The sequence below is a fragment of the Buteo buteo genome, chromosome 1 (genome assembly GCF_964188355.1).
Source record: "Buteo buteo chromosome 1, bButBut1.hap1.1, whole genome shotgun sequence".
Taxonomy (NCBI): domain Eukaryota; kingdom Metazoa; phylum Chordata; class Aves; order Accipitriformes; family Accipitridae; genus Buteo; species Buteo buteo.
The window spans coordinates 30,749,866-30,821,535 of record NC_134171.1 but is presented as its reverse complement, the minus strand read 5'-3'; the positions used below and the strand labels follow the sequence as shown (position 1 = coordinate 30,821,535).

At 45.6% G+C, this 71,670-nt stretch overlaps 1 protein-coding gene across 2 annotated transcripts; it reads right to left on the bottom strand.

Moving 5' to 3' along the window:
• Nucleotides 1-27,978: 27,978 nt before the first annotated feature.
• Nucleotides 27,979-63,638, bottom strand: PDGFRA (platelet derived growth factor receptor alpha). Of its 2 annotated transcripts, XM_075025977.1 has the most exons (23): nt 63,056-63,638; nt 55,748-55,808; nt 54,014-54,328; nt 50,750-51,013; nt 49,894-50,024; nt 48,338-48,509; nt 48,045-48,234; nt 47,405-47,520; nt 46,789-46,915; nt 45,593-45,786; nt 45,038-45,132; nt 44,795-44,927; nt 40,595-40,699; nt 39,763-39,873; nt 39,330-39,483; nt 38,073-38,239; nt 36,823-36,938; nt 36,118-36,240; nt 35,397-35,508; nt 33,578-33,677; nt 33,351-33,456; nt 32,409-32,644; nt 27,979-31,355 (listed from the first exon to the last, which is right to left on the bottom strand). In XM_075025977.1, exons 2-23 carry the CDS (start codon nt 55,794-55,796, stop codon nt 31,208-31,210), a joined length of 3,264 nt encoding a protein of 1,087 aa, XP_074882078.1. In that variant the 5' UTR covers nt 55,797-55,808; nt 63,056-63,638; the 3' UTR covers nt 27,979-31,207. The 2 variants fall into 2 exon arrangements, with proteins under 2 accessions (XP_074882078.1, XP_074882088.1); XM_075025987.1 differs by lacking the exon at nt 63,056-63,638 and having other exon boundaries at nt 55,748-55,810.
• Nucleotides 63,639-71,670: the final 8,032 nt, after the last annotated feature.

The following is a 71,670-nucleotide window of genomic DNA, read 5'->3' as shown; positions in this document are numbered from 1 at the left end:
TTGGAAATAGTCTTTTAACGTCCTGGCTTGATGCCCCTGCTTTCTTGGTGCCCAAGGCAGTTTCACACATTTCCTAGCAATCCATCTGTGAAAGATAGAAATGTAGCAACAATGCTCAATGCACAAGCATCAGTGAAGACAGAGGAAGAGCCTTTACTCTCAATGGCTGAGCCCAGTAAGACACTAAGAAATTCATTCAGTTTGGTTGACAAATGCTGCAGAGCAAAAGGATGTTTAGGAAAAAAATCTTTACAACATGCTATAAAACATATATCTGCAAGTGACTGTAATCGCTAGGGTACCTCTGCACCAACACACATGTGTAGAAAATTAAGGTTTTGAAAGGAAGGTTGAAGAAAAAGTGGTGGCTGACTGCTGGACAGCTTTTTGTTTATAGGTATCAGTTGGGATTAGAAAATTACAAAATTGTGTTTTGACACCATGAAGAGCCACTGCTACTCTCTTGGAAGGTGAATCTTCAATAAATATGTCCTCAGTGACTTTCAATTAGAATATTTCAATTTTACCTAAAGTCTGTGTGGTAAAATATTTATTATCGCCCTCAGGAACATAGGATCTTGCTATTTTAAATAAATAAAAAATGTGGCCTGTTTGCTTAGCATCCAATACTTACTTTTATAGATGAGATATATCCTTTTCATCTATAATTAATTCCTCCAGTGCCTTTCAGTTTTGAGAAGCATCATCTGCAGAAGAACTGGATGTTTAGTTCAGCTGGGGCATTTTCGTGGAAGCAGGGATTAGACTAACCAGTACAAGAATGATTTGAAACTACATGTGTAGGCTATATGTATTTGAAGGCCAGCCTTTTGCTTTTTTTCCTATAAGTTTGGTCTTTTCAAGCTCTACCTCAAAAGCCACTCAAGGCACACCTATCTTTTCAATGGTATTGACTACTCATCGAGTATTTGGTGTATTCTAGTAGATGCCTGCTGAGGCTAAGATCCTGTGTAACAGGGTCAGTGGTTCCATTGAGCCTTCTTGCCATGTGCAACACGACACAACATCAGAAATCCATTGGCTTCTGCTCCCAAAGGGAAAGCTTTGCCAGGAGGGACTTTCTGCATGAAATCACATGGGCTGTTACTGTAAACAGCTTTATGGTAGATCATGCCTTGCGGTGTAACCCTGCAAAGAGGTGCCTTCTGGTGCAGCTCAGAAAGGAGATGATACACAGCTACTGAATCATTTCTCCTGGTGCTTCCCCAGCCCTGCTAACCAGTGCGAGGCCCTGGTCTCCCACCCTTGCTGCCCTCCTTTGCAGGGTCTGGCTCCCCAGGCTCCGCAAGGACCTGCACTTTTTCCTACCCAGTGATGCAGGAGGTTTGCGATCAAGCAAAGGGACACCCCGCCGCAGAGCTGCGGGCACCAACAGCCCTCCTCGGCTTGCCCTGCTACCTACATCAAGTTAAGCAGTACTCAGTGGAAAGAGCTCACACAGTCAGACGAAAGGCGGAGAAGCAGTCCAGACAACCCAAAAGTAGGAGCATTTGCCATAAATCGTGTGGCTGGTTTCCGGAACTGAGAAAAAAATCAGACAAATCTTTTTGGCTGAAATAAGCCTGCTGCAATGCACTTCTAACTTCAGAGCTAAGTAGAAGTGAACGCAAAGTGCCTCTCCCCAAAGGGAACCAGGTACTGCCTCAAGCTCAAAGTCTGAGCTTGGTGGTGTCTGAGGGATGCTACTTGAGGTGAGCTAGATGAACTTCCAGGCAGGATTCAAGAAGTATCTGAACTTCATGCAGAAAATACAGAGTTACATACATGAAGCAGATTTCTGAACAGGTTTTTCAAGACTTTGCTATTTCCATAAGCCCAAGGAAGCCTATTTTGTAGACAGAGCACCAGATTCTCATCTGGGCTGCCGGTGGCCAAGATGGACCTTGGTTATTTTAGTGCAGTTTGGTGAAAAGTCTTACTGGGAATGGGGCTAAGCTATACAACTCATATATATAATTTGGAAAAGCCTACCCTTGTTGATACAAGGATCATGCTCCGTAAAGACCATGTTTCCATAACCCAAAAAAGTTTAAGGCTGGAAGCGCATGGAGATGGAGATGTACCCAAGGGTATACTCTCACCCTTGCTACTTTTTCAAATCTGAGCAATGTTGATGCAGAGGCATATCAGAAGACTGACATTGTGAGGACAAACACTCAACATTCACAAATGCTTCATCTGTTTTAATTAAACCAAAAGCTGATCTGTAAGGCGCACCTTCTGATACAGCTAGAAGCTTTGTGCTGAAAGAGTGCAGCAGTTCGGCCAAGGCGGACAAAGGGTCTTACACAGTGTCCGGCATGAAAACGTGACTGAGACTTTGGAGCCCTAAGTGAGAGGTGGTATTAATATTGGTGCACAGAATGCATTTTAATGTTGCTTCACATCAGAGGGCCTTCGTTAGATATTTGCTACTTGACCATGAAGATCCAGGAATGAGCAGAACATTCAAGATTATTAACTCCAGTGAACCCTGAAATGAGAAGATATTACCTAGTTTACAATCTCTTTCTGAGATGTTAGCGTGGCTTTCCCTTGTAACTCTTTCCCTCTCCTTTTGAATTTCCTGTTTTCCCCTTCAGGTTTTCTCCATTTAAGCAATTCCATTGTGCCTGTTCTTGACAAAGGTATTTCCTTATCGATGTGGTATGATTGATTGTAAATTGGTCTGCATTCATATTTTTATACTTGCTACGATAGGACACTTTCGAGCAGAAGCGATAAAGTCATTAAGATTACCACTGGGAGTTCCTGAAATATCCTTTTGTTTCCCAGTTCAAAAACTCTTTGCCCTCTGGGGAGGGAGGAGAAGGGAGGAACTCCTTTTTTCTCATTTGTATTTTTAATGGGCTAGAAAACCCAATGGATTTATTATAATTACAAAGCATTTAGGGTTTCACAGAATTATGGCTAATGCTACAAAGGACAAAGTTGATTTAAATTAGAGCTGTATGACTAGGTTTCATATGCATTTCAGACCAGGAGCGCATGCAGGTACAGAGGCCCCATCAGAAATGCTAATATTAAAACACTAAATTCAAAGTTAATTTGACTGTGAGGAGGAATATCGGACTATAGTGTATCACATGGATTCTCTGAGCCTGTCTATGTGTTCTGAGTATGTGTGTTGCTGGCTATCATTACAGACAGATCTGCCAATGAAGTCAGAGCAGGATGCCAAACTAACAGCTAACACTGTCATTAACTTGAGCATTTGCTGTGATTTCTTCGTTGACAAACATGTTTGTTAGAACACATACCAGGCAGCAACATCCTAGGGGGGAAGCAAGAACAAGGAAATTAAGACAGTTTGCTTGACATGCAAATTATCATCTCAGCTCTAACCAGCTTATGAAAAAGATACAGTCTATAAAAATGACACCCACAAGAGAATACACAGCGACCTCGTTTTATTTTCAGGCAACTGCTGTTCCATTTTTTTCACAGCATTTAAGGTAAAACCCCTCCTGTCCTAAGTATAATATTCTGGATTCTCTTTAAGCACAGAAGCTTTTTTCTCCACGGCTGCAAGTTTCTGCCTTACTCACCTTTCTTCTCTTGGGCTGTAATTGAATCTGTAAGGTGTACTTATTATGGGACCATAATCCGGTGTCATGGAAACTTTGGAGTCAGCCGAAAGGAAAGCGATTCAGAGGCTGGCAGTCATTAAATAGCACGAAGGATATTTTCTGAAAATAAAGGCTTTGAAATTTGGGACTTACATGAAGATATATAAACAAGTCTCTTTTAAGCAATGCCCAGCACATACACAAGCCTCTATACTGACATCTTCCCTCAGAGTTTTGCAATGATGAACACCTGGACCAAATGCTACCAGCACTGGTAGAAGTGCTCCCATGGACTGAAAATTCATATTATCTAACACTTAAGCAACCAGGACTATTCAGGGTTAACAAAACTTAGTCTGCAAAATATTTATTTGTTTGGGGCTAAACTCTTCATTACTAATAAAAAAAAAAGTGTGGAAGTTGAATTTCTGAAGTAAATCTATACCTTTTATGAAATGGAGCTGTAATAAAAATGCCATACATGCGTATAAAAGCTATTGTTTCACAAAGAAAGTGATTTGATTTGCATTAAAACAATGGATGAGACTACAGCAAAAGAAAAGAGTCACAGATCAATGGCTATGCTTTTCAACAAATTGAATCTTCCATAGCAGCACTTTTCATACATACATATTAGGTGTAGACACTTCCATATCAAGAAGCAAAACTGAACACAGAGAAGGAAAAATCCTATACCTTTGCCGTATAATCTTGGTATTACGTTGTTGCAATTGAATTGCACAAATAAAGCAACAAATATGTCCCTTTAAGAGTGAGAATAAGAAACACCGATTGCAAGTGTGAAATTCATTTGAAAGAAATGTATTTTGTGATGAAAAAAGTCACTGAAAGTTAGTGTGTCAAAGCTAGTTTTTTCCGCAAGACTGATTTACACTGAATAAAATTTCAATTAAAGGCCTTTTCTAGCTAAAAAAAGCATTCTCAGTTCTCTGTGTTCTGGAGACAGCTGGACCCGACAGCACAACTCAGAAATACATCTTAATGCAGGGTTTCAGCTGCTGAACCCAAGGCAACCTAGCAAAAAGCCTTTTACCAGTCTCACACTGAGGTAGCAGGGGGTGCAGGGGACTCAGACTTACTCTGGAAATGGCCTCATTGCCACCAATTTCCACTGGACCTCTGAAGTGGTACCTTAGCTTGACAGCCAAGGACCATCAAGTCAAAGTGGGATTAGGGTGATTTTCCTGGTTTTTACTGTAGTCTTCAAGCAGCAACAGCACCAGAGTCGTCCCTGATTGCTGCCTGACCAGCCCGTGAGATAGGGCATGATGGACCTCAACCCACTGCTGCGCCGGTGACGTGGAGAGGACCTGGGAAAGGCAGAGGGACAGCAGCTGCGGCTCCGAGCTTGCCTAATCCTCCGGCGTCTCCCAAGCTCTCTACAAGCATCCCTCAGCTGAAGAAGAGAGGCCAAGATAAAACACTGTTGACATTTCTGTATTCATTTTTTTACAGAAGAGAAAAAAAGAAAAGAAAAAACAAGCAGAGAAAAAAACCACCCACCTGTGGGATCCTTCATCATTTCTATTCAACAGGATTAGTCAAGGGCAAACCCAAATTTTTGTTTTCTCACTTTGCCTTAAACAAAGGCTTTGCATTTAATAACTACAACAACATAACGAATGGATGGAAAGCAAGTCTGAACAGTTTGGTAGTGCTAAATACAGGCTACTGGAAAGCCTATATCTACCCTTGCGGTTTCAGTTTTTAAAAAGCCTCATTTTGTTTGCGAGTAAAATGAAAAGGCCAGTTATCCAAACTGGTGCACAGGCACACTTATGAAAATGTGGCTAGTCCAGCAGATGAGCAGAAGCTTACCTGATAATCATTTAGTAAGGTCAGAGCCAGCTGTGTCTGAACAAGGGTAGCACTCCCAGCTGGGAGTGAGGAGCACTTTGGGGATCTGGAAAGCATCCCTGGATGTAAGAGCTCAGTCTTACAACGTTCAAATTGCTATCATTACCTGTGGTCATGATTTTTGGATCCCATCCTTCCTTTAGTGATCTAGTGAGCTTTAACCATATCTCAGTGGAAGCAGCAGGCTTTATGGGATGCTTCTGGCAGTAGATATCACTTTGAAACTCCAGCTCACATTTGGGTGCTTCCATTTACAGTGTCCTTTTCTTGGTGATGATTTGACCCAAGTCCACTGCAAGCAAGAAACTGGCCCTGATGGGGTATTTTTCACTAGTAACTCTTTGAAATAACCATGGCATGCTATTGGGGCCACCCTGATGTCAGCATCTCTTTTGCTTTTGGCATTTTAAACACGGAGGTGTAATTTTTACAGCCAGTGCTTATGGCCAGGTGTGATTGGTATAAAGTAACCATCATCCACCTGGTGGTATCCACATATCAAGGACTGAAGTGGCTAAATGGAATTAATACTCCAATGCTTAATTGTGGACATAACATTTATGCCTGCAATTTGTTTACCTGCAAATTCTGTGCAGGTAAATTCTGGGACTTAAAGATCTGGCATTCAGGTTTTCCTCTTTCCTAGTTTTTTTATTCTCTCAACTTGCATTTTTGCCTTTTCCTGTTGAGGCTTGGGAATGTTTTCATAAGGGCAAAATGGGCTTTGCAATCTTTACTGAAGTTAGTAATTTCTGTGCAGTGTCCCATTTATTTGAATAAGTATTACTCGCAGGTGCAAGGCTTTGCTGGTTTGGGCTCCTTTTCAACAGAAGAGAAGGTACCAGCCAGCAGTAATCTTTTTCTAGCGCATTACAAGAACCAAGCGCTGTCAGGAAGAAAGCATTTACTAAAACAACAAAATGAAATGAATAGGCATGAGGCATCCATGAGACAATGCAGGCGAATGTGGGGGGTTTTCCCTCTTTCAAAACATGAAGATGATGTCCAGGAGAAACAAAATCATGACGTCAAATGGTCTCTCAGGAAGCTGTACTTATCTGATGCTGTGGTCAGCACGAAGGGTGATCTGCTGTAGCGATGGCCTATGTTTTTCTCACTGATGTTTTATTATAAGCAGTCATATAAAAGAAGAAAAACATCTGTGGAGAAACTGTTGATAAAATAAGGGGTTATCTCTCTTACGTACACTATTAAAATTATTCTCTTTTTCTAAAAAAGACACAGTAGTGTGCTTTATATTTTTGACATGGATTTCATGTAAATATTTTCTCCAAATTGACACAGCTGCGTCACAGAGATATGCTCTGTATGGTTACCTTGCTTGTCAGTGGATTCACAGCTTCTCTTTTCATTCCTTTTCTGCTGTGGCACCACACACATCCTCTCTCATTTCCCTGGCAAGCAAACTGGGGCCTTAGGGCTCTTAGGGATGGTCTCAGTCCTATGGAACCTGGGCTGACTTTCTTGTCCCTGTGTGCTGGCTTAAAGTCACTCTGATAATATTACTGTGGAGAGTTTCTGCCAGAACAATGTCACCCTATCACTGCATTTGAAAGTAATTGTATCTGCCAAGGGAAGACTCTGCAACATGCAACCTAACGCGTACTTCAGTTAATACACTTTCTTTAATTACTCCGCATGGCCAAAACTCTGTTACAGATGCTGAAAAGTCTTGATTCATTCCTGCAGTCTGCACACAAACAAAACTAACCATTTGCTGGTGAGGATGGAATTATTCAGTGCAAATATATTTGCTGTGAGTAACTAATTCCAGCTTAAATGAACGAATAGCTTGCAAACTGATTCCCTGCTTTTCTTGCAGACATCTTGACAGGTAAGGATTTACCAGGCACAGCTGCTGGGCTGGTGGGCAGCTCAGCCACAGACCCCTTCCACCACCCACCAGCTCTGCCAAGTCACCAGCACTGCTTCTCCTGGGGGGCCTGGTGGGATGACGGAGGCAAGTTGATGTGGGAGCTGCAAACAGCAAACCTTTCTCATCATCATGAACCTTCAGCGCTTGCAAGCGCAAAGCATTCAGGGGCGATAACTGTGCCACGCACCCAAGCCCAAACCGAAGGGGCTGCCCTCTGTACATCGGACTGCGGCAATTTTCACATGTGCCCATGGAAAACATTCACAAATTGGCTGATCTTCTATTTGATTAGCTGAGCTGCTTCTCCTATGCTTGCATGGGGAGGCACAGAGGGAAGGGACGGCAGGCAGATTGCTAAGGAGGTGAAATTAATGAGAGCAAATTAGTCTCTGCAATGCTCTGTGCTGCCATGGGTACACCACAGCCATGTACTGCAGGCCAGTGCCTACCCCAGTACTAACCTGCCTTTTAGGTAGTTAGAAGCACCGTATATCACCTTTTCTATTAAGTTCTCAGCCCTCAGTATAATACTAAACGAAGTAGCTTCCTACCATTTTAAGAAGAAAGATTTCTCACCAGTGAATAAGGAAAGTCTGATACATTCAGATTTACTTTTCGACCACCTGTAACCTGTCCCAAAGGGTAAGTAGCTGCCTACTTTCCCTGGACTTCATGCTGTTTGTGGCAATCCTATATTATATAGGATTATGACTTCTGGTTGACTGTATTGGAGGCAGAAGGGTTCTTGGGGACACTGGTGCAGGATGAATTTGTATTTTGTGTATACTTGGAGCAATGACTGAGAAATAAGTGATGAGTAACAAACCACCTACTCAAGTCAGCCTCTCTGGATGTATCCACCTAACTCTAAATAATGCAGTGTGGAAAAAAAAAGGTATTCACCAAATACTGTTTCCATGTTAGTCTCTCTGGTGTATCTGCTTTTTTACATACACTAAATCATTTGGGAGTTGTTAGGCAGTATTATTTTTACTAAAATTATATTTTGCATTCCACAGCTTCCCATTTCCTGTAAAGGAAAACAGTCTTTAAATATATAGCTAAGCCACAGACAGACAGGAACAAGCTAATGCAGACTGGCTCTACCAGTGTAAGCCAGAATTTAAAAAAACAACAGCAAACAAATAAAAAGTCACAAAGGTGAAGTTAAAGCAGGCAGCTTACCTTCTTAAACTTTGAAATTATATTCACTTCCAAGCGTCAGGAAGCACAAGACCATACTCTGTGTAGGCTTTCGAACTCACTCCTTGCTAGAGGTAACCTTTTATTCCTTCCACAGGCTTCCTGACTCTGAAATAATTTCTCCTGGAAAAGTGGTGTCTGGCACAAGGGTGCAGGGCTGAGGGAAGCTTCAAATCACAGGCTACCAGACAGCTGCTCCAGGGAAGCAACGCACAGGGATATGGGACTGACCTGGTCTGGCCAGCTTTGAATAAACACTACGAGTGCCCTTCCTTCACCTCAGCTTTCACAGCGAGGTGGCTTTGCCTTTTCCACTGCTGCCACACGTTTGTTACCTCCTGCGTGCATCACCGGCTTTGTGTGGGCACGGGAAGATAAGGAAGACTTTTGACCAGGGCCTGTAGTGACAGGACAAGGGGCAACAACTTTAAACTAAGAGAGGGTAAGTTTAGACGGGATATAAAGAAGAAAATTTTTACAATGGGGGTGGCGAGGCACTGGAACAGGTTGCCTAGAGAAGCTGTGGATGCCCCATCATTGGAAATGTTCGAAGTCTGGTTGGATGGGGCTTCGAGCAGCCTGACCTAGCGAAAGATGTCCCTGCCCATGGCAGGACATTGGACTTCGATGATCTTTGAAGGTCCCTTCCAACCCAATCCATTCTACGTTTCTATGATTCTATGCAGGACAAAGGACAAAGGCCACGCTGACAGTGAAACCAGTGGAGATGGCTCTCAGCCATGCTGGCTGTGCTGGGAGTCTCCTACCAGCTGTGTAGATATTCAGTGCAAAAAAAGTTAACAATCCTGACTAAAATAAAAATTAAAGAAAATACCGCCACTGCAAGGCAATCTCTAATTCCCTCAAGAAGCTATGGACAAAACCACGTCAACCCATGGAGGAACTAGGCTGGTAAAGTGGCAAAGCCCTTGAAGATCCCTCCTTGCTGGGAGCCAGGCTGAGACTCCCAACACACCCAGCAGAAGCCAGAGGACACGCATCAGGTGGTGGTGGCATCTCCGAGCCCTTCCCTGCCACACTGGGAGTGGCGTCGCAGTCGGCGAGCCACACTTGTCACCGGCTCCTGCAGACTTCCAGTTACTGCTGGCGCATGAGCTGCGTCTGAAAAATTGCTTCTGACTTCTGCCGGTGCTTGGGTTTATTAGTCTTGAATTGAAGGTCCTTAAAAGGCTGGGACTGGAGTACCTCAAACATCTCCTCCCCGCCTGTGATAACGGAGCTCATCAGTGCCATGGTAGGTGCTGCTGGTAACCAGGTGGGTGGTATTTCAGTGCTAGAGTGCAGGCAAGGAGAAGTCCTATTAGAGAACCTGAGAGGCTAGAAAAAGAAATAAAAACCCAAGAACAGGCATATCCCAGAGCACGGGAGTCTGTTTTTATCTCGTGCCTCCAAGTTTGCTGCGTCTTCTGCCTTCGCTGATTACGGAATCAGCCTCTTGATTTTTCTGACATTTAGATGTTGTTTTCTTTGTTTGCAGCTTCTTACACATGGTTTCCAGTTCTGAATTTGTCAAGCCAAGCATCTCAGAAATCTTTGTTAATGTCAGTTGCAAGTCCTACTTTGCTGGCAATTCTCTTCTGGGTTTCCTCACTCACTGTTTTTGCCCATGCCCCAGGATGACAAGAATCTGCAGTGTCCCCATTTCCCTTCTCTCAGATACTCATTTATGAGGGAGGTCTCTAGTTGGAAACAACATTTTTCTTGTAACAAGAAGATAAAAATGTAGCATTATGTTTTCAGAAAGCAGTGAATGCAACAAAAAAGCTTCCATATGAATTGAACATACAGTCTGGTAGACCCCCTGAGGTCTCCAAGCCTTTCAGTGCGATGGCACTTACCTCTGTAACTGCTACGTTGTGACTGCAGATTGCATGAGGGTGAGGAGAATGACTGAATTCCCTAGAAACACGTGAAACCCAGAAAGTGAGTGGTCTTACAACTCTGTTTATCCAGTGCCCTCCAAAGTCAATGGGGGCTCTGCAAAATCAGCTGGCTTTGGATCAGGCCCCTGCTACCTTCCTGCTGGTTTGTAAGAAACAAGAAGGGCCAAGTGGCTACACAAAACCCATCATTCATGGCAGAGGTCTACATACGAGAAGCAGAGCTGCACACGGATGTGTGTGTGTGTGAAAGAACTCTTCTGCTATGGGAAGTTAGCTTAAACTGGCTTTTTTTAACAGAATTAAAACCAGAAGGTTTTTCCAACTTCAAATATTTATATGAACAGGAGTACTGTACTATATCAATCAAATACTTGTGGACAGAAGACACATTGAAATCTATGTACCTGATCTCTCAGAGAGCTCTGTGAGCTGCTTGGAGCTAGTTTATGTTAAAAAAAAAAAACAAGCCCAAATGACAATACCAGAGCTTGTTAGTTCTCTGTTTACACTGTGAACTTAAGTTACCAGCACAACAGGAGAGGATGTATATTTTAGATAACACAATCTGGTTTCTATCTTTTGTATTTTTAGATTTTAATCCTATCAGTCTCTTAGCCAAGCAACTGAGTATCAGGTTTAACTATTGTTGTACAGAGGGAAAAATCCCAGCTTATTTTAAAAAAACAATAGGTTTGAGTATTAAAAAAGTTAAACCTAATAATTCCACTCGGAAACTGAGTCAAATTGCTCAGACTCCTCTTTCAGTTCATGAACCTTGCAGTGATAAAATAAAAGGAAATGAATTTGCAGAATTTTTGGTTCTGTTGCATGCGTTTTTGTCCCTTGTGAACAGAAATAGACTCTGAGAACTGCCTTCTACAGGCATTATTTCTCTGCAATTTCCATAACATTTCAAGTAAAACATCCACTTTTCCCCTGCCTGCCCTGTAAACACCAATCTGAGAGTCAAGCCAGACCCTCTGCTCTTTCCGTGCGGTCGCAGAGCCCGGCCCCATGCCCAGAGAAGCTCCGGGGGCTGCGGGACCTTCTGGGAGCATCTGTGCTGCACGAGTAGGCCACCTTCATTTTCTACCTCACTTACTGCTGCCTCACCTCAATGTCCTGCTCTCTGAAATAACATTTCAAGCTAATAAGTCTACTTCTGGTCTAGTGAGAAAAACTGGGGGCCTTGCAAGATTTATTAGCTGTGGATGAGGTAGCTGGGCAACGGTGCTGGAGTTGCAAACTCCAGTTTGGGGTGGGATTTTTTGCAAAGATCTGACTGCTCTTGGCAAGCAGCAAACAGAGATCATGGAGCTAATTACCTGTGGAAACCCACTGGTACCATATGGCAGTAATTATGCCCTGAAACCCCTTGGCACCAAACATGAAGATAATAAGGAATCAGTGAAGCGCTGTCTTCAGCTGGGACAATCTTATGTATTCCCAGGGAAAGGTGTATCACTACATGAAGCAAAGGCCACCTCTGCACCCATGGAAGCCATCCTGCTGTCCCAGGAGAATGGGCAGGTCCACAAGATGACCTAGCCCGGTTGTGCCCGAGGTTCAGGAGCTGGCTGTGGCCAGGTGGTTTGCCCAAGCCCTCCCACACTGCTGCGTCCATATCTGTTGTGATAACCACTGCCTGCGCTGGGAGAGCAAGGAGAACTTGGTTAAAGAGGGTGAGTGTCGCCCTGTCTGTGCAGGTCAGGACATTATGCAAGTTGATTTCCACCAAAGCAAGCAAAACCAGGATGCAACAGGAGCCAGGTGCCTGGTTAAAATAAATGGGAATTTTGCCTGAGTAAGGTTTGTAGCTCAGGCCTTTAATACAAACCAAGTCAAGAAAAAAATGTTTGACTCAGCACTAGGCTAGCTATTTCAAACACTTTGAACACCACCTCTGATGTGACTGACCTTGAAGAAATTTGTTATTTACAATGCCATCAGCCAAAAATGTTTGAATTCCTACCGAGGCTTTGCAGGGTAGTTTCCTAGGAAATTTATAGCAGTGGTAGCAAAAGCAGGAAAAGCAATTCAGATAAGCAAATAAGTAGACTCAGACCTGCATTTTTCAGTGGATGTAAAACACAGAGCCAGAGAAAGAGCAGAAAAGTTCTGTTTTACCTAAAGGATAGTACTTATTAATTGATAAAATATCATTAACACATACTTAATTTCTGAGGGACAGTAGATAGCTCATAACTACAGTGTATAACAACCATAGCAGCTTTTACCAATGGGCTTCCACTTGCCATTAGGGCAGAGTAAATATCTGGGTGCTGTGTCACCTCTCCCTTTGCCAGCACATTGCTCGAGTAAGCTTTCTGCGCTTTCTGCATGCTGCTGGCCTCCCTCCTGGTCACACAGCCACCCACGCTCCTCCCCGGCCGCATCACCCATCCCATCGCAGGGTTTGGGCTTCTCTGCTCCTGCTTCTCGCCCCTCACCTCACAGCTCTGTTAATAAAGACCCTGACATAGCATCTTTCGGGCACTTAACAACCCTTTCAAAATGGTGTATTAAAAATACCTCTGTGTAAAGAACAAAGAAATATTTGCCATTGGTTCCACCTCCAAATCAATTTGGGAAAAAGTTATCTGCAAACACTGGCAGGGTCCCCATCATGGGTTTCTTTACCCGTACTCATTACCACCAATGTACTTATTCCTGTTACTTCTGCACAAGCGTGTCAAACTTTGGTAATGCCTTAGAAACCACAGGAAGATTTCTGAAGGTTTGCTTGGCCCCTGTCTTCCTCCTCTTCCTCCTGCGGCCACCCCCAGCACCCCACGAGCCCCAGCACCCGCAGCGCCACCGCCGGCACTGCCTGATGGACCGATAGGCAGTGCAGGAAGCCCTGAGGGAGCCTGAATTCATACTGATTCTGGGACTTCTGGGCACTTCAGATAACCTCACCACAAGTCCAAGCTGACTTTTGCTTCGGTGGTGGCAATGCTCTGCTGTCCCCATCACCAGGCTGTTTTCAGCCCTGTTACTTAATCTGCAGGGCGATTTATGATCTTTGCTCTATTCAGAGTGAGGACCACTACTGAAAAAAGGACAGGGGGAAGGGTCTTTTAAAGAGACAGATGATTACAGCCCTGTGACAAAAGTCCGAAGACTTTTGAACTCTTCTCTTGAGAACAAATGAGGTATCAGATGTCATCCTAGGAACACACTGACCTACTCATTTCAAGATACGCTGTCAAAGAAAATAACTACCTGATGCTTTTCCTTGTACAGCACTGTAAATGCTTCTTATTCATGTTTCCATAGTTTCATATTTTCCTGTAACTGCATATACTTAAACCTGCTTGGCAATAATAAATACAGTACTTGTCGCATCCGCAGCTACAGGACCTCAAAGCATTATCCAAGACTGAAGTTTTGGTTGATCTTCAAAATCCTCTAGGTACAGGGTCTGCCTGCAGCATCCTTTAGTTTAATATGTCAAATGTGAGGTAAGAGGCAGAGGCACTGACTGGAAGCTGGAAACACAAATATCTGGGTGCTCCATTCCCCTTTAGGCATTTAAACACCTCTTGGTTTCTGCAGAAGTTTAGGCACTGCTACGTCACCTCTCTCTGCAAAACCTGGACACAGCAGCATGCCTGCAATGGGGCGGTGTGTAGGGCTTGGAGAGGGCCATCTCCTTGGGAGGTTCAGCTCATGCCCTGTAACAGGAAAGCAAAGGGGTTCCTCTTCAGTATCCTTAATTTTTTTAATTCTAGCTTTTGCACACATTGCTCCCAATGGGTGCCACAGCCTCTCCCCTCGACTGCAGCAGGGCCCGAGGGCCACCTTTGGGAGGTGCCCAAAGCCAGCCTGGACAGAGCTGAGTGCAGGAATGCCCAAGGCACAGGATAGAAAAAGCCAGGAGAAATGTCCGAGACACAGGCAGGTTGAAATCCAGAAACAGAGGGGTTAGAAAAGGAGCAAAGTAAGACAGATAAATTATTAAATGAACAGCAGCACACTGTCTCTCTTTTCATACCCCACTTAGGAAAGGATGTGATTTTTCTGATGAGAGATCATGGGACAGATCAGAGGCTAGCCAACAAGTGATTTACATAATAAGCTTACACTAAAGGATGTGATGCCAAAACACCCTGTAACAAGGATACTAGAGAACAGTTTTAATAACATATTCCAAACTTCCTGAGGTTGTTTATACCTTACTTCAGACTGATGAAAAGCTTTTTCTTACATGTGGACTGGTGTGAAATACCTTTTAGCTAGTGCTAAAAGATCTGGGGGTAGAACACAGCACATACTTTCTCAGCTGAGGACAGAAGAATTGCTTATGTACCTCAAGAAAAAAGAGAGTCGTGTAATTACAAGATTTGGGGTTTATTCCAAAGCCTTCCCTTCTATAAATTAACATCTCAAACAGGAGATTAGCTGTTATTTTTAGAGTAATTTTATGGTGTAGATGTTATTCTGCAGCTTTTTCTTCTCAGACATTAGAAGGGCTCTGGGGATCGATAAAGAGCTGTGAAACATCACATGAAAATCATTAGTCTGCCCGGAAAGAGGGCCAGATTTGCTTCTGCACCCCAGATGTATGCTCATGCAAACCCCACTGACAACGACTCAAAGCTCAAGAGTTACAACCATGAATCAGACCCAAAGTCATTACAGACTGAAACTAGTTACTAATGAATGACTTGTTTGGTGAGCCATATGAAAAAAGATGGTGTTTTCAGTACAGATCCGAGAAGACAGATGTCCACATTTCAGAAATTACTTCCAAACTGGCACTACTTGGCACTCTCAGAAGAGAAAAAAAAAGATTTAAAAGAACACTCTTCATCTAAAAACATATTTGTGTCTGAACTATATTTACCCACTATGGCCTGTGAGGTTTTGAAGGAAAGACTCAGTTCTGCAGTTGTGTTGTTGATTGTGGAAGTCTGTACACCTCAGAAATACTTTAATGCATCTCACCTGAACTGATAAAAGCCAAAAAAGCACGCAGCTATTTCTAGTTCATCTTCTTCTACTGGGTGTTGTGCCCCTTTACCCAAGCATCTCCTCCACTTGTTTCCAGCTCTTCTGATTTACTGAAATCCCCCAAAGTTGCTAGGTGAGGACCCTAGTGCAAAGGCTTTAAAATCTCTCATGTAGGCTTAGGCTTCTTAAACACTTTTCATGGTCCTTTGCATAGCTCAGAGACTGAAGAAATCTCCACACCCAAAGGGGAACCCCACAGACCCGCAGGCTTGGCACATATTCAGGGTGAGGGAAAACCCAATTCTGCCCTGTTTTCCGCTGTACAAGGAGATTCATACCTGCACCCCTTCCCCAGGAGACCGTCTTAGCCTTGCAAACTGTTATGCAGCACCAAAAGGCTTCTGCAGTCTCTCCCCTTGATGTGGTCTCACTTTGCACATTACATTTGAACATGAATTGCTCCAGAGGGAGCATTCCAGTGCAGTGATTAGGGCACCCAGGTGGGAGCTGGGACAGGCAGGCCAATCGGCGCTAATAAATATTTAATCTTTGCATGCAAAGTGTGACAGCTTCAGCTAGAAAGACTCTGCATCTGCCAGCCCCCCTCAACCCAGAGCCTGCTCAACCAGGACTGCAGGAAAATGAGGCTTCAAGCAGATGGTGGAGTTGAACTTGGATCTCCCAAACCATAAGCATGTGCTTTAGTCAATCTGCACGTTCAGCCCAATTAGTGAATAGTGCCAGATCCACCAAAGCCGCATTTTTCTCACACTAAACGATTGATCAAAACAAAAGAAAACATCTCACCCAGGCTCACCAGTTAGTCTTGCTGCTGATCACGGCCCCACAGGCAGTGCCAGTGTTTCACAACAGTCGCTTTCTTCAGCTGTCAGCGTGCATCCTTTAGACACCAGCAGGAAATAAAGCACAAAACTGGAGACAGGAAATTGTTTAAGGACAGAAATTGGCAAAGACATGTGTAATCCTCAAGCTACTTTTAACTCATTTTAGGAAATAAGCAGGTATCATTTTGACAGCATGCCTTTAGCAAACAAAGGTAGAGATTCCCATGGTAAGATGTGGTCTTCCTAGAGGACCCAGTCCTCTTTCTGTTGGTAATTAGAGAGTGCCAACTTTGTCACAGCTGGGATGGGAGTTTTTGTGAAATCAATCTAAAGAAGTACATTTCAAATTCAGCTTTCAGTGCCATTTAATGTTATTGTTAAATGATGGCTATAGTTTGATACAAATTGAAGGAAGTCTTTCAGTATCTGCCCTTGATTTCACAGCTGCTGTATAAACACAAGCTTTGCCTTTGATATTGCCCTTTCCTTACCTACAGCTGCTCCTTTGCTGTAAACTTTGAGCCTGGTTTAACTTTGGTTCATTTAATCTCTAGCACCTTCCCTACCTGTGGCCTTCTCTCTGCTCTTTTCCTGCCTCTTCTCATTAGCGTAAACCAGACAGTTTTATTATAGAAACATACAATCATAGAATGGTTTGAGTTGGACAGGACCTTAAAGATCATCTAGTTCCAACCATGGGCAGGGACACCTTCCACTAGACCAGGTTGCTCAAAGCCCCATCCAACCTGGCCTTGAACACTTCCAGGGATGGGGCATCCACAACCTCTCTGGGCAACCTGTTCCAGTTGTCTCACCACCCTCACAGTAAAGAATTTTTTCCTAATATCTAATCTAAATCTACTCTCTTATGGTTTAAAACCATTACCCCTTGTCCTATTGCTACACTCCCTGATAAATAGTCCCTCCCCATCTTTCCTGTAGGCCCCCTTTAAGTACTGGAAGGCTGCTATAAGGTCTCCCTGGAGCCTTCTCTTCTCCAGGCTGAACAACCCCAACTCTCTCAGCCTGTCTTCATAGGAGAGGTGCTCCAGCCCTCTGATCATCTTTGTGGCCGTCCTCTCGACTCGCTCCAACAGGTCCATGTCCTTCTTATGTTGGGGGCCCCAGAGCTGAATGCAGTACTCCAGGTGGGGTCTCACCAGAGCAGAGTAGAGGGGGAGAATCACCTCCCTTGACGTGCCGGTTATGCTTCTTTTGATGCAGCCCAGGATACGGTTGGTTTTCTGGGCTGCAAACGCACATTGCTGGGTCATGTTGAGCTTCTCATCAACCAACACACCCAGGGCTGCTCTCGATCCATTCTCTGCCCAACCTGTATTTGTGCTTGGGATTGCCCCCACCCATGTGCAGGACCTTGCACTTGGCCTTGTTGAACTTCATGAGGTTCACACAGGCCCACCTCTCAAGCCTGTCAAGGTCCCTCTGGATGGCATCCCTTCCCTTCAGCATGTTGACCGCACCACGCAGCTTGGTGTCGTCAGCAAACTTGCTGAGGTTGCACTCAATGCCACTGTCCATGTCGCCGACAAAGCTGTTAAACAGCGCTGGTCCCAATACCGACCCCCTGAGGATCATCCTGCTTCTCAGTTCTGCATTCCTCATTATTTTATTTTCCAAGGAGAAAAAAAGTGAAAAGAATTATACATCTAAAACCCCAGGAAGTACCAAATTTAAACCAGGGAGATGATTTGTGTCCTGGGAAGAGTTTGAGGTCACACCTTCACTGCTCCTCATTGCGACCAAGAGTCCTGCAGCCTCCTTGACAGCTTCCACTCACACAGACAGGGTAGCTGTAGGAAATAAAGGACAAACACCACCCCCTCTCCAGCTGTGCACTCACATACACAGACAAATCCTGCTAGGAAATGACAAGGAGCAGCTAAAGGAAACGGACTTCAGAGATATGAAACGCTCATCTCTGCCTCCCTAGGAATGGATGAGACGAAAGAGGAAGTGTCAAATCCAAACCAGACCCTGCGTGTACACCTGTGACTGTGTACACACAGCCATCTGAGCCTGCAGAAGACAAAAAACAGATGAACAACTCAACTTGATAAGGAAATACGCGTATTTATGTTATTACATATTAATGACTGCACGTCAGCCAGAGTATAAACCTGGCCTTTGTGAAAATGGGGGAGATAAATAGGAGTTAATCATGGTTTTCTTGCAGTTCTGCTTTATGGATGTGAATACTTGAAACTGAAGGCAGTGCCTGGATCTCCTATTGAGTATAGCCCTTGAACTTTCTTTTGGCTTAATTCAAATTACTGTTAATGATCAAAGCTCATCCAGGCAAACTCTAGTACTGTTTAGCAACAGCTTCTGTAATTCTTATTTTTAAAAAGTTACTAGCAAATTTAAAAAGACAAGAGGAAGGATTTTGTTTTTCTCTTCTAAAGCAGGTAACTATGCACATAATACTACTTAATCAGCTGAATGCTGGTGGTTTTCCCAGAGCATGAAGTTCTGGAGAAGGAGCCCTAAAACCTTCTGTGGACTTCTGTTCTGGCAGGAGAGCTTGACCGGCTATGTGCTGTATCAGATTGCTTTGCCATGTCTTTGCGATGGATGGTCGCAGCTGCTGGAATAACAGCTTCTTCACTTTCATTTGTACATAGCGAATTGCTAGCTCTTATCGTGGCAGATAAGCGTTATCACGTGAAGCAAGTACAACTTGAAAGTCCACCAAGTGGAACTGGAAGACCCAGCATGTTTTGCCTTGGTTTTAAATCATGCCTTGGAGGATCAGCCTGATTTTATTATTATTGGGTACAGCAGTGCTTCAGGTTTTTTCCTGAGGTCCATCATCTTTTTGTCCCCTAGATATCCATCAGGGCTAATAAGGTCAGCCAGTGAGGAGCATATTGCACACTATGTAATCAAGACACACTTTGGGTTGAAATCCTTCTACGACAGCAGGAATCTTTCCAGGCTTGTACCAGAAGATGAATAGGGATGAAACAGCACGTGAGGACATTTTGGATAACTCTTTGATAGTATATTGGAAGCAGAGATGGGAATGAACCTTCATTTACAAAGGATTGAAGAGTCATAAATTCAGGATCTGGAGATAGTGTCGGGGGGCTGGCGCATATTGTCTATTTATTGTTTTGATAATATTGTTTCTCTGCTTTTTCTTTCTCTTCTCCAATGGACAGCTCTTGCATCAAAACACTTATTTTTTAAAGAGACTATCTAGCTGTGTTCCTGGACAGTCACTCACGTGTATGTCCCTTCAAAATCTGTAGGTTTTAAACCCAAGACCAAGCTGTGATTCAAAGTATTGCAATGAGCATGGAGCAAAGTATCGCAGAGAGCACCGAGCAAAGCTTCTGTGTCCTCCAGAGCAATGATCAGGCGAATGAGTCACAGCACCTGCAGGGAGGGAAGGAGTCAAACTGATTTTCCAAAGTACTGACCACTGACATATCATGGGGGTGATGTGGCCTTAAGGGAAAAGAAGGACAAGAAAGGACAATGCTATTGCTAGTTTGTGACTTCCATGATATGTTTGCAAAATTAAGAAGGAGGGAAGCAGGAAAGGGAAGTATTTATCAGTTGCCACTTTCCAGTTGTTGCACACCAAGAGACATTTCTGCCAATTTCTTTGCAAAAAGAGCTGAGCTTGCTGAAACCTAAGCTGGGGGGCTTATATTGGGACAGAACACATTGGAGACAGGACACAGGCAAGCCCAGCCACTGCACAGATAGTCCCTGCTCCTCCTGCTCCCCTAGGACACTCTCATTACCTAGGATCCTTTGCTTTCATTACTCCATGCAAAATAATAATTTCATTTTCATGCAAAGTTTTCCCTGCAGAGAGAAACTATGGCCCTTTTGAGCAGATGTATAGCTGCACATCTACGTATTTAGCAGAATTTATTCTACAGAATTACTGACAACTAAGGTCGCATGCAAAGGTTGATAAGCTGAAACTGCATGTCTAGATTTGAGACAAAATTTCGACAAACCCTTTTGATGTAGTCATGTTAACATAATGAAAAGTTTGAAAGATGTATAACTTCTGCAATAAACTAATATTCTCTTTTGCTTTGAAGTATTAGTGCTAGTGTCCAGCCTTTGAGCACTTCCAATCACAGAACTACTAAAGCCAGAAAAATTCAGATGGTTAGCAAAAATGGTATGACTTCAAGATGTGCTTGCTCTACTAAAAAGATTTCTTCTCAGCCTAGGCTGTGGGTAACATAGCATAGATAATAATTGATTTTCCTTTGCTATTGTTAAAATGTTTTATATAAATGGTGGTTTTCTCACTAAATTAAACCTCTTTTCATCTTCTTTTTTCCAGATTCATAAAAAACTGAAAAACTTCCAAACATTCCCAAAACTTTCTGGTAGGTATTTTAATGAAATACAGAAATAAGCAAAATGTTTATTTTCATTTCATGAAAGATGCAGAGGATATATTTCAATGCACCAGATGACCAATATTTGGAGTGCTTGACCATTCAAAGAGAGAAGACGGTACGGTTATGTATGTATAAATATAAACAATCCAATCTCATGACATCACATCAGGTTCAACAATACAAGAATATCCTATAATCATAATTTGTCAGTGTTTTAGCTGCTGCGTGGCTACTTGACGTAAAACTCCAGCAAAAAAAATAAGAATAGGTGTTTTGGGGAGTTGACAGGAGGATCAGTTGTCAGCTGTTGAAATCCAGCCAAGGTTGCCAACAGCAATAGTGATAGTAACGGAACTACGACTGCTACTACCTTCTGGCAGCTGTTTGACTTAAAATGAGTCAGTGGACTACTCCAATAGTTTTAGGTTACCCATCCCTCCGGTTTCTAGACGGTGCCTTAAAAGCTCTCAGACCGCTCCCTAGAATGGAGGTGTCAATGCACAAAACTCAGCAAGGGTGTCCTGAGTGATGTTAAGCACACCTAGAAGTAAGAAACTTCAAGCCAGAACCACAAAATCCTCTGAGCCCTAAAAGAGCTTCCTTCAGTGCAGGGCTGGGACAAAGTGGCTGCTTTTATGGTTTTCTGAAGTTCTCCTGGTGATTTCTTCAAGCCTAAATCCTTAATTGTCCCTCAAGGTGGCCCAGAAGTGTCACACTTTTGGACTTACTGGTCTTGGCCAGATCCTTGCTCAATGCTCCTGTGTGAATGAGAACAGGGGTGCTTTGTCCTGGACAATGGTGATGGGGTTTGGTCCTTGCTAGGGCTGTAGGGTGTGTTACGTGATGGCATTTCCCCTGTCCTAGTGCTTACACGGTGCTGTTCCCTCTCCCACCACACACAACCGTACTGGGGTCCTTCTACCTCCCTCACCAGCAGCTGATCCAGTGCCACCTCCTGTTGTTGGAGGGGTCTCCTGGGCCAGAGCTACTGTTCCCCCCATGGTACAAGGCAGACAGGTCTCAGCAGTAGGGTCAGCAGTACACTTGTGGTTGGGGGACCTCAGCAGGAGCTTAGGGACAACGTGGCGGACAAGCTGCTGGGGCGAGACACATAGTGCTGGAGGGAGAAGAAGACAGGGAGAGAGGTTTGCCATGAGCTACATCACCACCGTTCAGTAAATATGTAAGGAAACTCTTCCTTTCTGCTGACTTAACACTCTCACTCTTCAGTGCAGGAGAAGACGACGACCTGAGCAGCATCGTGACAAAATCCAGCGCTGGCGCAGCAGATGTCCCCTAGCTGAGACGGTCTCGAGATAAACGTGGGGGAAGTTTGCAGACAGAGGTAGTGTCTTTTACGAGCCCTGCCCACGTGGCTGGCAAAGCCCAGGCAGCACCGGCAGGTGTCTCTGACCGGCGTGAAGTTGCAAGGCCGCGGTGGGGCTGAGAGCCCCTCTTTTGCCTTGCTCCTGGGACATAAAGGTGAGCAGCCTGCGGGCAGGCGGCAGGCAGCAGGCGGGCAGGCATGTGCCCGCACACAAGCACCGCTGTGTTCTCTCTCACGCGTGTGAGCCCTTGCGTCAGCGATGCTCCCGGGAAAGGAGGCTCTCACCGGCTCCCAGAGACGACTGCCACGGGGCAGAGCAGGGGAACAAAATGCATCTTTCATGCCCAGGCAGGCATTGCCAGTCCTCTGCCCACAGCCTGAGCAGCACGCCGGTGGGGGCAGCTCTCGTGCCCTTATCCTCTGCTGGCATTTTTTTTTTTTTTTTGGGAAGCTGCCAGGATACAAATCCTGGTAAATACTTCCCTGGAGTTGCAAGGCAACTTCTAACAGCTGTTCCTATGAAAGGTCCTTGCAGCAGTGCAGTCTCGGGCTCAGCACAAGATGTCATAACATGCGGGATGGGAAGGGGGGTCCTTTGCGGGAGGCAGGAGGTAAAAGTAGATTTCAACAGGGGAAAAAAACCAAGAGCTTGCTTTCTACATTCTCCATAGCGAACATGGCATTTTCAGGAGAAAATCTGAATACCAAAATATTCGAGCCAAAAAATAAAGTTTTTAATTTTTGGCAGCTCAGGACAGGTTTGGGCTGCTCAGTTTTTGACAGTAAAGCAACATACATTCGCACCATTTTTTTTCTTCTTCTTTTACAGAATGCTGACATTTTCAAATGCTTTTTCTCTCAAAATGCAGTTTCTCTTGAACATTTTCAACAACGCTTTTTCACGGTATTTAATTCTGAGGGTTTCTCACTGCCAGGGGAACAGCCGAGGATCCAGGGAGGAGTTGTGGAAACACGTTAGCTATGCAGACTATGGGAGCAGCTTGGAGTGGCACTGGACCCATTCGACCCTGGCCTTTGGCAGAGACTGGTGTCATCCGAATCTGAAGCAGGGCAGGGATGCGGCAGAGCTCCCAGCTGGCTTCTCCAAGGGGGAGGCTGAAAAGGGTGGATGGAAAGAAAAAGACCCAACTCAACTGCACCTTTGAAAAAATCGTGCAGTCTTAGCAAGACAGCGGAAAAAAGCAGAATATGCCATGCCCAGGCATCATCTCACTACTTGTGCCAAGCCTTGCAGCCAGGGAGAGCATCTCCCAACCAGCCAGCTCGCAGCTGCAACAGAGCATGGACAGTCCCCTGCACTTGCAGTCAAAGGCAGAGGCCAAACCTCCGTGTTGCTACATTACGTTGTAGCTGGGATCAGTAGAGAGGGTCCTCTGTCCATTCCTGCTTTTGTATACATAAAAGCCAAGCACAGGCAGCTCTGACTCTGACCCTGGGGGGCATCAGCAGTGGCACCCCTCCTGCTCTGCTCAGAGCAATCTCCCTGGGCCATCCAACGGAGAGGCACAGCTCACAAAAGCACGAGAAGGTCTTGGGACGAAGAGGGAAAACAGGTTTAACTAAATTCACCCACATTTTCTTACTGGGTAGAGATGTTATACGATTTTTTTTGGCTACAGGCATCTTTCCTCCTTCAGGCCAGTCCACCTCCACTAACTTCCAGCCAGAGGAACTCCTGTTTCATACACAGAGCATCAGAGTATTGTACACACATAACCGAAACTGCCAAAGGCAGACACCAGAAACTACACTGAAAGTGATTGAAATATGTTGATGAAATCCCACTCCCCTGCTCCATCCCACGATCAGACTAGAAATGATGGCAAATGGGTTTCTGAGCTCCCCTGAGCAAACAATGTGGAAATATAAGTCTTGGTTTGGTGCATGCCCAGAGTGTTGAACTAATAACACTTGTCTCACATGTAAGCAGCTGCAAAACCTGATATTTACACAAGGATTCACAGAGATGAGAAAAGACTGCTTTTTTTCTAGATGACAGGCTCTGGTTCAAATAGGAATTAATTTGGGAAAACCCTCCTGGTCTGTGTTATACAGCATGCCAGGTTAAATGATGGCAGTAGACTCTTTTTTTTAATAATTGAAGATTGGCTTTAAAGCATTGACATCGTTCCCACATCAATATAGCAGCATTTTTACCTACCAAAGCACCCATCATTTTGCATGTCAAATAGATAGTGAGCAAAACAAAACTCTGCCTTTGAAAGCAATCAATCAACGAGCTCACAAATGCACTTGGTATAAATACAATACACGCAAATACACTTGCTGGTGGGAGCCACTTTTTTGCAGAGCTGTCGCTGGTAGCACACACATGCTTGGCTTACCTTGGACAAGGTGGCTCCAATTTCAAAGCTTAGAGCTGCCTTTAAATAGGCATTTCTGAGACTCGGGCATCAGCTGGCACATGCTACTGCTGGCAACACAATGGCTGTTGTCTCAGCCACCCAGAAGTAATATGAAGAAGATGACTTTTATGAGGCCAATTAGTAGAGCTGGAAAACACAGCCCAGTTTTTAGATACCCAAGCCCTACCTCAAGTCCTGACGTAAGTTACTTCTCGGTTTTTTTCAGCTGGTCTAATAAATCATATCCTCCTTCCTACAAAGCTTGCAACACTTTTATGGAAAAAAGATAAAGCAGGTGATGCTCCTGCTGGTGGAGCGCAGCAGTGCTAATGGCAGGGTGGATACGGCAATGTCTGGTATGTCAGATTGCTGCAGGATTTGGAATAGCTTACAAACTCAAACTAACCCTCGAACCTGCATGCCTTCTGAGGGTTCGAGTTTGGGAGTCTGGCTATGCACATTAGACTGGTCCCACCCCTTTATTTTTTTAAATACCACGAAGGCACGTAAATTTGGCCCTCAGCTCAGAAGTGCTTCTGGCTCCTCATTTGACATCAGCATAACACTAAAGCAACAAAAGAATGAATGCAGAAGAGATAGACGCAGTCTCAGCTGAGTTTGGGATATCCAAGGTGTCACTCCTCACCATATTTAAAATTATATTTTATTCTAAATCCCTCCCTCTCTCCACTAGAAGTAAGTTTTTTGAGGCAAAAGGCAGAGTGTCCTTCAGCGCCATCACGGATAGTGTGGCAGTTGCCAGTGAAGTTTCCAGCTTTGCAGAATTTGGGCTGCATGCAGAAACACAAAATGGATAACTATGGCCCAGAAAAATCCTAGGCAACTTCCCTGACTTCCACTATGCTGTTTCAGTTTTCCCTTTGGTAAGAGTAGACTTGAGGACATACTTCATTCTTACAAAGGACTGTGTACGGCAGATCTTATCCTATGGAAAACTATGGTTATTGTAACATGTTCAAAGTTCTTCCAAAAAAACATTTGGAGTTGACGGACACCGTATGGAGTCCTTTACGTCCTATTGCTATAAAGGCTCCAGCTGCTCTGCCTCTGCAGTGGCAGCACAGCTGCTGTGGAAACAAAAACAGAAAAGGGATGAGGAAAAGAACTATTTAACAGATTTTTGTCTGATGCTTCCATCTTGTGGCCAACTCGGAAAAGAAAAGGTTGGCTTTTTATTTCAGTAAAGGTATTAACAAATGTAAGGAAACAGTGGAATTTTTAAAAGTGTCCCAAATCCTTACCTGCAGTTATATGGATGGGGCTGAATTGGGGTTGGAAGTTAGATGGGTTTTCCCTTTGAAAGGCATTGAACACCAGTGCTGGCGGAGGAAGGGGCTGGTGCCCCCTCTGCCGCCTGCTGGTTTGGTCTCCTGTGGGCTGGCTGTGCCAAGGGGTGCAGGACAGAGATGGGGCCAGGTGGACAAGCCCATGAGTGCTAAGCCCAACCCTTCACTTTGCTGTAGGCATTGGTTGTGGGATTCCCATGGTGTATGGACTTTGCTTCAGCTGTCGGCTTCATGCGCCAGCCCAGGTCCATGAGGTGACTTTTTTTGGTTTTGAGCATATGAATGGCTTTCCTTTGCTCTCCTCTGATCTTTCCCCGGGATTATGCCAGCACACAGCTCCTGTACCACACACACCCCCTCTAATGATGGGGATAAGGTGATGGGACACGGCTGTCATCCTGACGGCTGCAAGAGCACCATATGCCTCAGGTTCCCAGAGCCAGCAGGAGCATCTCAGGGTGGCTGACGAACCTGCTGCTCTCCTTTTGCACCCCCCATAGCAAACCAGAAGCTTGGCCAAAGGTCTGTTTACGTGCATAAACTAAAGTCTCCTGCATAGGGCCCACGTGGAAAGCCATCCCCTACCTTTGCCTTCCCACCCTGGCCAGGAACCCATGCCTCTCTGCTGCTCCGGGCACAGTTCCGCTCTCCCCGCAGCTCCTCTCTCCTGGGCAGACCACCTCTGCCGTGTGCCAGTGCTCCCTCAGCACATTTCCAGCCAAACACTTGCACAGGCCTTGCAAGAGGGAGCAAGACAATGAGCAGGACTCCTGCTGGACACCCGGACTGTGGTTAGCAGTGGAGTGAGGGGCTAGGCTTTTGCCCCAAATGGATCTAGTTTAGCAAGAGGGCGAGACGCTCACCATCCGTGCTCCCCAGTGTGGACACATGCTCACAGGCACACACAGCCATACCCTACACATGGGAGATTGCACTCTGCTCTGCAAAGGGGTAGAAGAGGACGGAGAACTGAATCTGAGCTCTGTACCCAGCTGCAGGTTCCTGCATAGAGAGGAATTTTAGTACCACCACCCTTTACCATGCACAGCAGGAATAACGAGTCCATCAGTCCTCCCGTCTTACACAGCTGCTGAACTTCCAGAAGAGCAGGTGCATGGCTGAGCAGGACGGATGTAAGGACACAAGTGCTGCCGTGACTCTTTCCCGAACCCCTCTGGTAACAGGAATTGTTGTGTGTCTGTGCAGTGTGGTAGAATAAAGACTCCTCTTCGGCAAGGATGCGAAGAAGAGGGAACCTGCTTTAACTCTTATCTAAGGCACGGGCCCAGGCTGCTGCACCCTGTTTGAAGCAAGGCGGAGGTTTGCTTTGGAGGAAGTGGTGAAGGAGAGGGAGATGTTAGATGGAGAGTTCATCTCCAAGCATGTTTTAACAACAGTGACCACTCCATGGACAGAAGGTTGCTACCCTGCCCGCTCACAGGGCTTTCCCACAGCCAGCCTTGCCTGGCTCCTGCCGGCAAACCAGGAGAGGCTCCAGTGCAGCAAGTGCAGCTGACAAGTTTAGCTCTGTTTTCAGGTTGAAATCTTCTAATTCTTCTCAAATCCATGTTCAGTTACACTCACTGGGTAAAATTAATTGCTGTGGGAGCACAGAACCATAGGACAAAATCTGGTTTGATTCATAAAGGTGAGTTCAGCATAGGTCTAAAAAAACCCTGCAGCCAGAGGCAGAGAAACCATGGCCATTTCAAGGTGGGACCATCTAATCCTCTGTAATCATCAAAAGCTTTAGGCTGAAGACTGACACAAGTCACTTTTAGTCCCTTGTTAAAAGCAACCTTTGCATAAAAGCCTTTATTGTACACCTGTGCTAGAAGCAGCCGAGAGCACGTACCACAGACAGGCGGTGCAGCATGTCCGTTTGCATCCCGTGTCCCCCCTTTCCTCGGTGTGTGCAGCGCAGCAGGCATCAAACTCCCCCAACGCCCACGGTGCCTGTGTCAAGAGGGGTTTCATCTCATGCGGGGAGCCCAGCGCCCGCCTTGGGGCACGTGCTCTGCTCCGGACAGCAGTTGCTGGAGCACCGCACCTGCTGTGTTTTGAAGGACAACATGGCTCCCCATAGATGTCATTTGCTGTCCAGGTCATTTGCTGCAGGTACTTCCCAACTATGCCCACTGGAAGGGCTGAGAGACCTGCTTGTCATTGCTGCCTGATGGATTCGCAGAGCACTCAACTAACCAAAAACCTTTTGGGGGAAAAAAAACCAAGCAAGACTGATTCTATATAATCATCTTTCAATAAGTGAGTATAGACCCCTCACATATCCTTAAATTATATATCATTTATTGAAATATAGAGATCTTAATTTACAGGATTTTTTTCAAAGACAAAATATCAACAGGGGCATTTTTGAAATACATTTTGTGCCTACCATCACTCAGGCCAGTTTGCCCTTCTTCAAACATTTCACAACAGCCACCATTTTGGAAACACTTCCTTTTTTATTATTCTAAAATATAACTTTTGGACATTCAAAGTGCAACAGTTAACGTGCCTGTGGAATATATCACAGTAAAAAAAATATAAACAAAGGCAGTGATATAGCTGTCATAAATGTTTTGGCAGTATTCTAGAAGTCTATATAAAAATACTTATATACATATTGATGTATAACATCATCATATCTCACGTCCTTCATCATGTAATAGGACCATTTTGTACAAGTTGCAGACCACACTGTAAGGAATTGGTTGGCCATTCCAAATCAAAAGCTGTGTTTCATAGGCTAATGCTGATTGTCGTTATACAATTACTGTAGCAAAAGGTTTGGGAATATCTCTTCCAGTGGCTTCTCAAAAATTAAGCCATAAAAGTCTGTAATACTGATAATATTGTAAAACTAAATGAATCATCCTCTCGCACTTCTCCCTCTCTTGTAAATCCCCTCTCTTCCTCTGCTTCTCATTCCAGTTTCCAGGCCAGCTTATCTGATTCCAAGCCTGCAATGAGCTGGGTTTGGCTAGACCCCTGCCATGGATGCAGTGCATCTACATGATACTCATGACAGGATGCATTACCATGCATCAGAAAGTGAGCCAGCTCTGGTTCACATCCACCATCTGGGTCTAGCCCTGAGACGTGCTGTGAGGTACAGAATGAAACCAGTGAGGGGAAAGGGAGACTGCATGAAAATGTCCTTAGATTCCAGTAGCTGGTATAATAAAACATGCTGGGGCTGATTTTCAAACCCTGAAGAACACTAGGCCATGTGCAAAAATGCAGGTGAAATTGCTTGCCTAATTTGAATGTGTAGCTGTGATGACTACACATGCAAATTAAGGCACATGTGGTCTCAAGTGGCCATTCAGATATCTGGGATATCCAATAGACAATTTGTGTTTCCTCAATTCATAGTTCGTAGCTGGAGGGAGACTTCACATCGTCTCATCTGTCCTGGCTTTATCGAGAGTCTTTATGTTTCACAGTTGTCCCCGTACAGAGCTCAGTGACATGTGTTTGGCTAAAGCATGGCTCCCAGGAAGACACTTGGTCTTGATCTGTTGACTGCAAGAAATGGAGGATGCGCCATCACTCACAGCTCCCTCTGACTGTCAGTATCCATCACGTTGAAAATGTGGGTGCCTCGCTGCTGGTCCTGTTTTCACATCTGAGTATGTTTGTACATGGCCTCAGCCAGGTGACATTTTGAAACCCAGACCCAGAATTGTTTGCCTGTAACACTGACAACATTACATTTGCTTTCATTTGATTCACAACTGTCCACAACAAGTGAAGTCAAGGGGACTTGTGTAGCTTTTCTTAGGGCCATTTCAAGTTAAACTGTAGTTTAACATGGCTGCATGTTCTGTCGGTCACTGCTGGCCCGTCTTTCACACTTCCTAGGAAAAATACTGCAACACAGGGATGAGTTTGCACTGCATTTGCATTGGTTGTGTTGTGCCAGAGGCTGAGCACGTCCTGCAACACGCTCATCGCACTGGATTAAGGTTTAGTTTGAAAGTTGAGCACCAGAAAGGATGGGGCCCTTCGCAGTGATGTACCTTTTTTCACATGTAAGTCTTCCAAAGCATCATATCTCAATAACACGTTGTACAGTGATAGCAGTAATCGTAATACTTTGTTCATAAAAGTGGTGTCAAAAAACAACTATTGCAGGCTGAGAGCAGGTTCATTTTCATGCACCTTCTTCCAAAAAACACTCTTGGAAGCAATTACGAGTTGTAGTTACAGTCTGCAAAGATAATAGAGTTTTCTGTTCCTGTTGAAACCTGAAAACTAAGACAAGAATATTTGAAGCAGAATTATTTCTGCTATTTTAAACTTGAGTTCCAGGCTGGGAGAGATGTCTTTGTTCCTTGAGCATTTCAAATATCAAATCGATTCTTCACAGCTAACCCCAGGATAGGATTTCTTTTCAGTACCCGTGAAACACTAATAATGGGATGTTGCTGGTGGTTTATCATAATCTTCCATTCTCCAGCATCTTGGAGATCTGGCATAACTTTTTTTTTTTTCATTTATATTTTTAGAACCTCCCTTAATCAGAGGACAATCACTGCTTCTAGTATACCTGATTAGAAAAGCTACTCAGCTCATGATAGAAAACAAAATCTTAAATTTTTCTCCATGTTAAAGTAGTTTTGGCTAACCAGAGCAGTTACCATACTGCGTAGAGCCAAAAAAAAGAATTGTTTCATAAACATTTTCAGGTCATAAATTTTTTCCTTGTACTTAAAAAAGTTTCTTGAGACTGTGCTTTTACTGAAGGACAATGAATTGTAAAATATACATTTAGTGTTACTGAAAACAGTAGTAGTATTATCTTGAAAACAGCTATCTTCTATAGTTAATAAAGACTTACTAGGTTTCTAACACCTATCATAGACTGGTTTTTAATTATTATTATTATTATTATTATTCCCTGTTACTTGCATTAATGGTAAAAAGTAACATGTTTTGTAGTACCGGTCAGTCCCTTGTGGTTTTAGACCTTTTTGGTCCAAAAGTGGTTTTTGCATGTTCTTCAATTCACATGATAGTTCAACAGCAGCTGACATTGAGATTGAGGGAGGAAGTACACAAAATTCATGAGCAATCTCTTCTAAAATCCATGGCATACGTTCAATGTGCACCTCAAAAAGATCCTTGAGTAGACAGTTATTTACATAATTACAATGGTAAAGTATTGCTGCAGTGGAAATTCGATCCATCAAAGTCATATGAATGCCCTTGAAACACAAAACTGGTCTGTTTGTGGCCTTTTCCTTTGTCCTCCTACCAGTTCAAATGGCAAACAACACTGAGATGCTACTGAAGTACTGCGAGAAGCAACACTAAAAAAATCCATCTTCGACATGTCTTTATCATTCATAGTCAGGCTGATTCTTCTGCCCATCACTGGGAGTTTCTCTGTACAAATCCACCTCCTCCTCACATCCTTGACATTGCAATAAAGTGGTTTTCTCTGGGGAGCAGAAGTCTGTAGACGACACGGCAAGCTTGCCCGTGTGCAGAGCTGGAAGGTGTCTGTGGGGTTACAGGAAGCTGTCCTCCACCAGGTCTGAGGAGTCGATCCCGATGTCGTCCATCATGTCAATGTCCTCAATGGTCTCGTCCTCTCTCTTGATGAAAGTGGAGCTACTGGAACCGGTTTCAATGGCACTTTCTTCAGATGTCTGGGAACTGGAAGAGACAAACATCTCAGAGAGAAAATACATGGCAAATGTGGCTGGATGAGTACTCCAGTCTCTAGCAGAACTGAACACTACCTCCCCACATGCTTTCTGACCCATGGCGCAATCTTAGGTGACTCTGACCGCCCACTTCTTAGGAAATGACACATCTTGTATCTCAAGAGTAATGAACCGCCTTGGAATTTACAGGAGCAGGTTGTTCATATGTTCCTCCAAACACTTTCCACTGGACACTCATTAGAGAAATAGCTTTATGACACTGCTGTGACAATAGGTCCTTGGGTAAATCTAGGGAGGCCAGGTGAAAATAAGATAACAGTAACAGACAGTAAGATAAGAATAACAGAGAGAGGTAATAAATCTTAATCTGGATAGTGCTTCTTAGAGACTTCATTCATCCCCTTCTTGAAAATTGCACAAAAATATCAAAAAAAAGAAGTATCTAGGTTGCTAATTCTATATACTATGAATTAAGTGCCGAATTAAGCCCCCCCCCTTTCACAGGAAGAGTTGCACAGTGTTGTGCTGTAGCAGAATCGGTCATGCAAACTGACTAGGGAGCAGTAAAAAGTCCTGGATACTCTGCTGTCAATGAAAAGAATACCATGGAAGATACTAAAAACAACTTCTCCCAAATTTTGGAGCTGGTCTTTCACAGAACAAATCAATCCCTTGAGATCTCCTATGCAGCTCCAAGGCATTGAGCTGTAGGCAAGACGTGTTGCAAAATGTGCCCACGGAGCCGCCAGACAGCCACTGTGATGCAGCCAAGCTAGCAAGGGAGTTCCAGTGACATACAGGAGCACCCTACCAGAAGTCCCCTTCCCATGGCCATCACAAAAAAGGCAAAATTAGGTTTTTCCCATTGAAAACACTGTGGCCAGTCATACTACCATATTTACATGGGACCTTCCCAAACAACAGTTTCAACAGAGCTAAGGAAACCATTTGTGGAGTAGGATGCTAAAAAGTGTTAATGCACAATGCCAAACATGATCCCGAACAGTGACTATGGGCTATATGACCTGTAAACCACACCTACCTGTGCCTGTTCCTTTTGCCAAGCTCATCTTCAGAAACAGGGTCAATGTCAGGCAGGGGGATGATGTATCCACTGTCAGCACTGAGCCTCTGCTCATCAAATCCGCTCTCCCTGTCCTTTAGCTTGTCTTCATTCTTGTAGGTGACACCAATGTAAGCATTGTCACAGTCCCCTCTCATGCGTGTGACAGCTGGGTGATCACTTTTCAGGAAGTCCAGGTGAATCTTCTCGTAGCTCTGAAAATATTCATTTTAAACCCCTCATTAGACACTATTCACTAAGGCTGCCTTTCTTCAGATGGGGAGCTGTGATTCATTAACTCAGCAAATATTCTGCCCTATGAGCCAGCAACACTGGATAGAGAAGCCAAGCATCTTCAAATAATTCAAAGGGAGAAGTGACAAGTAAGTTTTAGATGATGCAGGAGTGAGTGTGGCAGCACAGAGCAGACAAATAGATGTGAAAGAGGGGTAGGGAGAGGGCGAAGGGAGTGAAGGTAGGTGGGAAAATGAAACACTGAATGATGGGGCAGGCAGAGCTTGTCCGGAGGTACCAGAAGTACAAGGAGAAAACTTGCTGGTGTCAGGGTCCAAAGAGAGAGGGAGATCGTACACATGGGCCAAGTAGTCCCTGGTCTAGAATTCTTTCACTGCCTAGAAAATCCCATGAAAATACATAAAACCCATTCTCTAGTAGAAAAATTGAGCTGGTAGGATTTCATTAGAAATGGAGAGCTCTGCTTCCCAGCTAACACTGCAGAACTGCTTCTCTCAGTAAGCTTGCATGCAGAAACAGAACATGCAATGTCCCTGTCCAAATCACGTAATTCACGTAGGTTAGGATGTACCAGTTCAGTGCCCATGACTCTGATGGCTGGAACAACACTTATAATTACCTCTAAACAGTATCTAGAAAACACAGAGAAAATTTCAAAGAACAAACCTTTTTGTACTCTCCAGGCAACAAGCTCTCCACAATTTCACTCAAATGGTAAAAAGAAGGTCTTTTCTCTGGTTCACTGTTCCAGCACTTCACCATGATCTCATACCTGCAGATAAGATGGAAACCAATTTAACCAACTGGTAAAGGAAAATGACTAACCAAACAGAAACTAAAGCCAAAATTGTCTGGAGACTGGCCAGGTATGGAAAAGCCAAATGCACACGTACACTTCATTGGTAGCATGATCGGGTTTGGCCATTCGGTATCCACTCTTGATCTTATTGTAGAAAGTAGAATCGACCATCATGCCAGGATATGGTGTACCACCTGCAGATAAAAGAGAAGAAAACATACTACTCTATACTTGACTATCCATGCAGAGTTCTCAAATACCGTCTTGCTGTTCATGTCAAAAGTGTTAATGCTATAATTTGACATGCCATCAGAATTAATCTTTCCTAGCCAGTGTTTCACATCAGAGCTATTGTCTTAACCACGTTAAGCCCTGACGTGAAATGTTGGCTAGGAAAGATTGAAGAAGGTACTACTTAGAAAAAAAAATACCTTTACAGTGTCTATAGAATGTATTGACTGGGGACAGAGGTTGGATGATACCTGGATCAGGTCATCAGCCTGCATTTGGCAGATCTGAGGTCGTGGCTCTGATCTTCCACTGACTTTCTGTGTGACCTTAGGCAAGTCACTTGCTCTTTTTGGTTTTATTGCCTTTGGCACCTGCACGACAGCTAAGAGTCTTCCCACCTGGGCAGCTAGCTTTAGACAACAGCTCACATTGGGTGCATGGGTTGTCGAAAAGTTTGGGCTTGGCCCCTGAGCTGACACAGTTAAGCAATCATTTGGGGCCACAGCATGCAAACAACATTGCACTCATGCTCAGTTGTTGCTGGTGTGTAAAAGGATCATTCAAGCTGAAGTCAGTGTTGCAACAAGATGTCAAAGTTGACCTTCTTAACAAACACTGCTGGGATATGTTTTGCTTCCCAAGAACGATCATTTTTCTCAGGTGGAGGAGGCATACTTTAATAATACTCCAGAAACCTCAGCCCTTTCAAAAGCAGGATTTTCACCTAAAACTGAGCTTCAGTGCCTTCCTTACAGGTAAGGCAGTGAAGCACAGGCTTAGCTGTGCCTCTGTTCCTGAGCTGTCCAACGGCACTCCCATGCCTCCCAGGGATGCTGGGGAATGGATTTTTACAGGACCCTATGATGCCCAGAGATTACAGTAATCAATACTCTAAATAGTGGTGCAACTGCTGTTTTCTGAGAAGCAGCTATATGACAACTTATTCTAGAAAATAACATTAGGCTTGGGGTTGCCGTGGGGCAGTAGTAGATACAATACAGGCATGATTAATTCTGCTGGAAGTAAATCTGGGCAATGCACGCTTACTGAAGCAGGCCAGCCACCCGCCCGGGAGGCTAATTAATGAGGCTGAGGAAAGAGCCAGGCTGTTCCCAGTTGGGAACTGTACATTGTCTGTAACTGCTATACATTGTCATAACCACTTTATGCTGCCATAAACTAACTGTGTGAACAGTGCTGACCTGGAAATGAGAAATCAGTGTCCCAGAAGATTGACATTTGTTTTCATTCTGTAATGGGAGTAAGACGGGCTCTTTGGAAACACATATAAAGAGACTGTTTCAAACCAGCCGCTGGGCTGGGCTGCAGCCCCAGGCACCCTGTTGCAAGGGGGATGCATGTTCCTTCTCGTGTTAGCCAGAAAAACCATCCTAGCTCAGCACACCAATACTTTTCCACAAAAGCTTTTTACTCAGTGCTTTCAGTATTCTAGCAAAAAAAAAGTATCTTGCAAAAAAAAAAAAAATCTGAAGAGAACTTTGGGACAGTATGGACATTTCACTTCATGCCTAATGTTGGGATCTGAAACCCAGTATAGAAGAATAACTAACAGTTGATTTCACACATATATTTTTACTGCAGAATTTGAAATACTTTATGGAGAACAGCTTGAACTGACAAAGCTTAATCACTACACATAAGAAAGTGTTCACAGTACATACCAAGAGAAAATATTTCCCACAGCAGAATGCCATAAGACCAGACATCACTTAAAGTTGTGTACAGATTGTCAAAAATGCTTTCAGGTGCCATCCATTTTACTGGGAGGAAAGTCTGTAGCAAAAAGAAAGAAACCCCAAACCACTCAGATGAGTCATTAAAGAAGTGCTTCCCATTACAACTGGTGTTTGATAGCCAGGATTAAGCTCTCTCTAATAAGAAAAGTTGTGTTAACCTGGCTAGTGTTTATTTTTGATTCCGTATAACACAGAGGTACCAGGACTATAAGCAATGCTGCTATTTGCTCCCCACAAAAACTAAGCCATAACTGCATTAATTTTATCACTAGAAAATGACCAGGCTGATTGAAGGTATGATACAAAAGCTGGCGCTGCTGATCTAGATCTGATATGTCATTGATTGATGTGTCACTACTCTCCATATCATAGTGACAGTTCCTTAATAATTTATCCAGTCACAAAACTTGCCAGTTAAAATGTAAGCCTGTGAAGTACTAAGTGTGGCCAAGTACTTTTTGGCTTTAAAGCAGAATTAGGAAAGTTACAGGAATTAATGAACTGAAGAAAAATTGTTCACAGGAGCGTTCATCCCAATGGTCAATTAATGTAACCAACACTGAATGGCAAGAACATTAAACAGTATCTAAAACTGACAGTTCTCATTTCAGTTAAAGCGGAGCTCAGGAGATTAAGAAGTACATACGCTGCCCTTGGAGACATAGTTGGAATCATGCATGATGTCTCTAGCCAGCCCGAAGTCACAGATCTTCACGATTTTTCCTTGAGCCAGGAGGACATTACGAGCTGCCAAGTCACGGTGCACACACTGTATGGAGAGAAATTCAGTTGTTCAAGGACATGCTAATTCCACGAGGGCCATTTCCCTTGCAAAGATCCCTGAAAAAGATCTGTTGACTTTCTGGACACAGTCTTAACAAGCCCTTCTACTGAACAGGCACCTGTATTGCCCTGCTAACAGGGGCAGGGGTAGGCACCAGTCCTCAGAATCAGTGAGGGCTCATGCGGATGCATTGCAGTGGGGGAGAGACAAAAGTGATGCCACCCTTTCCCCTTCTACCCATCATGTACTAATGATATGTCTATGCTTCTGACCATGCTGGTCTGCGGCTGTATGGACCCTCCACCCAGGTCCTGCCTAGATCCATCACCATCTCTGGCACCCTGACTCCATGAACATCACAAGCTGCAACAGGAGAAGAGGACTGACTGCTGCTTTGATTTTTCCAACTGTGGGGATCTCAGTTGCCGGGTAAGTGAGAAAACTGTCTACAACCCCAAAAAGAATATTATATTGTGTCATGTTTTCAGAATCTAAATTGAAACCCATAGCTGGCAATGAAGACGTTTTTACACTCTCTTCCATTTACTTACTTTTTTATTTACTTACATTTTTAGAAGCCAAGAATTCCATTCCCCGTGCAACCTGGTAGGTGAAGCTCAGCAAATCCAGTAGGCTGAGGCCCTCCGAACTGTCATCTGAAAGAAGGTTTTTGACTTCTGATTCTATTGAAAAAGAGAGAAAAATGTGTTTGTGCTGTGGAGTGTGAAAGCAGCATCCATTTCCCCCTACCTATCATGATTCTGAGCTGATGATTTTAACAGAGTACCATGACCAAACCAGTCTTTTCATAGCAACTAACCACTTTTAATGTCTGCATCAGTCACTGACACATACTGCATTCTTAAAAACATCCAGTATTAGATATAGGTTTGGGGGTTTGTCCTGTCTCTGTTTTTTCCCCAGAGAACTACAGGGAAAGGTAAAATTAAAAAGGATCACTGAAGCGTTACACAGGTTGTTTACAACACTCAGTGTGTGGTACAAAACCACTTATTTAGAGGTGGTGCCTTCATGAGGTTTTTGTGCATGCACGTACATTCTTAGCCGTTTACTTTTGCTGAATGCTGTTATGTTTCCCGGCAAGTATTCACTGGGACTAATCCAATACCAGCAAAAAGGGTCAGGAATTCTATGGCAACAGTTCTTATTTTTTTATGAAAGATGTCAGCAAAAAAAACAGTCAAAATGCAGTGATTCATCTACCCTGACTGTCCTAGAGCACAATATGAGTACATTAGTCTGCCATGTAAATCTGGGACTGGATATGGTTCAGTTTCTGAGGCCTAGAGGCAGAAGTGATGGTGCCTATTTTTAAAGCAAAGCATATTTGGTTTCTGAGAACAGGGCCAGGGAATGGGATGCATTCATTATCTTCATTACATAATCCAGGAAAGTATTTGGGAGTGTTCTGCATTTGCTAAGTGTCAGTTAATGTGAAATGTAAGTGGAAACAGAGCAATATGAATTACTATTATTATTGTTCATTGCTATTGCTCAAAATCTTGCAAACTACAAGACTGATAAAATCACTGCCTCCAAAGAGTGCCTACAGCCCCGTTGCAGAGCACAGCTACTCAGCGCTTCAGCATAGAAGCAAATACACAACCGGACCCCTTCTGCTCCAGGAGCATGCGCTCCTATCCCCAGAGCATAATGAAGAACACAAGCATATACTTTTAGCTTATAGCTTATACTCACACACTTGTTGAACACAGCTAAGTAGTTTACTAGGGCAAAAATTTATGCAAGAATTATTTGTATCAATGATGTATGCAGAAGGGACAATTCTACATTACCTGACATAGATTTCTTCTTATATGAAGCAGGACGATCATACACAGATCTCTGAATATCAGAGTACTTAGATCCCTCCTTCCTTTCCAGCATTGGCACGTACTGGGTGGTATCAGCTTGTTTCATGTCCATGTATTCTCCAGTGTTTTCAAATGATAATATCACATAACTGAAATTGGAAAAAAATACAGGTGTATCAGCTACTATTGCCCAGGTGATTTCCCTGCCACAACATCCTGTAGAACTAACAGTTCTCTTATGGGGTACAATTGTATTGCTCTGAAATATAAGAGCTGGCTTCTTGATAGGGAATACATAAAGATCATGTATTATGACATAACCATGTATTATCACATATTAGTACCTGTTACCATGTATCACTGTAGTCAAACACAAGTGCTTCAAACTTATCCTTTTGTCAATAGTCAGGTATGTAAACATAGATTATCTAACTTCCCCAAATCCCACTGGATTCAAGTATTACTACCTAGGGCTTTTAGTGAAAGGTATTCCGAATGATAGATGTAATTTATTCACCCAGACAGTTTGCATCAAATCCAGTCCTGCTGAACAAACCCATGCTCAGATGAATAGTCCTGGCTGTACTCAGCTACTGAGTCAGTTGATGTATTTGCCTGAGTGATTTTTTGAAGGAATCTCTGTTTACCTTCTAAATCCTGGCTAATTTTATGGCACTGCTTTATTGCTGAATGTATGACAACAAGCTTCCTCCACCGTCATCTGGAAAAAGCTACGGGATGAACCATAAGGAACTATTGAGAGTGGCTAAGCCATTGGTAGATAAAGGAGAGTACTTGAGCTTGGAGAACAAACTCTGCCAGGTTGTCTGAAGGGGAGGAGTTTTGGACAGTGGAAATTCCCCAAGCAGGGAAACAAGGAAACCAGGTAGTCGCACTTTACTTTTAAAACTTAGGTTGGTAGAGGCAAAAAGGATGTTTTTACAGGAAAGCTTTATTAATGGAAATGTTCTTTGGGACCTCAGGATGTCTATGGAGAACCCACGGTGGTCCTGGGACTGCAGGCATCTCTACACAGGGGGAACATGGATCTAGGGCACGTCAGGGACACTGAACAAAAAATGCTGAAACCTTCCCAGATCTATGAAACCTGATAAATAAAACTCTAATGAGAAGAATTAGGGAGGGCTCTAAACCAATGAATGAGAGGAATGGAATAAGGGTTAATAATGACATTTCCTTAAGTTGCAGGTCATACTTTTTTTTTTCCTTTTTTCCCACCTTCTTGTGCTTTCATCAGCTGGGTTCATCCCAAAGATGTCCAGATCTTTCTTCGGCTTCTCTGGGTGTCGGTTCAGGAAATTGTCCCTGTTCTTATGCAGATAGTTCACCAAATCACCATAAAAGCAGTATTCAGTAATGATGTAAATAGGACCTGATAAAGCAAAATCATGCATTGATGAGTGGGGTCTTTAGAAAAAAAAAACCACTCCAAAAATAGTGGGAAATAGAACATAAAACATAAAAATTATTGTGGGTTAATATATTTTTATTTACTAAGTTATGCCTGCAACTACTACCAAATATCAAGTAGGTTTGTGAAACCTTTTATTTGTTTATATTTATTGTTAAATCCTTTACTTGAAATTTGTGTGCTTGTTAAGCAGTGAGTGATGGCTCCACAGGAAACCTCCATTTTGCCAGCCAAACCCACCTGATTTTGTACAAGCTCCAAGCAGATTCACAATATTCAGGTGAGGGCCAAGATGTGTCATTATCTTCAGTTCAGACATGAGTGCCTGTTTTTCACTTGATCTAGCTGTAGCTGTTGGGGAAAAGAAAAAAAAAAACACCAGCCACTCAGTGAGAGCAATTGCCTTTTTCACAACAACAAAAAATTTCTCCATGCTTGCCTCGGTTGAGCATTGCTACCATGGTTTCTTGAAGAAGACTGTGTCCTTTACTTGATAAGGGGCTTTCTTAAATCTTGGAGAGGAGTCACAAATCACTAATAAAGGACTCACTTGATGCAGCTCAATAGCTAACCCAGTCTGTTTGTCCCTCTCCGGGGGTACAGTGGATTGCCCAGGTGGCACAGAGGCACTTTACAAGCTGCTTGTTTCAACACAAGCAAGTCCTTATGGTTCCTCCAGAATCACTGCATCAGCTTCTCAGCTTTTATGAACGGGGAAATCTTTAGTGAGCTTAAGATTCTCACACGAGACCTGCCTATTTCTCCTTTCTTGTGTAGCTTTCACTTCTTCACAAACATTCATGGTTATTTTATCTTTTTCTGATCTTGCTGAGTTCTTGTGGCTACTACACTCCATCCAGCTAAAACCAAACTTTAGATGTTTTCAGAAGCCTGGATACTTTCAGTCTTGAAATGCCATGAAGCAAGCTAAACTATAATTTTAAATTTCAGTCATTCCACAGCTCATTTTCAACTTCAGATATGGAGAATCTATTTATACATAAGCAGTGCTTAAGTAACCCTGTGGGAACATGCCCTACCTAGCTGAGGAAATGGAACTGCAACAACTTACGTTTCAGCATTTTCACAGCTACTTTCATCACTGGTTGAGAGCGACTCAATCCATACGCAGTCCCTTCAACTACTTTTCCAAATGCACCAGAACCAAGGATTCGACCTGAACACAAAGGAGAGCATTATTTATTCAGAAAGTAACAGCAATTTGCCTTGTTTCCCGCTTCCTCTACAGGTTGTGATTCTTGTGCGGAAAGAGCACGCTCACTTAGCCAGACCAGTGGTATTATTGTTATTACTGTTGTTGTTAAGTAGAAAAGGCAAATATGAAATACTGCCATTAAGTACAATTCTTAAATAAAAACAAGCAAGAAAACATCAGGAGCACATCTGCACATGGGAGCTCAACTCATTCAAATTTGTCTTCTACTGTGCCCTGCCACCCTCACTTTGTCCTTTCTAATCATTGATTCTCCTATGTTTAAGTTGACCTTTCTGCCTCAGTCAGCACTTGACTACAGTTTAGTTGTGTCCTTTACTTAAAAATCTGAATTGGACTCCTTAGTTGTAGTTTCGGGCCATTGCATCAATGCTGGATACATCCAGCAGTAAGATAGACTGAAGCACATCAACAGCACATTTAGAAATAGACAAGCAAGGCCATTAGTGATCTGCAAGAAGCTGAAATACATGTTGGTCACACATGAGGGGAAACTTCTCTGAAGTTTAATGTACAAGTGTGTTTCATATGCTGGAATAAATTTTATTGCAAATTTCCAAGTGCTGGAATGAAACAGCTAATGTTTATACACGCTTAACTCTTCCCACAAATCAATTTAGACAAAAATTTTGGATTATCATATCCTGTCTCCTGATATGGATACAGTGTGCAGAAGAATTGTGTACAGATTGAGTGAGATTTTAGAGAAATATGAACTCCACAAACATACTCCAAAATACTATATTTCATAGTTTCCATATTGAAGAGCAAGTTCATCAAGGCTACACTTACTCAGTGAACTAACCTGTATATGAGCTCCAGATGCCAGGATATTTTCATATTCCTGACAAGCTCTCTATTTTATTTTATGTTACTTTTTGACTTCCAGCACAGAAAGAATAAGTAGTGACTTTTACTATGGAGATATACGGCATTTTGTCTTTGACGTTCGTTGCAGTTTGAACTTGCCGCCTTTTATGCTTCTGAAGGTGTTATCTGGCATGCAGTGCCATATGTTTCTGTTATCCTCTAGCTACAGCCCCCATTTTTATTGTATACATGCTTTTAAAAGAAAATTTCAACCAAACGATATCTGCATCACTAACAAGCACAAGAAACGGTTAAAGACCGCTTAGCTGAGTTACCACTGAAGAACCTCTCCAAGAGTATGACAGCATAGTTTGTCACGCACACAAAAACTATGCGATTTCTTTTCAAGATTCCTGTGCTCCAAAGGTTATCCTTCCCAATCAGGATGTGAGAAAGCTTCCCACTAAATTTCAGACTAATTCAAACAACCTGAGTCTGAAATTTGGCCCCTGAAACTTTTCAGACCGAAGGTCTGGGAGCCATATGGCAGGATGCAGCCCTTCAGAATGCGATGGCATTTGCTGATGCTCCTTGATCTTCTTGTCTTCGCGAGCCAATTCCTCCCCAAACCATATTGCCGGCTGAGCACGAGGCGCACATCTCCCTCTCCATCACCTCTGCTGAGCCGGGGTGCATGTGGCGACAGTGAGAGCGCTTCCGGAGCGGCGGGGAGTGATCACTGCTATTTCCCCTTTTCACCCCTCTCCGCAGACGTAGCCCAAGCCCCATGTGTTTTACACTTGAAATTTGGAGCCAGGTGGGAGCTGACTGCTCGAGAGCTGGAGGCATCTGTAATGCCGTCACATTCTTGATGTCGAGGCCTTCAGTGGAGCCCAAAGTTATAGCGTGTGTGTACTTTTCTTAGCATAAAGGCACGGCTGTGATCCGCTCGCCGGAGGAGCAGCGCTGCTTCTCCGCCGCAGAGGGACGGTGAGGACACCGCCGCAGCTCAAGGCCCCTCAGACTAATGGAGGAGCAGTGCCTGGGGGTGAGAGCTATTTCAGCCTCTGTACCCATCCATAAAGCTTATCTGCTGAGCCTGTCGGAGAGGTGCTGTTTTTCTGCTCGGGGGGACACAAATACAAAGGTGAAGTCTGTGAGTTCGTTCCAGACACAGTCTTCTCAGCTGGGTGGTTCTTTGGCTGAAATTGAACTGGGATGATCAGCCCACCCCAAATCAAACCGTAACTCTCTTGGTCTATATCAAAAGCCAAACAATCTACATCCAGCTTTTAGCCTCATGAGAAATTAGGTACCACATCCCTAATTGCCGTGTTACTTGAATCTTAACTTGCCTTTTGCAAATGGGGATGGGTCTGATTCTGTGTCAGACCAGCATTTCATTTTATTAAGATCACCAGGACAAATGGGTGGCTTGCTGGGAAGCGATAGGAGCAATTCTGCCCTCTCTTTACAGCCACCCCGGGATCCTGAGAAACAGCAGCATTTGGAGCCCATTCCTCAAAAGGCCCTGCCCTCTGCCATCCAGGCAAAGGAGGAGGTCCAGGTCCTGCTGGGACCTTGCCACTTCCCAGGGCCAGGAAAAGGCAGTGGCATTCAAACAGCTCACTGCGTTACTGCATTTCTCATTCTGTTACCCATCTCCCAGTCTTGCGCTGGCTGCTGAGTGCTTTAAACAGCAGCACACTACATACATTGTGGAGGCGTGATAGCAAAGGGAAGTTTGCAGTGTAACCCAAATTTATCAATTGAAGCTCCATCCAGCCAACATTCAGAGTTGGCATGTAACGCAGCGCTGCACTCCAGGCACTACTAGCTAGAAAAACAAATAAATGCCAGCTGGCTTACACAGCTAGGATGGGAAATGCTCATCTGGCTGAGCCAAAATGGGTTTGTATCCTGCTTCAGAGTCTCCCTGAGCTAAAGGTGTCATTGCTTTGCTGTTATCTCCCACTTCGATAGGAGAAAACCCGCACAAAACAGAATTACCAGCCCCAGAAACAAAAGAGGTCCCCACCAGCAAGCATTTCATATGGCAAAACTGCCAGCGGGTAAATGTTAACCGTGTCAAGAAGAATGCCTGTGCAATCCAGATCACTAAAAGGACATCTAGCATTAGTATTTAAAGCAATGACTGTCCTGAATATACTTGTAAACAGTAAGGCATTGAAGTAGGATGGTGCTCATGAGTCAGAGGGAGACCAAGTCACAGTGGTGGTCTGTTAACAGCTCAGATCTGACAAATCCTATTTAGGCATATAATTAAAGTCTGGGTTGTAATAAAATAATTCCATTAAATATCTACCCTCCTCTAGTTTTCAATTAGCAACATGAATTTAATTAAAGGGTATCATTCCTGAACCAGAAATTTTTGTGCTGCTTCTTTCAAGAATTAACAGCAATTCTTCCTCTGCGATGGGGAAGGAGAACTACAGCAGGGGAGTATGTTTCTTAAAATATATCAAACAAAAAAACATATTTCACCTTCTTCTCCTGTATTTTGTGATACAGCTTGGTGCACAGATACCTCCAAGAGAAGGAAGCCTTGTATATTTAAAGCACTATCTGGATAGAGCATTAAAATTGTCTATAGTCATTACACTTTCAATTGATATAAGTGACAGATTGGGCCGGCCTTGAAGAAGTAATTACAACTGAATTCTGTATGAACTCCAATGCAGGAATAACAAAGCAAGAAAGCAGGAGGGGAAGAAGGAAGAACAGTAGTCACAAAAATAAGTTATGCAGATATCAGCACTGATATGTGCACACCATGGATTAATAATTTTAAAAATATTTTTAATAAAACTACATAACTACTTGCAGATTTCCCTTGGCCTCTGCACTTAAGTGTATAAATGTCTTGCAAATAAAAAATGCTGATGCACTTCTTACGGGTGCCTTAGCAGAAGTGAGTGTTGAAGAGGGCATTCAATGCTGGCAGGGGCCCCCTAAGCTACATGGAGGTGGGCACTGCCCACGGGGCATGTGGAGGAGAGCTGGAATGGAGATGCGGGAGACACTAATGCAAGGAGCTCAAGGCTGACACCACTGCAGGAGAAGAAGAGGATGCAGAAGGAGAACTGAGGCTCTGGACTTCATGGTCATAACTTACACTGCAAATCCTGGTAGCAGAGACCTCAGAGTTGTCCTTAATCATCCTTCTCCCCAGAGAAGAATGAGATTAGTCCCTTAGAGGAAACTTACCAAGCACTAACCCGTCTCGAGGAAACTCCCATCTGGAGTCGTAAGGCAGTTGCATTGGGTCCACATAAATGTATTCGTGGCCATCAGGGCTGATAGACTCAATGACTCTCCATCTTATCTCATACCTCGGCTTCTGCAAAGCACATTGAATGCAAAACTAACCATTAGTCCTGTGCCTGACTTCAGACCAGATCAAAAACCAGCAGGGCTCAGCATCCAAACTGAAATACTTTTCTACATTACCTGTTTCCATATGATGACCAGGACAATCAGTGAAATTATCACAATCACTAACAGCACTAAGACTGCAGCAGCCACCGTTAGTTCTGATCGCAAGGCTGTGGAGTAAAAAGACAGACCACATTTTCCTCCTGAGCTACGAGGAACACGACACACACGTAAGACACCCACCTCCCGTACCATCGCAGTTCCCGTGTCCTGCAGATGTGGCAGGAGCAGATCCTGAGGCTGGTGACTGTGAAGTCTTTCCAAGCCCAGAGCTGCTCTGCCTTCCTGTTTCAAAACCAAATGCAGAGATTGTCTAGAAGAACACCCCATAGCCAGTGGCCATAAAATGATAAAATGAATCACGGAACCACATAGTAAGTGAAAAACAGATGCAACATAAAGACCCGTAGAATGCCTCATTCTCAGATGTTCCAGAGTGGAAAGAAATCTACTTTCATTTAATTTTATCTGCAGCAATTCATATTTTTATCTATTAAGACTGAACTGAGGTGTGTTGGAGAGGGGTCAAACTGGCTGCTGCAATTTCATGGAAATACAAAGCAAACTTACTGGGAGCCACAAGCTTCAGTTCCCGAGTAACAGCACCAAGGTCATTCCTTGCCACACATCGCACAGCCAGGGTTTCCTCTACCTTCTGGAAGGTCACCTGGCTTTCCACCATGTTATTCTCATCCAGGTGGGCTTCCATGTGTATATCAGAGATATTGTTAGTCAAAAGTGTCCATGAGGTGTCGTTGCTGCACCTGCAGAGAAGAATAACAGGGGGAATGGGCATTGGGCATAGGTATGGATAAAGAAGAGTGAACAGAAAAAGAATCACCTTTCCCTACAACTTTCTTCTGACAATGATCCTTTTAAAGACCAGAAATGCTTAAGACCACCTCTGTGAAAAGGCTGCATCTTTCTTCCCTCAGAATAATTTGCCTTCTGATCCTCATTACTGCTGCCACTTTGAGGGCCTGACAATGCAGCCCAGCAGGTCCAGTATAGATAGACCTTGGTGTCACTATATATCCCATAGACCTACAGTACTGGATGGATCTCTATTTCTCCCTGAATCTTTAGTGCTGTACAAGGCTCGCTGGGGCAGTGCTAGGAGGACAATCATCCCACCAGGCAGTAAGAGGTTTTAGCACAATGAGAGCAGAACACAGCTGGGAGGTGCCCAGGGCTCCTAGCCTTCTTCCATGCATGGTCTCCCTCTCCCTGGTGGATAGATAACCTCTCAGGGAAAAACTAGCCTCCCAGTAGCCACAGAAAGAACCAGTCTAGAACTAGCAAAAATGGGAATAATTACTCCATGTGTCTAAAATACTCTGAAGGCAAAAATTATAATTAGGGGGGAAATAATTACAAATAAAAATTTAGAGGCACAAAAGAGTATTAATGAAGCAGACTGAGCTATCTGTGAAATGATAAGAACTCCCTGAATGGAGGGACAGTTGCTTCTCGAGACCCTTACTCAAACCGGGACTGTGAAATCTGCTGAGTTCACATATTGAACACAAAGCTTTTATGAGAGAAACCTCCTGAATTGATGCATTGTGTCTTCTCCTGCAGGATGTGATAGGAAGGGCACTGACAACCTCCCTTGAAATAAGAGCAATGTGCCTCTAAAAAGGAAAATATTATCTAGAGCTTACTGGCCCTTGATGAGGAAAATGCAGTATGGTAACTCATAGTGTTAAGCTAATCAAGGACTCAACGAGTCATAATTTAGGTAAGAAAGCACATGTTCCTCTTACTTTTTAATGTCCTTGCAAACCAGCCATTCCACATCAGGAAGCGGGGTCCCCTCCGCCAAGCACCTCACTGTCTGCCCGCCCGCAGAGCCGTGGTGATCGTCCACAAGGTCTAAGATCAGGGCTGGAACTGGGAAAGAGTCAGGAGTTTGTTAAAGTGCTCGTCAGGGTCTACAGAAAAAACAGCCTGAAATTTCAAATAAAGCAGGTGTTTTGTTGGTGGTGTTTGGCCAACAGCTTAGCAACAGCTAGAGACCCAGACTTGTCTAGGAGGTCCTTATCTCCCGTAGAATAGAGCAGATCCTAGGCTAGAGCCATGAAGAGGAAGTGCTGCGGTTATGCCACGTCCTCATGTCATACTAAATGAGCTATCGTCCCCGCTGTCAGCTGGAATAACTTAGGCGGGAGGATAAAGTTTCTTTTTGGCTCAAGGCCAGTGCAGAAGTGAAAGCCAGGATCAGGGTAGGAGAGCTCCAAGGACTCGGCAGGCATGCACTCCTCTGGACACCCCAGTTCACACCTTTCTTATCTCCATACTCCGGGCAATCCAATGTCTAAGTGGATCAAATCTTTGCCATGTGCCATCAGTTCTGGTGGGCAAGGCTTTGGGGCTCCTTACCTTGTATTAGCAAGGAGAAGGTGTATCTTTTAATCTCATCTTCATTTTCAGCAACCAAAGTATAATATCCGCTGTCTTCTTCCTTGGCCCGGATCAATTTTAATATACTCTGAAACCTGCAGAAACGAGAGGCGTTGTTTGTATTTTTAAAGCAGACATTAAAAAAAATTCGCTTTGGTGCAACATGTAATCTGGGTATGTAGCAATTATAATGTAGTGACATGTAGCATTTCTAGCATGCCTTTAACCAAAGTCACTACTCGAGTGGTAAATAACTACCAACATACAACTGAGAAACAAGTGGGCGTAGTTATATTCTGCAGGGATCTGACAAAGCCCTTAATATTACTGGAAATAGCCAGAAATTATTGGTATGGAAACATGTTGGAGGGACTGAAGAGGCTTAGTGCTCATAAACCAAGATTTCTATAGTATGGAGAGGTTGATGTTATGAAGGGAATAAGAAGAGGCAGATTAGGCATCGCCCTTTAGAGTAGAAAACAAAAAAAATTATTTTTAAATGCCACTGAGGAAGAAGCAACAAACTGAGGTGGAAAGAGAGAGCAGGAGCAGTGCCCAGGTTTCTGGGGGAGAAACTCAAGTCAACATGCCAAAGCAAGGGTCAGAAGAATATTTTTACCTTGTTTCCTGGACTCTGTTGGAACTAGTAACAATCTCAGTAAGATTTTCAATCAGAGTTACATTATCCTTCAACCAGTACATTTTTGGTGCTGGGTATGCCTGCACGTCGACGACAAAGTTTTTGACTTCGTGTAGATTGACAGCTTCCAGAGGGCTAAATTGAGGCTCCAGGTGAACAAAGCCTTTGTCTGTAAATGAAAAAGCCTTGTGTAAACAATGCTGTGCAGCACTTTTCCAGAATGGTGTTTTCCAATGTGTTAATAATTTTTGGACACTAAAATCAGACTATACCATGAACTGTAATGACTACTTTCTTATTTTCCTTAACCTCCTTGGTTGCATGCCGAGCAGTACATTCATAATCCCCTGTGTCTTTCACTGATGCCTCAGGAATGGTCAAGGTGTAAACCAGCTTCTGCGATGGGACTTTGATATCATCAAGTTTTATCAGACCTTTTTCTTTCTGTAGTTTGGAGAAGGAAAAAAAACCTTACTTAAGTAACTGAGCTGAAAGCACACCATTGAGGATCTATGATGCCACTGGAGTGAGAGCAACCATCTAAACCCTGTATGGCAGAAGACTTGTTTACTCAGTCAGGGACATATTTTTCAGCCACAGGCACAAAAAGTGTCTATAAAAATACACCCTTTTGGGGGCAGGCACAGAAGGATGAGGAGGTTGAGAGCTCATATTTTGTTCACTCAAAACAAATACCATTCAAAATTTGGGTGAGCAGCCTGAAAGAGCATTTTACTGCTCATGCGCTACCTTCTCCTCAGACACAAAAGCCACTTGACTTTTCCTTGTTCAGTTACTACCCATGAAGTAGGGTGAATTTTTATCCCCTCCGCCAGACAAAAAGTAACCAGTTGCTAGATTCTATATTCTGCCTGTTCTCAAAACAAGAATAATTTATTGGCAAGGAGAAGACTCCTGCGAGTAGAAGGATGGTGAGAATGGTAGATCGTGTTATCTTGAGAGGCTGGAACAAAAACAATGCTGGGGCTAGTTTTGAAAGGTGGCATATAGCAGAGATTATGATGTGTAACATGGAAAATAGAACAAAACCTTCTCAAATAATTTTTCTTCTTGTGCTCTTAACTTACTTAAATAAAAAGTGGGATTTGGGGTCATGACTAGGTACACTTCAACTACCCCATTCCTGCAGTGACCAGACTTTTAACGTGAGATACTCTGAAATTCTCCATTGACCGGGACTGGCTCTGATCAAGTTTCACGGAATAAAAATTTTCACTGCAGAAGGATGTTACGCCAGTTTGAAAATTTCCAAGGTTCTCCAAAAGTTTTAAGGTTTTCTTACTAGAAGGTTCTCATTAGTGAGTAATTACACTGACTGTAAGAGTCATTTTAATTTACACCTGCATAAGGAAAAACAATTAAGACTATGGACTTGATTCTTCATTGTCCTTTATTATGCCCAAGAACCCAGGGTTTAAGAAAGCCATTTTAGAAGTTCAGACCTTCAGCAGCAGAGCTCTATGTGTTCAACACATTCCTAGATCTTTCTATTTCCACAACATTTCTTTTTTTGAACCAGCACAAGACCTGAGAGACAGCATTCCTCCCTCAGAGGATGGACTCCCAGTCATACCTCTCCTTCCTCTCATGCTTTGCATACTTGCTAACACAAACTCTAACTTTTGGGACTGACTTTCTTTTGTGGTAACCTAAAAGTAAAAGAAATTACTTTGTTTTCTCTCCTCAGCTGTCCTTATTCAGAGAAGAGAAGAATATTTTACAACCCTACCTTCTTCCCCAATAAGTAACTACCAACATTCAAACAGAACAAAAGAAAATAAAACAACCAAAAAAGAGAGATATTTACCACTTTCCCAGGATAATTCCACTGTAGATTAACCACCTCATTGTCAAAGACCACACAAGTTACTACGATGGTTTCGCCTGTTTTGTAGACAGTTTTAAGAGCTTCAATTTCAACCGGCAGCTGTGAAGTAGCTAAGAGAAGAGAGACAACAGATTTAGTATTTAAAAAGTATGCAATTTCACATGGTACGATTTCAGGGAGAGATTTCCATTTCACTTCCTCTACTGAGGGATTACCTGGAAAATTCAGGGAAAGTGCTGCTGATTTATACTGGTATAAACAATTTGTATTTAAAGCATGAAGTGTATGGGCATTGAGTTCAATCCCACAAATAAATTATCCATGCATAAAATTTCAGTTAGAAGTTCCTATCTCAAATGCCCCTGTAAAAAGGCACTTGGTATAAAATCAATTTCCCATTTTGCTAATCAGTGACTGTCTTTGAGAACACCTCTCTGGCCAATAAAAACCTTGCTTTCAAAATATTTGAATCATGCTGTTTTTCAGACTACCCAAAGTCCTATGATTTGAAGCGACTGGGAAACACCAGTCTTTTAAGTTACGGTTCAGCAAACGGGATGAAAATACATGGATTGTGGAAGACTTTTCTTGCAACCATTTGGGAGAGAAGATAAAGTTAAGGACACTTTATTCTCATCAAAATTCTATGCAACTGCTAAGTAAACTAGCAACTAAGCACCTGGCAATACTGCCAGAGGAGCAAGGAGCTCATCGTTGGAGAAGTATCTGACATAACCCTGTGATGCTGTGCTAATATGGCTCTTACAGTGTGAGGGAAGAACGGGGCTGAACATTATTACTTTTTTTTTTTTTTTAAATGAACAAAACCAAATACCTCTCAAAATATAGATGAGGAATTCATCGGACTTGAACTCCACGCCTTTAACCATTGTTTTGCATGTATATGAGCCCGCAGGGAAATTCCCTATGAAGCCTTGTTTGCTGTCATAGAAAGCATAGACAGCCTTGTCTAAACTGTTAATTAAAGTCACTTGAGCATTTGGGTCACTTGTCCGACAAGGGATAACGGTGGGATCACCTTCTTCTACTAGGATGAACTGGTCTTCTGGTATAGAAGGAACAAAAGGCATGTCGGGGTCTGTAAAAAACAAGAGTTAATTTTACACTTTCTTGTACAAGAATTGGATATCAATGACAGCTTATAGATCGTAACTGAAACTAGCACAGTTCATTACCCCACTTTTTCAGAGATTGCAGGTAGGACATGGTAATTGCATGCGGTATCTCAGTTTTGCTATTTGATCTGACATTGTAGTGAGACATTTGACCTAAGCACAAAATAGGAAAGGGCTTGGGCTCCTTTGTGACAATTCAGGACGCAGATTGAAAAATACAAATGATCCCTCCCCCCCAAAAATGCTAAGTATTATTAATCCCCTTAGGCCTGGTTCTGACATATCTTTTTGCCCCCACTGTAGGAATATCTAGTGACAAAAAGCAAGAAAATCACTTCTGGGTGTGAAAACATTCATGCAATTGCTGAGGACTAAAGTAAAGCTGAATTCACTTTATCATAGACAACTCTATCAAAATATATGTACAGCAAAGACCTCAGGGAAGAATTTGGACTTAAACATTCTATTTTTATGACACAAGATTTTGCACTTAGGTGCAACATTCACTGCACAAAAACATTATTAAAGATCCTGCCTTTTATTGGCACAAATCACTCGTCTTCTTCAGTTAGATGGGTTTTTTCCCTTTGGTAATAGTAGCTGTCTCCTAACCAGTATATAAGCAGAGAAGAAAAAAAAAATCCAAACACTTTCCATGTTAAAAAGTAGAAATCAGTTTCATGTTGCTTATGTTGAACACCATTAAAGCCACATTTCATCAAAAATAGTTCAATGTACTTATCTTCATGCATTTCTAACATGTCCAACACTACAGTTATGAGACACAGTTAATTATGGTCACAGCATGTGGTTTTCAAAATATGGTATTCAACCAGAAAAAAAGCAAACAAACACCTGGTAGTTTTATTTCTTTTGAAGTCAACAAAATATATGCCAACTTTCCAATCCAAAGTCTGAGTTTAAAACACAATTGCATAATATAGCCAATTTAAAAAGCATAGCCCTCAAATTATCTCCATTTGGCCATTCGCAATAAACAAATAATCCCTGCTAGCCTGAAGCTTCTGTGCAAAGCTTTATAATAAAATTTAATAAATAGAAATCCAAATCCCTCCAACAATAGACTTTCTGCTGCACTGGCAGGCTCTTTGTAGCAATATTCCAAACACAGCACTCCATCCCAAAGATGCTGCCAACTTCATGTATTCATTTTCCCACTGTAATTTAAAACAGAAACAGGATTCACCTAGTTTGGTTTTCTGTGTGCTCTTAGTGAAAATAGGATATTGTGTGAAGTCTCAACGTAATCCTCCTTGGCTAAAGTGGGTTGCTGCCACCCATTGCCCTCCTAATTCATTGCAGGAAAAACAATTGTAAAGACAAAGTTTATAGTGGAAACAGAAACACTCTCTATAATTTGGAGAAAAGGATATGCTTCTGCATTTATGACATCTTGATGGTTAGTGAGTGGAAAAAATTACAGGGTGTCTCTGCCCTGCAAATCTGGTAGGCTGATGTCTAGAGGCTTTTAAAAACCAAACCCAAAAGCCCTCTTGAAGAAATCTTCCATCTCTTGCCTTTATATTCCTTCACTGGGTGAGTTACAAGACTGCTTAACACCAACAACATCTTCTGGTGATTTGGTTAGAGCTGTTTAGAAATTGAGATACACGTGCCAAAGCCTGCAGCCTCTGCCGAAACATCCTGCTTCAAGAATGAACGTAAACACTTTACATTTGTTGTGGGAAATGGAGAAAAAGCCTTGGAAGAATCACTGTCCTTGAATCACACATCGTGAAGTGCAGAAACTTAATGCCACTGCAAAACAGCCTTTAAAACAAGTCCCGTTACTGCTTCTTGACTTTTTTCCCCTTCCACAATCTTCCTTGCAGTGGCAGACGTCATCTCCTTCACAACATACTGCAGTTTTGCAGGATGATTTACAATCTCTTCTTCTCTCTTTTGTTTCCTGTTCAAAATATTTACTGCAAATCTACTGGCTTGATCTTTCCTGGCCCTGTAGTTGTGTCACTCATCCCCTGAACCCCAGCCAATGCCAAGGAAACATCTAGACAGGGCTTTACAAAGGCAGTCGGTTGTGGCTCAGCCGCTGGTGCCTATCTCAGCTATGACAATAAAGATCTTCATCCCATGGATAGCGTGGAAAGCCTTTAAACAGACTTCCAGTCGGAACAAGGGGGTGGGAGGGCAAAGCTGGGGATAGGTACTTCCAAAAAGAAGGGATGCCATTTCTTCTGGGTCCAACAAGTTTTCCACCACTAAAGAGAAAGGCGGCGCAGGGCCTGGGAAGGCTGTGCTTGCTTTGAAAATTACAGGGCACTGCATGGTAGCACCATATTTTTAATCTTGCATCAGACTGGCCAGCAACAACACTTCTCATTTCACTGTCCCTTGTGACCGCCACCTCCAAGACATCTCTGTTGCTTTATACTTCCCAGGCCCTATGCACACACAAGCTTTTTCCAGTTCTCAGTTCAAGCCTAATTCCGGTTAAGAACGAGGTATGGCCTTCCTCATCTGGCAAATGCTTTAGTGTCAGACATGGCACTGGTTTGGTCAGTACACGTCCCAAACCATCCACCCAAGTCACCCCTGACAGGACTGCCATTGACGTTAATGCCCACCTGGGGGCCAGGCAAACCCGAAGGCTGGACATGCTCCCACAGCCAAGCTGACCTGGCCACCAAGGTCTACTACCTAGACCCTGGTGGTCAGAAGACCTCAGCTCTGAAGTTGCAAATTCATCCCTCTTCTTGAGAACTAAAACTCTTACAAAAAAAAATGAAAACCGATAGAAAGAAAGAGGAACATATCCGTAGTCTCACAGGGGCTGGTCTTGATTTACATGTTAGGAAATGGCCCTGGGGTCGTTTATCTTCTTCTGACAGCAAATTGCCACCAGCAATACTCCTCTTCTGAACATCCAGAGTTCAGCTCTCCCATCCAAACCTCCAGGTACAGCTGTGGCATCCCCCACTTACCAGGCACATAGATGTAGATGTCCTTCCCTTCCACTTCCCCATCCTCCACTTGAGTGTGATTATAATAGCAAACATATGAGCCCGTATGAGCGGCTGAGGCATTTCCTACTTCGAGCACCGTCACGAAGAGGCCACTGTTGTTTTCTTCATGTCTAATGTCTATCCTGTGGCTTCCCTCGGTCACTGGGTACTGCCAGCTCACTTCGCTGTCTCCAGAGCATTTGAGTGTGAAATTGGAATTCAGCTGTACCACCATTTCATTCCTATTGGGAACAATAGTCGGCAGAGGAAGCTGGCAGAATGTTAGGAATGGTCCTGCAAAAAGACATGAATAAATAGCATGTGAACACACAGAACAGCCTCAGCACGGGGATGTGAAAGCAAGCAGAGTGGATCCAGAGCAGCTCTTTTTCTGATCATTTCAGACATGCTGATGTCCCAGGAAATTCGCCCTTGTTAAAAGCCAGAGCTTTGCCCAATGGATGGCAAACGGCTTCCCTTTGAAATGCTAAGTGTTTGCTTGCTGACTTCTGTTTGTCAAATCAAGAGGTGAAAGACAGATGTGAAGTTAGAGATGGCTCCCAGTGCACACCTCAGCTTCCCAGCCCCAAATGTGGGCTCGGCTCTGCTGCAGACCAGTGAATCCCACACCCTGGCTGCTGGGTCGTGGGCATCTTACAGCTCCTTCCAGCAATGGTCTGGAAACCAGCAGTTCTGTCAGCCTTCGAGTAAGCTCACAACCGAAAGTTAGAAACCACTTCCCAAGACCAACACCTGCGTTTTACATCTGGCTTCTATTTCTGCAAAAGGCCGGAGCAGGGGCTTACACTGAAAACTTGGGCATCGGGTCTACCTCTAGCCAAAATGTACAGAAGGTTTATAGCCAAATAAAACTGTAATTCACTGAACTAGATGTTGTAGATGGCACTGGTTTTCAGATGCAATCTCCAGTTACAGGCTCAGATTTGCAAGCCTAGATAATTTGTAGGTGGGCTGGTGCAGGTCCAACTCCCAGAAGCAAAATTAGTGGAGCCACACCCTAAAAAAATAGGGAATTCACCAGGGGAACAGACGTGTTGTTTCACTCTATCGAATGACCCGTACAAAACAGATAGGGTAGTCCACGATAAACAAGCAGTTAGGCCCACGGCGTGAAAGTGGGCTCTGTGCAATAAACCGGCAGCAGGAGTCCAGACTCTCTTTGAAACCAATTTCTCACTCCTGCACGTGTTATCTCAGTTTACAGGCCCTTTCTATATTTGGCGCCCTGTGGCAAACCCTGCCCTCCCCTCCCAGCACCATTCTCTCGGCAGATGTCGGGAGGCTCGGCAGGCAGCCCCGGCGAGGGCGGTTCGGTGGTGCGGCGTGGGAGGATGCGGGGAGCCCACACAGGCAGCCTCGCCTGCACCACGCTGCTGGAGAAACCCCAGTGGGGCAGGGCTGGGACAGCTGGAGGTAGGCAGGCTCACTTTCCCTGCGCAAGGCAGAGAAAACGGGGAGGAGGGAGGTTATAGCAGCTTTAGGGGTGCCAAAGTGGCTGGCACAGGCTAGCGAAAGTACTGCCTTCTCCGCAGGTCTGGTCTTAGCCTACCGATGGGAAGGGCAGAAAAATAGAGTCTGTAGCCAGCTGGCAACCGTTTGGCATTTGTTATTGTGGGCACAATGAAAGCAAGCTTAAATACAAATTTACAAAGGAATAGGAGTGGAAAGGCTTAGAGGACTGAGGAGCATTACCTGTGAGAAAACATCCCAGGATCAGGAACGTCCGTGGGGAAGTACCCATAGCTACCAACAACTGAAACAGAAAGGAGAAGGCAAGAGAGAGCCAGTTAATGGACTGACAACAGTATGAGAGGTTGCAGGACCCCTCTCCTGCAGTGCCCTAGCTCAGCTTCCCAGCACTCTGCACGATGCCACGGAGAGAAGCAGCCTGGGGACCCCGGCTCCCACCCGCAGCCCATTGAGGGTCACACCACCACCTCCCACGAGGTACGTGGGGCCACAGACTCATCACCGGCACGGGGAATGCAGCTAAGGCACCATAACCCTTTCTCTCTACTGCCAGCGTAAGGAGCCAAGTCCTGGCGCATCGCCCTCGCAAACAGCCTGCAAGCAGCTCCGATGCCCACTGCAGCTCCCAGGACCGAGCCCACAGAAACACCCCCGCACAGAGGCAGTACCCTCACAGGCATCCCTGAGGATGCAACGGCTTTATGCAGTAAGCTCTGACCTTATAGCTGCAAGCAGCTTTTATGGGAGAAAAAGCATATTTTGAAGCTACTTTTATTACAACTAGTACAATCCTGAATGATATTTTTGTTTTGCCATTGTACATATGTATATATATAGCTTAGTGAATACAATGTAATACAATAGTGTTTATTGCTTATTTAGCAAGAATTCCCTTGATCGAGAGGCATGCTATTTAAAACATATGCTGAAATCTTCTAATGGAGTAAATCCATGACAGACTGCAGGCCAGCACTGCCACTCACAGAGCATCTCTTCTCCCCAACACTGTGGAGATTCATAGATCATATGCGATAATTTCTGCTTTCAAACACATAATCCTAAGGCATCAGTCCTGAAGAGGCAACAATAGCAATAAGCATCTATGTAATTTTTGTGCCATCTAACGACATTTCTACTTCAAACCCTCAAGCAGCCTGCTAGGTAATTTCCAGAGGAGAAGCTCCTACAACCCCTGCTCCCATTGAAATCAATGGACATTTTGTTGGTGACTTTAATAGTAACTGGATTTGGCCCAAAGCCAATTTAGATTTAAAAAAGACTGCACGGAAGAACCTTTAATCTGAAACACAGACCGAGGAGTAAAATAAAAGATGATGTCCCAAGATAGGGACTACTTTTCAAAGGTTCTGGAGAGTTTCTATTCACCCTCTGGTATCCAGTTCCTGATGCTGAGATAGGAAAGCCCATAGGTCCATCTAGTTACTACGACTATGCCAGTGCCATATGGGAGTTAAATGCTTACATCATGCCAAGGAGTGTTTCTGAACTAGTCCTGCTTTCCTCCTGCAACGTGTGGAGCAGACAGCATGCCTTTGCAATGCAAAAAGTATTTGACACTCGAATCAAACCTAAGGGTCTCAGAAGCAGGATTAGAAGACTTCCAAACTACCAGCCTCAAAAGCATGTACAAACTACTTCAGAAATTCAGCTGACAACGTTCCAGCAAAGACAAGGCATTTTGCCTGATTCTTCAATTAGCAATAATTGCCATGTGTTTATGTATCTGTCTCCCACTGATAACAGAATCTTGGATATCAAGGAAGTCCCTTGGTTTCAGCCTCCTTACTCATTTTTATCACATTTATATCCTGAAATTCTTTCTGATAAAGTAACTCGCTGTAAATCTTTAAAGACTTACCATGGTCTGCCTTATTGATCCGACTTCTAGCCTCCCAAGATCCACAAGACAATGTTACCCCACTGTCTGCCAAGTTTCCTTCTGCTTTTTCTCTCTGAAAAGACAGATCTCTCCCCCTTTTGTGTTGTTTTTACAGACTATTCAGTGCAAGTGATGCAGCACAGAAGGAGAAAAAACAAAGCTAGCTCATCTCTTGTACACCAGTCTGTAGAAGCTCTGCTGAAGTGGACGTGCACTGTTGCAGAGCTGTGTGTGTAAGTGAGAACCGAAGCCCCATGGCTATACTGGTGTAAGTACAAGTGATGGCATTTCCAAAGCGCTACTTTGAATTTGCTGTCTTGGCTGGGCTGCCCCAGAAATCAGCAAGAGCTGAGTGCCTCAATCTACTGTTGCAGTTTAAAAACACAAGGACTTAACTAAATTTGCATTTTTCATTTGGCTATTCTTTCAAAACCCAGAGCTTTGATCTTTCCTCAGTGATCTGTTAATCTCATCAAGACCCAGAGCAACACTTCCTTGCTGTGAAAGATAGAATAATGTACTAAGGGTTCACCATCATCCGTACTCAAAATCTATCTGAACTGGATTTAGTTGCATCATGCATCTGACTTAAGCATGCGAGAGTCCCATCACCAGCATATCCTCGCACGTCAGTGCTGGAGGCAAGGTTTAACACAGGTACAATTTCACACTTCTGGGCAAGAAAGCGTTTACTCGTTCCCACAACACCAAGCAGGTACACTCATCGTGTTTTTCTTTATTTACCGTCACCTAATTTTTTGTATGCATTTATTTGGCTTTTTTGCCTTCCTTACGGCAGAGCAGCCCTCGTTGTCCTAAATCACCCAGATCTCAGCCCTGAATAAATACATTAGGTTCAGTTCCTAACACCATTCAATCAAATGACAAATTGGTGCAACCTCACTGAAGCCAGTAGATTTATGCAAGCTGAAGTCCAGTATTGACAGCACACATACAACGTAAGTTTGAGCCAACCTTAATTTCTTGCATACCTTGAACATTGCTAGCTAAAATAGAAACATGGACGTATATAGTGAAAGCTTGATGATGCCACGAGGGATTTGCCACACTCTCTGCAGGGGAGGCTGATTGCCCAGGGTAAAACAGTCATTGCACCTACTTTAACCACTGGGTTTTGAAAGGATCTGACTAAAATCCTGGTATCTCTCTTGTGTGCTTTAGTGATAAAAAGTCTGGAAAATAACATCTGAAGAACTGTTATCAGCAAGGAGCCAATCTTCAAAACACTCACTGCCAAGCGCTGGCTTCCTACCAAGAAGGGTTTCATTGACTGCACCACAGAAGACAAAGTAAAATCAATATCCAGAAAGCCAATGGAAATATATCTGTAGAAAATGGTGGTTTTGCTAGGTGATTGCTCTACATGTCCTAGAGAGAAAGCAGAGTGGTGGACCAGGACGAGCCAACAGTATATATTTTTTCATACTGCTGTAAATCAAACAAAGACCTCTTTCTTTCAAGACAGAAAACTAGCCCATCTACCAGAAGACTAGAGATTACCACACTGATTTCCTGCCAGCTACCCAGTCACGACAGTTCATCCTCTTGGCCACAGGATGGCAATGTTGATCCACATTAATGAACCAAATGTCTTGCCGAGCAGAAGGCAATGCTAATCTCCAACGTAGCAGATGGAATCTAAACTGGGTCTCCTCGATCAATTTAAAATTCAAATTTTGTATATTTTCATTTCATGCAAGTTCACCAACTTAAAAAAAAAATAGACAAATAAAACCAAACTGGTCCCTATTGCTCTGTATTTACATAAGTGATAGGACAGTAGTTGGATTGCAAATCTTGGCACGTAATGATGTGATTATCCTTGTTATGAGAGGACTGGATAATTTCAGTGGTGATTTTGTCAGAGTGGCATTCTGTCCTTCTGGGAAGACTGATCTTTTCCAGGAAGAGCTAAGGCCAGCCCAAGAAAAGAGGGGAACATTTCCTCCTTGTGGTATATGTCACTAGCTGAATGTAAATGTTCAGACAGGAACTCCCAAAATATGTCTTGGTTCTCAATTCCCAAATTGCAAACTTAGTTCTCCACAGGAGCAGAGCTGCCCTGCAGTGCTCACAGGTGGGTCTGAAGGTTTCACTGGGGGAAGGCTCAAACAATAAATGAAAATTTCTTCAATGAGAAAGACTGGCATATTCTCCTAAAATGAGGCTTGTTCCACATCCAAGTTATTTGCATCCAGCATAGCCTGTACACAGGAATAACTACGCACCAAGACTAGCCCAGTGCTGGGCTCCTGCAGAGAGCTTCGGGCTCTGCAGGACACGCGGTGATGGCTGCTACCCGATGTGCCTTCAAGCCAGCCTCAATTCTTCAGCCTAACCCTCAAGGACAGACTCCACATGCAGCCTAGGAGCTAAAGGTGGGGAGAAATTCACGAAGTCTAAATTTCCCCACTCGGTCCAAAGAGGATTTTCCAGACTGTCTCAGCAAACAGACAAAAAGACTGGCACTTCCAAGGAATACATCTCACTCAGATTCTCGGGATCAAACCAAAGAACATCTCAGATCGCAACTCAAGTGCTCAGAAGCATTGCATGGAAAAATCAATCCATCGCTGTTGACCACAAGAGCTAAGAAGCCTAGCTGTTGCAAACTTTTCCCCTGGGTGCCCATGCAAAGCTTTGTTGGCTTGAAAGAGATGAGTCAAGCAGGAGAGCAAGGCAAGAGGGAGAGAAAGGATTGTTTGCTTACTTGCTTGCTTTTTTTAAATTATCATTAGTTTTTGCCACCACCAGGAAAAAAACCTCTCAGGAGTCATTCCCTGGTCTTTACAACAAGTGGAGCAAATGTCTTCTATTAAAATTTTCAGAGTTCACATGCAGAAGTAGTGCCATTGTGGCCATGATGATCTAAGGATGCAAGCGAGGCGAGGACTGTATAAAGTTATCCATTTCACCCTCGCTTTTAGACCAACTGGTATAGCTGGAAATAACCAGCAAGGTCTCGGGTATGCAAGACTTTTTCTGTCTATATACATTGTACTCGAATCCTAGCTCGATACTGTAGTACTGTGGAGAGGCATTTTATTAAAATATTTATTACTTCCTGCTTTCTTGAAACCTAATACCTATATATTACTCTCACAGCCGCATGAAGATTTCCCATATATCAACAAGCAAATAACAGCGAAGATGGCCCCAGTGCCCGATGGCAGCTGGACTGGCACACCTCCTGCCCCTTGGTGCCTGGAGAGGAGTACCAGAACAAGGGGTCTCATTTTAAAGCAGCGGGAGAGCGCCTGCAGGCTGGGAGAGCTGGTGTGCTTGTGGACTGCTAAATCCCAGTGCTTTGTGCGGTCTCATTTTTCTTCAAACTTTTTTTTTCAAGCTTTGAGGTTGGCTAAACTGCTGTTTAGCTGAGGGCCTTTCTAAAATGCTCTTTGTTAACTAGAAGTTAAAACTGAAATCCCTTGCTGGGAGATCTTTCCCTAGCGTTTCTAGACCCAGCATTAAAAGTGGGATCTCCACAGTTCAGATTTTGATCCGCCAATGACAGAGGAACCTTTGATGCCTGTCTCCTTGCTTTGATCCCGTCCCTTGCCCCATCCAGGGACACGGAGTTAAGACAGCCGAGCTGGAACTCCAGCTGGGCTCTGCATCGGCCCTGGGAGGGCATAACAAGCCACCCCCCTTCCCCCGGTGCGCCCCGTCGGGGAGACAGCGGGCCGCCTACAGCCAGCAGGGACTGGGGTGGAGATGGTTGGGGAGGGGGGTACGTTGACACTCTCCAGCCCTCATCAGGCTGCAGGCGCTTGCCAGACCCTGCGTGCCCGCAGGGAGCCCGAGCGGCAGCCCCCAGGGAGCGGGGAAGGCCGCGGCTGCCCCTCGGTCTGTAGCCCCTCGGCGGAGCCCGAAGGCTAGAGCCGCTGCGGATCAAAGGCTGCCAGGGGCACCGAGCAAACCTAGCCGGGATGGCAACTCCCAGCCACTTCGCTGTTTGTCTGGGAAACAATAGGAAAGCCTTTGCCAAGCTGGAGCGATTTTTTTTTTTTTTTTTTTTTTTTTTTAATGCGAGGTAGCCAGGAAAAAAGAAAAGCGGGGTAAGGGAGATGGAGGGGGGGGCAGAGCAAAGCCATGTTCCCCTCCGGGGCTGGCTAATGCTGTTGGCGCTGCGACCCGGGACTTCTTCTCCATCCCCCTCCGTCGGGCGGGCGTCTCGGCGGGGGACAGACGTCGTGCCCCGGCTCGGAGCTGCGGGACCAAGGGACCAAGGGAGAGCGACGTGCCCGGAGCCTGGGGGACGGGTCCACCGGTCCCCACGCGGGCCGAGGCGATGCCCTGTCCGTCCCGGGCGTGCAGCCTCGGGCCCCGGAGGAGCGCCAGGGAGCCGGAACGTTTGCAAGAGACGCGCCGAAAATGCCGTCGAGGGGCGCTGGAAACGTGCCCCCCCCGGCGCGGGCAGGGGCCAGGGCATCGCCCCCGCCTCTGCCCCGCAGCCACCTCCCCGCCGGGATGCGGGCGAGCCCCGGGGGCTGGCGGCTGCGCCCCGGGGCTGCTGCCGCCGCCTCGCTAGATCTGTCGCTGCTGGCTCCAGAAAAAGCTGTCCAAGTCCTGTTCTCTGGAACGGCTCCTGGGCCGCGGGATCCGCGTCCAAAAATGTTGAGCAATGCCGCGGACAGCCAAAAAGCCATTTCCTACTCGCTCCTAGGACTTTTCCAGGGGACTCCAGCCTGGCAGAGGCTGGCAAGTTTGCAGCCTCCGCTCTTGACAAAATCCAAACGGTGGCCGCGAAGACCGTGCCCTCCCCCGGGAGAGGAGGCGGTGGGCTCAGCAGTCCGGCGGGGCACGCGGCGGGGCTGGCGTTCCCGTTGCGGGAGGGAGCTGTAAGCTGGAAAAGCTCCAGGTACCGGTCCTGCCTAAATTCAGCATCTTCCCTTCGGCTGAGACGTGTAAAAAAAAAAGACGGGGCGCGCAGGGACGGAGGTCGGTTTGCCTTGGGGGGGTTGCGTGCGTGCCCCCGCCCGGGATCTCGGGGCATTTTAGGCTAGCCGGGCAGGGGGAGAGAGGTGGGAAGGGGGATCTGAAGAGGGGAAGGTGGTGAAAAACAAAGGGTGGGGGAAGGGACGGGAGAGCAGCGGCGTGAAGCAAGCGAGGGATGCGAGAAGAAGGGGAGCCGCTTACTTCGCCGGTGCGCGGCCCCCCGGCCCCCCGGGCGGGCACCGCCGCTGCCCGCGGAGCCCCGGCGGGTCGCTCCCGCCCCCGCGGCAGGAATGCGGCGCGGTGGCCCCCGCCGTCCCAATGTGTTTGTCATTAGCCCTGGCCGCGCCGCTCGCCGCCGCGCCCCGACGGCCCGCGGAGCGCCGGCTCCCCGCTCCCCGCTCCCCTCCGCGGGGGCCGCCAGCGCCCGCCGCCCCCCGCCGCCTGCGCCCCGCGGGAAGGAGCCCCCTGCCCGGCTCAGAGCATCGGGGGAAAAAAGGGGGGAAAAAAGAAAAAAGGAAAAAAAAAAAGCCCCAAACCAACAACAAATAAATGAAGGGGGGAAAAGAGAAGAGAAGAAAAAAAAAAATCAAACAAAAAAACCAAAACAAAAAAGAAGCGGGAGAAAAGGTGAAAAAAAGGAAAAGGTGGGGAAGCTGCCCCTCACCTCTTACCTTCTCCTTTATAATCCGCAGCCCCACTCCTGCAGATTGTAAAGTATCCAAAATATGTCCACGTCTTTTGTGACTTTCCCCGCTCAGCCGCGCTCTTTCCCTCCCGCTCGCCCTCCCTCCCGATCCGACTGTAATGGTCTCACAAACCGCGTCCCGTAATTGATTCAATGTTATAGTCCATCCTTCCAAAACTAATCATTTGCTTTAAGTAAATAGCTGTCAGGAAATGAAGCCCCCCTCCGGCCCCTTCAGAATAAGAGCCGCCCTGGCTCGCCCGGCGCCCCCAGCCCCGCGGCCGGAGGCGGGCGCGCCGGCGGGAGGCTCTTACGCAGGCAGGGGGGCCAGTCTCTGCCTCCAGATTTCACCAGCCTTGCAGGGGACGGGGGAGGTTAGCCATATGGCAGGGGCGAGGGGGAGGAAAGGGGGAAGCGAAGAGTTTTGCACTGCAGGGGGAGAAAATAAAAAAAAAAACTAAAAAACCCCACCAAACGACAAAAAAACACCCGACCTAAAAAACTTTCATCAAAACTCCGAGTGCTCCCAATTTCATGAATGAGCCTTCCTTTCACAGACCCTCCAGGACGGTGGGTCGGGCGCCGGGCTCGGTGTCCACGGTCACACTGTGAGTTTATGGCTGGGGAGTTTGAGCTGGAAACGAATTTGCGGCTTCCTCGCGTCCTTTGTACACCGCTGAACTCGGGCTTGGGCTAGAGAGCGGGACGGACGGCCGTGAGCCAGCCAGGAGCAGGCGGCGCTGAGAGAGAGGGGAGAGAGGCATCGCTAACTTTTATGAATGAAAGACACAACGAAAGGTAACCTTCGCCAGGAGCCGGCCCCCCCGAACCCCGCTGCTCCGACGGGACCGAGAAAGCTCTTCTCTGCCTCTCCGCCTTTGCTTCGCCCAGCGCGAACAAACCCCAGTAACGGCCGAGCCGGGGGGCACGGCGAGGGCCGGAGGTGCCTGCGGAGGCGAGGGCAGCGCACGTCCGAGCCCGTCCTGTTTGAACACGCTCCAGACGGGGCTTTGATCCCCGCCGGGGAGCCAGCACCGGGTATCTCTGCTTTGTTGGCCGTCGCTATCTGCTGGCGATAAGGGGCGGCCGGGGGAGCTGCCGGGGAGCTGCCCTCGCAGCCCTTCTGCCGCAGGCTGCGTGCGGGAAGAGGCGAGCGGGGCCGGCGGGGCGATGCGGCGGCCGCGGGAGAGGGGGCAGTGCAGCCCCAGGAAAGGAGCGGCGCGGGAGGCCCCTGCCCGCCCGCCTGCCTGCCCGCCTGCCTCCCTGCCCGCCTGCCTCCCCGCCTCCCGGAGAGGGCACTGGCCCCAGAGCTGCGCCCCGGGGCTTCTCCCGCTTCCTCCCCTCCCCGGTCTGGCCCTCCCGCCCCCCGCACCTCTTTTTTCCTTTTAGTATTTAACAAAAGAAAAGTTTGTTCTCGAAGTCAAGCGCCAGGATCCGGTCTTTTTTTTCTCTCTCCTAAGCGAAGGGGGATTCACCCTCTGAAGCGAAGATGCCCCGAAGGGAAGGGGGGCAGAAAGGAGACCCGGCTCCCGTGACAAGCGCGCTCAGGCTGAGGTGCCCCGGGCTGGGCTCGCAGGGTCCCCGGCGGCGCTCCCGGCCCTTTGCACGCCCCTCCACTAGGGCATCCTCGGCTCGGGTGAGTGCACAACCCCGCTATTGCTTCCACATGTTCCTCCAGGAAATCATCGGAGTCAGAGCTGTGAGGAGCCCCTGGTCGGAATGCTAACAGGATACCGTAATGCTTGTGAATAAACAACAGGCTCCCAGTGAGTCAAAAGCATGGCAAAAAAAAACCCAACCCGAAAACAACCCAGGAAAAAAAAAAAACAACACACCCTGGAACTCTCTACCTGGGGGGGAGGGCGGCGAGCGCACCCAGCGGCCCGAACCCCTTAATTTGTGGAGGGAAAAGTTCTATCATCACTTGGGTCGGAGCTGCGGGCTCCCGCAGGCTTAAGCCCCACGAAGATGTGCGGTTCAGGCCGACGGCAGCCTGTGAGCTCCGAGGCGATCCTGCCGGGCTCGGGCCGTGATTTACCGGCGTGAACGTATCTGGTTGAACGTGCGGGGAGGTTGAGGTGATTCCTGCCCAAGGACCATCAGGGTGGGACGTGATGCGAGAGCTGCTCTCGCAAACAGAAAGGAGCAAAAGGAAAGGGGAGGAGGCGCCTTCTGGTTGCAATTACCTGCCTTATTTGAATAATGCCTTTGTCATGATCATTATCGAGCGGTCGTTAACGGCTTCCACGTGGGATCTCACAAGACCCAGCGAAAAATCAAAATTGCAGACTGGCGGGGACCAGCAAAGCTGCTTGCCAGGCCAGGCCGGCGCTGCGGGCGAGGAGCCCGACGGCCCCAGCGGGGACGGGGACGGCAGGGTCCCGTCGCCCAGGGCCCCTCCGGGGGAGCGGCGACACTTTCCCCGACGTGGCTTTCCCCCTTCCCCACGCCAAGGGCCGCGCCGCGCCGACCCCCCGCTCGCCGCCGCGGGGAGGAAGCGGCCGGCGGGAGCCGGGCCGGGCTCTGCCCGCACGGCCAGGGCCGGGCAGCCGCGGGGCCGATCCCCCCCGGGAAGTGCCGGCGGTGCCTATGGATTGATGCCGCGCAGAGGAGGTGGCAGTTCAAATAAACCCACCAGGACGGCTGCTGAGCTCTACCGTGTGGCGCAGGGGGGTCCCGTCCAGGGGGGCGCGGGGGACTTGGGGTTAGCAAGAGGACAAGCTGGGGGTGGGGGGATTTTTTTACCACTGCGGCCCCCTCTCCTCTCCCCTCTCCTCCCGCCTTCCCCTCCCCCGAAGGGCTGGAGCATAAGGCATCCCGCTAGCCTGTGTTTATGCGGCAACCGATGCAAGCTGCACATCTTCAACAAAACGGCGGCGCCCGGCCTCTGCCTGTTTATGCTCCCAACCTGCCCCCCCCCCCGGGGGGGGGGGTCCCTCCCCGGGCCCGCAGCGCCGGCAAGCTCCGGGCAGCGGGCACCGACGGGGCGGGTTTTTGCAGGGCGGCCCGCTCCGCTCTCGGAGGCTTCCAGGGGGGCTGGGAGGCTGCCAGCCGCCCCGCTCAGCATCCCCCCCCCCGCCCCGAAGGAGTCCCAATTTGCTGCAAGTAATGAGCCCTTTCCTGCCGCTCGCTCCCAAGGGTGATCCGGGCAGCGTTTAGCTGGCTGAGGCTATTAGCCAGCCTAATAGGTGGCTCATGTGGGGTCCGGGCGGCCTCCTGCGGGGCGGGGGCGGGCGAGAGGGGGTGCCCCGGCTCGGGCCCCGCGGGAAGCCCCGCCGTGGGGCCGCAGCCTTTTGTCTCGGTTTGATTATGGTCACCAGCATTGCAGCGATGCACGGTGCGGGGGTCAGCCGCAGCCTGCTCACCCTTTTCACCTTTTGGAGCAAGAACCCCTGCGTGGTGAAGAGCAGCTACGGCCTTGGAGCAGAGACCCCTCAAGCCCCTGAGAGAGGGAGAAAGCGGAGCGGCCTCTCATCGCTTGTCGCTATAAATCTGTGCTCGCATCTGTTGCGGAGGGAGGAGAATGCAGCAGTGAGGGCTTCCTGAGACAGAAGGGGAGCAAGTTAGGGGACCGCCAAGCCCCCCAGGCCCCCCGGGACATGTGCGCTGCCCGCAGGAGGGCCCTCTGTGCATTTACAGTCCTACCGGGGGTGGGTTTTTTTTCTTTCTTTCCCTCTTTCCACAACACTAGATTCCCTCATTTTGTTTGTTCAACAGAATTTGGCTCTGAATAGCAGGGATCCCGTGTCACCGAGAGAACAGGGAGCCAGACAAAAGAAATTAACGTTGCACAGCCTGCCCTCCCCAACCTTTATTTTCATTCCCCACATGGTTGGTTAAGGTAGTTCCCCATGCCCGTCGTTTTCCCACTGAGGCCGGTGCTGCCACAACGTCGAGCTGTTTTGCTTTCGTTGTTGCGTTTGGCTCTTGACATTAGAAGATGCCAAAACAGCCGTGGAAGCCTTATGCTTTGAAAAACAGGCTTTGTTTTTCCTTCTGCTCCCGCCCTGACTTTTTGACTGGGGCAGGACAAACAGGCGGCTCTGGCCCAGAAGCGGCCCGAGCCCAGTCGAGGGCTAAGGCAGCCCAGAAGGCAAAGGCCAAGCGGGTTGTCCCTCCGGCTAGCCCTCCACCGGCGCCCTGCTCCGCGCTTCGCTTTGCCCCGGCCCCCCCCAGCCCCCGGGGCGGGGAGCCCCGGGCCCCGCCACCGCCCCGACGGGGCGGGATGGGGTGGGGGGCAGAGCCGCCCTGCCTGCCGGCACCCCCCTGGCCCTGCGGCTGCCCTTCGCCGCTGGCCGGCCGCCCGAGGGTTCCCGGGGCAGCCCCGCCGCCGCCCGCGACACTAGAGGGCACCGGAGCCCGCAGCGAGCCCAGCCCAGCCGGGGCACCGCACGCCCCGCCAGCCTTTGGTGTCCCTGTTGTTAATTAAGGGATCGACCGGGTCTGGAGAGGATGGTGAAGCGGGGCCGGCCTCCCGTCCCCGAGAATCTGAGGGCTTCATCCCTGCAGGTCCAGCCCTACAGCCGCTCGGGGGTCGTGGCGTGCTGCAAGTAAAGCAGAGAGAGCAATTCCTCCCGTGCCGCAAATGAGAAGTTTTCCCTCTGAAACCAAAGGACCTCTTCTGCTGATTCAGCCCAGGTTTGATTTCGGTTCATAACTCCCGAGACCATTATCTCTGCCTTTGTTCTTCCAAGCTGCAGCAATTAATGGATTACAGCAGGACGAAAACACAGCCAGACCCAGCTGCTTTGGTTCTGCGTCTATTCACTATTAGTACCAGCTTTGCCCCCTCGGGCTGCTATGCTCGGGACCCAGCCCTGAGTTCTGCACGGGGGAGCTGGCTGCTGTGGAGGCCACCCTGGCCATAGTGGTCACGGCCACCCTGGCCATAGTGGTCACAGTCATCCTTGACGCGAGGGGCATGGGCCAGCCCTGGTCTGTGTCAGTGTCAGACCCGTGCGTGCCTGGGCTGACCACGTCCACCATACATCCCTCCCACGGGCACGGAAGAGCCAAGCTAGCTGAGGATCACAAAGTGCCGAACTCGGGAGAGACCCAACATGTCTGTTTACTGACTACCCTGAACTGCCCATGCTCCAGACATGGGATGTCATTTTTCTGCTTCATCCCACAACAGATTTTCTTCTGATGCTTAGTGATTAACGATACATCCCTTCGGGATGATTTGCTGTAGAATAACTTGAGCCAGGGCCAAGGTTTCTGAATTGTAATTGGCTTTCTAAAAGGATCCCTCTCCTCCCTGGATGTTTCATGCTCCAAAATACCATCACAAACAAAACACTATCCCTTTCTTTCTGTGGCATTGAGAGATTCTGAGCATGGGTCTCCCGCATCCCAAGGATAAAGAGGAGGGAAAGCTGTCAATGCCTCCTAAGAGCTTGCAGAATTGGGGTTTGTGTGGAGACAATGGAGGTTACAGGTTTCACCCAATACTTTCCAAAACAGGTCGACCCCTAATCCACCATTAGGAATTGCAAGAATCAGCATCCATGTTGACACAGTCAGCAAAAAGCTCCAGACCTGGAAACGAATTCAGTTCTTCCTCTTAGTCATTGAATTCAGTCATTCATTTTACTTTTATTTACCAAGATTATGCTGGAGGCGCGTTAGCAGGAGGTGTGAATTGCGTTGTCTTTCTTCTTGCAGCACTGTGTGTTTCCTGTACTCAAACAAAAGATTGAGGTTAGTTCTGTAACCCTAATCCGTGATGGAAGAAATCAAGCAGGCGCCATTCGCACCTAGAGCCAATGACTGAAGCCTGCATGTTCAGCTTGCTTGCTTTAGTTGGGAGACAGGAGGGACTGACACACTGAAAAGCCAGGGGAAAATGTTCCTCTCTTTTCTGTCACTTCCACAAAAGACTGTTTGGGCTTTTCCTTTTGTCTGAGGTCACCAGGTTTCAGTCTGTACCACCTCTAATTCTGCAGGGAGCACTTTCTGCTTCAGTTACGTGTTTATTTGCCTGGCTGTTGTTGGCAGTCTTTTAGAGTACTCAGTTACATGCACTTCACTTGGGCAAGGTGGTTACAGAGGGAGAAATGTGAGAGTGAGATGAGAGGAAAACGTAGGTACTGGTCCCTTCCCTGCAGATGTGAAGCTACAGCTCAGGCTTAGCTCAGACAGGGGAGCTCTGGCGTGGCTCAAGAACAGGGGGTACGGCAGCGTGTAGGTAGGTTTTGATCCTTGGACTGCTGGCTGTTTTAGTCAGATACTCTGGGTTTTAACCTAAATTATCTTTTGAGAAAGAGTCTAATGTGGAAACTGGGCCAGATTCTGCTTTGTGTAAATGTGGTGTAACTCTAACTTCAAGGGAAATATTCCAGATTGAATCTGGTATAATTAAGATTAAAAATTGGCTCTGGAAGTCTTTTCTTTGGCAATAAACTTAGAGAAGTACTGTGAAGAAAAATAATTCAAACCAGAACAATGTTTCAGTGCTCTTTTAAATAACATATGCTATAGGCACTTTGAAGGCATTTGTTCTCCATGGCAGCAGTATTTTAAAACTTTCACTTTGGTTCCACTAACCAAGTTAACCCTTGATAACCAACTGTGTTTAAAATAAGTTATGTACAGAAACTTCTCGCTTTGCAGGACATTGTCCAAATAACAAATAAACAAAAAAATTCCATTAAAATGATACAGTTACTGCTGGGGCAGTAGCAAGATTCCTCTTGCTGGTGAAGTAATGAATTTCATTGTTCTAGCCACAAGACAGGCATTGCAGTGAATCTGAATTTATACCTTACTTGTCAACAGGTTTTTTTCATGGTGCAAACTTTGTTATTTGACTGCTAAACTCAACACACTGAGAAGGAGCAATTTTCAGAAGGCAGTTGCTTAGTATCCCTGGGAAGCAAAGTCTGAAAGGAGTCCCTAAAGGAATGCTGAAATACTGAAGACCCGTAAATAACTAGACATTTTTCTAGCTCCCATGAATCAGACAACAAGATGTCCATTAATAGTTTCCATGTCCGATATCACTTCATTTGTTAGGCCCATGTCCCTAATAGAAACTTTCACCATCACTTGTTTGCAATTGGTGAGAAGATGCTGGCCAATTTTTTCCAGGTTTGGCATTCAACACCAACAAAATCACAAGGACTTTTGTCATTCTCCTGAGTGGTTCCAGACTTTCACCACAGGTTAATCAGATCTTTCTTTAGGGTGTGTAGGAAAAGGCGGGGGGCGGGGGGGAGAATCAGCCATCTTTGATTCCTTGTAGCGTATGAAGAATACAGATTTGGAAAATGTGTTTTGCTCTTTTTAGGTGGGGTTGGGATGTAGGAGGAGTCAAATCTTGTTATTTCAAAAAATACAGGAATATCAAGCTTTCCCCCCCTTCTTTTTGCTAGAGGACTCCTTGCTGAATCAGTGAACAAAGACATCGTGGTGAAACTGACCCTTTCACAGAGCAATCTTTTAAGCTGTTTGTTGAGCAGGTTTGTAGAGTTAGGGAGCGGTGAGACAACCTCCTGCTGCGATGAGCTTATCCACCATCCTTCCTCCGCCCTGCTCGGGTACCTCAAGAGGGATGCAGGAAGCAAACGAGGGAGAGCCCAGACTGCAGCACTGAAAGGACCTGTACTGCAAGAGCCACGAAGATGGGGCCCATTCTGATTTTACCCATTTGAGGTTTCTTTCAGAGAAAGGGAATCGTGGGATAATCCCTCACCTTCCTGGTCCCTATTCCCATCCATGTTTTTCTTCCTTTGTCCCACGTTAACAGGCTAAGTGCTGAAGGAATAACAGTAAGGATATGAAAAATGCCCAAATCAGAACAGTGCTCTTTGCTGGCTCTCTTTGTCCATCAGTCAAAGACACTGCAAAGAAGGAATAGAGTAGGAACAGGCCATTTCACCCCTATTTTGTATTTTCATAGTCAAAGGGAATAGAAACATGCTCTCCTCATTGTCAAGAGAATACAGAATTTCCTTTCCCTCTGTCTTTGTGATGGGAAAAAACACTTGTAGAGCCAAAGTAAATCAAAATAAATTCTTGCAATTCCTATCCATCACTGAACTTACATTTTCTCATCTCAGTTATTTTTCTCCCAATGTGCTTTATACTACTATAAGAAAAATGTATTCTTTAAATCCATGCCTCTACGAAACTTTGTTGGGAAGCTCTCGTTAAGAAAACTGCAAGCAGTCTCTGGTGGTCTGAATGAATCTACGAAGCCTGCTCTGATTATCCTTTTCCAAAACATAGTAGGATTTAGTCAACTTGACAAGATGAAGGATTTGAGGAAATGTTTTACTCCAGAAACATCAGCAGCTGTACAGCTGGGGGCTGGTTAAAACAGCGCTCGGAAGTATAACTGTAGCCTCCGCCGTTAACAGGGAAGTCAGAGGCACGCAGTTCTGCTTACAGGAGGTTAAAATATATAGGTAGTTAGACAGTTTGAGTGGACAGAAGCCATTGTAAATATCTGAAGAGTCGAGTGCTTTTTTTTACTGGGAGACAAATGGTCCCCCAGCCCACTTAGCACCTGCCAGTGCCTCTCTGCTGCCCTTTGCCCTGTGGGACTGCTTCTTCTGACGGCTTCTGAAGCTCTCCCGGCTTCAAATTCCTTCTCCG

Coding starts and splice junctions, on each gene's coding strand:
- PDGFRA (XM_075025977.1), bottom strand. CDS start 55,796: ATGGGTACTTCCCCACGGACGTTCCTGATCCTGGGATGTTTTCTCACA. Junction 39,874..40,594: donor AGCTGTGAAAATGCTGAAAC/GTAAGTTGTTGC, acceptor TTTCCCCAACAG/CTACAGCTAGATCAAGTGAA. Junction 35,509..36,117: donor ACTATGTCTCCAAGGGCAGC/GTATGTACTTCT, acceptor TTTTTGCTACAG/ACTTTCCTCCCAGTAAAATG.